The sequence below is a fragment of the Staurois parvus genome, unplaced genomic scaffold (genome assembly GCF_062004578.1).
Source record: "Staurois parvus isolate SC_StPar_1 unplaced genomic scaffold, SC_StPar_1.0 ptg000592l, whole genome shotgun sequence".
NCBI classification, from domain to species: Eukaryota; Metazoa; Chordata; class Amphibia; order Anura; family Ranidae; genus Staurois; species Staurois parvus.
In genome coordinates, this window is record NW_028318388.1 from 1,992,672 (window position 1) to 2,064,760 (window position 72,089).

General features: G+C 44.4%; 1 protein-coding gene across 1 annotated transcript; it reads left to right on the forward strand.

The window, feature by feature from the left end:
* Positions 1-24,989: 24,989 nt before the first annotated feature.
* On the forward strand, positions 24,990-57,096 carry TMEM100 (transmembrane protein 100). The gene is made up of 2 exons (XM_089692544.1): positions 24,990-25,161; positions 48,097-57,096. The coding sequence occupies exon 2, from the start codon at positions 48,163-48,165 to the stop codon at positions 48,559-48,561; it is 399 nt and encodes a 132-aa protein (XP_089548670.1). The 5' UTR covers positions 24,990-25,161; positions 48,097-48,162; the 3' UTR covers positions 48,562-57,096.
* Positions 57,097-72,089: the final 14,993 nt, after the last annotated feature.

Sequence of the window (72,089 nt, forward strand, 5' to 3'; positions counted from 1 at the left end):
TACCTCACATCTTGAAGGGTTTAGAGCTGTGCTACAATGCATCATAGGGTTCACTGGTAGCAATCCACAAGCGGGTTATTTAAGGTACCAGTTAATAAAAATCACTCTTTTTCTTAGGCCTCAAAGAATTATTATTTTCTTGGATTAAAAATTTTTTTATATACAGCCATTACCTATAACAAGCAAATAAAAATTGAATTTTTTATTCTTTGTTGTCTCTTCTGATGTACGTAACAAGTCAAATTTCTCATTATTCGTACATTTACACTCTGCCCCTTACTGATTTCCCCTGCAAACCAGCCTGCAATTTGAAGACAGTCCCTTACAGTGTGTGTGTGATTTGCATCCCCTGGCAGTTTTTTTTTTTTTGTACATGTGTCTGACTCAGTTCAGTTGCAGTCTGGCTATGGAAAGGTAAGGATCTCATGTTGTTCACTGGAGAGATTATAGGCTCTCTCAAGCAGTACTTTAAAAAAAAGTCGCACAGGCTCTTTAAATTTTGCAGCCAGCTTTGCCTAATTGTGTTTGTTCCTATATAGGATGCAGAACTATTTGCCTGTTGTATTGTTATATCATTTCTGCAGAGGATTATTTTTTTTACTTCTTTTGCATTCATAAAATATTATAAACAAAAGCTCACTGAAAAATTAAAAAGTGCATCTGATACCTATTGTAAGTACTTTTTTTTTTTAATTACATGTTGCTGAATTCCACAATGTCATACAGTAACAAATGCAGCATATTTATTGAAAATACACAATTGTAGCTACTTACATAATACTGTGTTATGTGTCATGTTTATATTTTCGATACTTTGTATTACACAGATTTCCTATTTTATTTATATTTTGGCTACTTAGTATTATATCATTTTTCCCTTTTTTTTTTTTTTTTTACTACATAGCATTATACAGAATTCTATTTATCTTATTTTGGCTACTTTAGCATTTTACAAATTTAATTTAACTTTTTTTATTTTGGATATATCGCATTATGCAGATTTCATTTTATTTTTACTACTTAGTATTATAAAAATTAATTAATTTTTTTTGCATGCAGTAGAGAATTTACAAAGCATAATATGCATAAAAATACATTTTGGGCTTGTTTACACCGCAATCTCTGCATTCAGAGACCTCCAGAATCTGGTGTAGCTGTGTATGGTAACCAATCAGCTTCTACCTTCAGCTTGTTCAATTAAACTTTGGCAATAAAACCTGGAAGCTGATAGGTTTCTATGCAGAGCTGCACTAGATTATCCAGTTTTAGTAAAAAACCCCGAGTGTGTAATTCTACTTGAGCATTTATATACATTTGTAATGTGCGTTCGATTTATTTATATATTTTTTTTTTAATTCACTAAAATATTTAATAATAATTTATATTTTTTTTCTGCTTACATATGCGTTATATGTGTTCTGTCCTGTTCGATTTACATGCATTTATGCGCATTCCAGTGTGAACAAAATGCATGCTGCTGTATTTTTTTTAATGCACAGGAGCTGAATACAATGGTGTGAACTAAGGTGATTAGAAAACATTGATTGCACTGTGCATGTGCTCAGGATGCGTTTTAAAAAAAAGCGCACCCCACTGCATCTGGTGTCAAGGAGTACTTAACATGTTCAAATACGTGTAAACAGTTTGGTTGCTAGGCAGTCACGGTGGAATGTTCACGTTTAAATGTTAAGCTTGAGTAAGTGCTGTCCTTTTAAATAAGTCAAAAAAGCACAGTATGGTTACCTATAGCAGCCAATCACAGATATATATATATTTTTTTATGACTACTGAGGAAATGCGCACCTTGGTTGCCATGGGTAACCACAATTGATGCTCTGTGCACAACTTTAGTAAATTAGCATTTTTTTTTTTACTTATGGTGATTCCTTTTATAAGAGCTTCATGGAAGCTATAAAGATTAGACCTAAATTCCAGCGAGGTCAACTTTGATATTTTACAATCCTTTATGCTGAGCATACTTTAAGTTTTATATGGCAACATGCAGTTTATATGCTTTTTTTTTCATAGAAAGAAATCGAGTTGTATGTCATTTTTTCAGGGCTGTAAAGATGAGAAGGTGTGTACTATTATTCTCCGAGGAAAGTTGCAGGGGTAGTGAAGCAACAGCTTTCTATTCCTCCGGTCAGGCTGTACAGGTTGTTTTTTGTGGTAGGTTGTTTTGCACAGATGCAGTTTATTGCTAAGTCATCCGAGTCTCCAGCTCTTGTTCTTCTCTATCGGATGCCTCTGTGGCTGCAGTCTCCGTCAACTAAAATTCTTCTTGGTGAGCTAATGTTTTCCTGTAGGGATGGCTTAATAAATGGCCGCTTTATTTATTTGGCTTTCATTCTTTTTTAATCAAAGATCCTTAACTTGATGAACAACTGGTATGGTTTTCAGTTTTATTATACTTGTATCTGTATGCATATCTTTATTGTAATGGTGAGAGTACAATTTTGGAATTGACAACTTTTACATTTTTCCTGCACAGCTGAGTTTGCGGTTATTGACTTCAGATATATTGAAGATATTTTGAATACGAGTGTAGTCTGAAATGTTCAGATCCGATTGCCCAACGCATCAACTTCAAACTGCTAACTCTGACCTACAAAGCCATTCACAATGCACCCCAAACTACATAACTGACCTGATACCCAAATACCACCTCTAGCTCCCTGGTCTCCTCCTCCCACGCCCGATTGCAGGACTTCTCCAGGACTTTCCCCATCCTCTGAAACTCCCTACTCCAATCCATCAGACTGTCACCTACCCTCCTCACCTTCAGGCGCACCCTGAAAACCCTCCTCTTCAAGGAAGCCTACCACAACCTCACCTAACACCCGACCTCACCTAACAACTAACCTCCTCCACTCCTCCCACCACTCCATCCCCCACAGCCATCTCCTCCTGTACTACCTTCCCCTCCCTCCTAGATTGTAAGCTCAAAAGAGCAGGGCCCTCAAACCCCTCGTGTAGTGTATTGTTACTGTCTTGTCTCATGTTCTGTCCCCCTTGCTACTGTACAGCACTGAGCATACCCTTTGGCGCTATATAAATACTGTATAATAATAATAATAATAATAATGTTCACGGCCTGACACAGAAGGAGTGACCACACAGACATGGAACTTTATCACTGCTCCAAGCCACTCTTCCAGATGGCCAGCGCTGCAAATGGCACAGATGGCACTACCCATAGTCAAGTTGAAAATGGAAAGAAGTGGAAGAAGGCTCAAAGTGTTCCATCAGCAAGCAAAGTGATGGCAACAGTCTGGGATTCCAAGGGTTTGCAGCAGCAGTGAAGAAGACTGTTGCCATCACTTTGCCCACTGATGGAACACTTTGAGCATTCTTCTTCCACTTTTTCCATTTTTAACTTGACTATGGGGGATTCCAACCGTTTGCAAAGAGTGCATGGAAACCATACAGCGGGCATGCACCATTTTCAGCGCTAAACATCTGGAAGAATGGCTTGGTGCAGTGATAAATTTTCATGTTCATGTCATCATTCCTTCTGTGTTGGGACGTGAACCTTTTATACTACTCTCATGGTGGCATCAATTTACAAAGAGCTTTACACATTGTATATTCACCTCAGTCAGAGCTTACAATTTAAGGTCTCTCTCTGCCTTACATGCATATAAACACATTTTTTTACTCTCCACAGTGCAGTGCACACACTCAAAAACTAAACACCAGGTGCAGTAAAAAAGTGATTGCACAAAAATGAACCTCAAAAAAACTTGGTCTTCCTTTGAAAAAGAGATGCTTACCCTGTTCCCATGGGTTGCAGGACTCCTCATGGGCACAAGGGTACTTTTAATACACCTGACCGAAACTAGATAGACCCCATTCTTCAGGAAACCTGCCCCAAGAAAGGGCTACCCAAGTTCTAGGTGGGGCTTCCGCAAAAGGAGGCCCCTTATGAGGGGGAGAACCTGACCATAAAGCCATGTGCCCTCCCTCGTAGACTTTCAAAGCAAACCCGGGGACCTACACCCTACTAGTTAGGAGTGAGTTAAAGTGCATAGTGCTGTGCGAAAAGACCTATATATACTGTACTAGAACCAATTGAGACAGAAGCCCATTATCCTACAAGCATGTCTTTGGAATATAGGAGGCAATCAGAGTACCTGGAGGAAACCAATGCACATCTCAGAAGAACATACAAAACTCCATGAAGGTAGTGTCCTGGTTGGGATTGCAACTGAGGACCCTATTATTGCAAAGCAGGAGTGCTGACCAGTAAGCCACTGTGCTGCCTATATACAACTTGCTTGTGCTGTACAAGGACACTGTTTTGTAGGTTGATGGTTTTAGATGCAATAAAGCATTAAAATGCTGGCATGTATGCACCCTGGAAAAGTCAATGCCCATAAATATATATTGTCACAATTTAAACACATGTAACATCAGAGCCAAATAGCATTCTTCTTACATCTGCTTTCATAAAAGCAAACTGGCTGGATTTTCACAATTGAAATGTACTTTGTTTTAAGGCATGATAATGCCTGGCATATGTGTGTTGACATTTCTATTGAAAAGCATCCAACAAACATACAATAAAAAAAAATGTTGGCTTGTGTTATAGCACACAATAATGCACCGGTGTGTACTTGGCTATATATTTATTTATTTGTTTGTTTGTTTAAGAAAAAATCTTCAATATTTAAGTACAACCTGGAGCTGTCCCCTGCTGTACTCCCTTTTTGCCACAAGATGCCCTCAGTCATGCAGTTGAATTGACACCCAGGGTTACTGAGAAATACGTGTGAATGCAGGGTGTCATGGGTCTGCCATGGTGCAGACTTTATTGTGTCACTGTGTAAAATTGGTTCTGATGGATGTACTGTAAAGTGACTTGTCCTTCAAAGAAGCAAACCTATGACTGAAGTCTAGTATAGGTGGTCCTACTCTGCTACCTCTCTGATAGCAACAAAGGAAATGCTTGTCAGACAGTAAATTCTTGGATGTGTACGGAGGAGGGCCTGGTACAAAAGTTCATCTGACTTAATTCACTTTTTGAAACATTAGATATTGCGAATGCCACCAATTCAGCAGGCTGTCTATAGTGCTGTTAGGAGAGGTTAGTCTTCATCAAGCCTTAACACAGGTGTCTTAGTGCATGCTGTTGTGATTTTAATAACATCAGCTGCTCAAGCCCTTAAGAAGGGGGAAGCTTTATCCCCCCGAACCACATTGGCTGTATCTGATGCTCTTAATAAATAATGTTTCAAGAAGTCCTTCAAGTGAAATGAACGTTTGTCCACTGACACCAATGATGGGGCACTGTTTCTTCTACTAGCACCAATGATGGGGCACTGTTCCTTCCACTGACACCAATGATGGGGTACTGTTCCTTCCACTGACACCAATGATGGGGCACTGTTCCTTCCACTGACACCAATGATGGGGAATTGTTCCTTCCACTGACACCAATGATGGGGCACTATTCCTCCCACTGACACCAATGATGGGGCACTATTCCTCCCACTGACACCAATGATAGGGCACTATTCATCCCTCTGATACCAAAGATGGGGCACTATTCATCCCTCTGAGGCACTAGTCCTTCCACTATCACCAATGATGAGGCACTAGTCCTTACACTTACACCAACAATGGGGCACTATTCCTCCCATGGATACCAACGATGGGGCACTATTCTTCCCACTGTCACTAATGATGGGGCACTATTCTCCCCCCCACTTACACCAATGATGGGGCACTATACCTCCCATTAACACCAACGGTGGGGCACTATTCCTCCCTGACACCAACAATGGGGCACTATTCCTCTTACTGATACCAATGAAGGGGCACTTCTCCTCCTCCTACTGACCACAGGCACTATGTTTTTTTAGTTTCTCCTCTGACCACCAAGGCATTGGGTATTGTTTAGTCCCACTGACACCAGGGCATTTTCCAATCCCATTGGCCACAGTCCAGCCTGAAGAACAGTCAACAAACCTTTGTTTAACATGTTTGGAGTCCCCTGACTTGTAACATTTGCCAGAGAGGTCAAAACACCAGTCTGGGCCTGGTGCTTAGAAGTGTTCTTCAAATTCCTAGTTGTAACAGAAAGGCATATATGTAAAGTTATCACAGTGCTAGAAAATCAAGCACTCCAGAGATTATACAGCTGGAACGTATCTTTCTCAATATATGGTCTCTGACACACTGGTTCTAATGTTCATGGAATATGCAGTAAAATCCACTGAAATCACAGCTGGAAGCACTGTATGTCTGCTTTGCATTAGCCTTAGAAGAGCTTTGATCCAGCTGTTCTACATCTTGCTGCCGCACATGGGGGGCTCGTTCATTGTGTCCTATTAGTGTATATATGATACTCATATTTCACTCAAATGAGTGGGCATTTTGTTACAACTCCAATCAAAGCCTGGGACTCTTATGAAAGTTGCTCTTTTTTGAAGAGCACCAACATTTTCTGTTTGTCCATGTTTTCTTCATTGGCCACTATACTATTCACTTTTTGTACTCTGGGGCATTCCAGCACCAAGTGACACCTCTGAAGGAGCTTTCAATGTTGCCCCGCTGTTAAATCTGCAAACTTCTTAACGTGCATGAGCAACCATTACTCACATTTACCTCTAAACTTCCCTCCCATCCTCTCTATATTATGCACCAGTGTTATTTTTTTTCCTTTACCTTGTTCCTGTAGAGAGAAGCAGCTATTATTACTCTGTATTTTATCATCACTAGGCTTGTAAAATTGTGGCAGAAGCAGCTGCCCCCAGAACTACATCTACAAAGAACCCTTTTCCTACAAATAGTGTGTGGGCTGGTTCTTGGGAGTCAAGGCAGCAGAATTGTTTTGCCAGGAAAGAAATCAGTATACGGAAGTAGAGTGACCAAGAGGGGTGGGGAAAGGTGGAGTTCTGTAGTCCAGCAAGCAGTGTTGACAACCCTGTTTAAGACTGCAGAAAAAGCACTGTGTTGACAGGTCAAGTAGGAGCACACTGAGGAGGTTAGAAGCATACATGAATATTTTTATTTTGGCACAACAAACATTTTAAAAAGGGTAAGTTCTGCTTTTTCTTCCTCCTACCCTCCCCCGCAATATCTGTGGTATTTCTTGGGGGGGAGAGTCAGAAGATACCTAGTTTTGAGAGGTACCCACTCTTACTTCTGCTCTAACCACCTAGGCCAGGGGTCTCCAAACCTTCTAAACAAAGGGACAATTTTTTGCTGTCCTTCAAACTTTAGGGTGGCCAGACTGTGGCCAGTGGGAGTAGAAAATGTCCTGGTGTTAGTGAGAGAAATAGTGCCCCATCATCGGTGTCAGTGGAAGAAATAGTGACCCATTGTCGGCGTCAGTGGAAGAAATAGTGCCCCATTGTCGGCGTCAGTGGGAGGAATAGTGCCCCATCATTGGTATCGATGGAAGGAATAGAGCCCCATTTTTTTTTTCGTATCGGTGGGAGGAATAGTACTACATCATTGGTATCAGTGGGAGTAATAGTGTCCCATCATTGGTATCAGTGGAAGAAATAATGCCCTATTGTTAGTGTCAGTGGGAGGAATAGTGCCCCATTGTTGGTGGGAGGATTAGTGCCCCATCATTGGTGTTGGTGGGAGGAATAGTGCCCCATCATTGGTGTTGGTGGGAGGAATAGTGCCCCTTCATTTGTGTTGGTGGGAGGAATATTGCCCCATCATTGGTATCAATGGGAGAAATAGTGCCCCATCATTGATGCCAGTTGCAGGAGCTATGTCCCATCTTTGGTATCAGTGGAAGAAATAGTGCCCCATTGTCGGCGTCAGTGGGAGGAATAGTGCCCCATCATTGGTATCAATGGAAGGAATAGAGCCCCATTTTTGGTGTCGGTGGGAGGAATAGTGCCCCATGGTCGGCGTCAGTGGGAGGAATAGTGCCCCATCATTGGTATCGATGGAAGAAATAATGCCCTATTGTTGGTGTCAGTGGGAGGAATAGTGCCCCATCATTGGTATCAATGGAAGGAATAGAGCCCCATTTTTGGTGTCGGTGGGAGGAATAGTGCCCCATGGTCGGCGTCAGTGGGAGGAATAGTGCCCCATCATTGGTATCGATGGAAGAAATAATGCCCTATTGTTGGTGTCAGTGGGAGGAATAGTGCCCCATTGTTGGTGGGAGGAATAGTGCCCCATCATTGGTGTTGGTGGGAGGAATAGTGCCCCATCATTTGTGTTGGTGGGAGGAATATTGCCCCATCATTGGTATCAGTGGGAGAAATAGTGCCCCATCATTGGTATCAGTGGGAGAAATAGTGCCCCATCATTGGTGTTGGTGGGAGGAATAGTGCCCCATCATTGCTGTTGGTGGGGGGAATATTGCCCCATCATTGGTATCAGTGGGAGAAATAGTGCCCCATGATTGATGTCAGTGGCAGAAACTATGTCCCATCTTTGGTATCAGTGGGAGAAATAGTGCCCCATTGTTGGCGTCACTTGCAGGAGTAATGCTCCATCATTGATATCAGTGGCAGGAACTATATCCCACTGTTGTGGACAGTGGGGGAAATAATGTCTCTTGGGCTAGATAAAAGCAAGCAAAGGGCCATATCCAGCCCCTGGGCCACAGTTTGCAGACCACTGACCTAGGCGATCAGGGTAGAAGTTCGTCCTCCTCCACAGCCTCTTGGGACACATCACAGGTTCCAGGAGGCTGCAGGGCCATTCATGAGGCGCAGCACAGCTCGCGCATATGCAGTGGGGAGCCAGCTGCGAAGTTGAAAGGGGTCACATGCATTAAGGTAGAAAAAATCTATAGACTTTAGAACAACTTTAAAGTACAAATTAACTAAAAAAGAAAAAAAGCAAGCTGACAGACAGGATTTATATGACAGAACAGACTCCCAATAGCTTGCTATTGGAGCACTGGTCTAGGGGGAGGAGCCATGCACACTGGCGGGGGACCCAAGAAAAGGAGGATCTTACCTTCAAAACAGGTAAGAATGACATGTTTGTTTTTTGTTTTGATTTTTTTTCAAGCCGAACCTTTAATATCACTTTAACTTTAGACTCAAGGAAGAATAAAATAAGACAAGACAGTTAAAGCAGAACTAAACCGGTTTAATAGTTTAAAAAAAGTTAAATTACTGGCATACCAGGAATGCCAACGGTCACATTTTCTGGTGTTCTCATACAAACTGTCAAACCATCAAATGGCTGGAGTCATAACTGATCACATATGCAGCACTATGGAAGCTGCAGATCACACAGACCCTAAGATGGAAGCTTCCTTGACTGAAAGGGATAGAGGGTTTAGATCCCCTTTAAGAGGCAATCTGTAAGAACAAAAGGGGGAGTAGAAGCATTGTCACATAATTTACAGACTACAGAGACAAAGTGAAAAATCTTACTCAGTTTAAAGGAAATGACAGACTAGGACAAAGATTTATTCTCAAACTAAAATGGTGATGTAAGGAATTCCCAAAAAGGCACAAAATGTAGGTAGTGAAAACTGTGATGTATTGAAGTAGAACTCAATACAAATTGAAGAGAAAAAAAAATAGTTACATGGGAAACTGTAGGAAAAACAGGAGTGTGCTATATTGTGGTACAAAGAAAAATGATAAAAAAAAAATCAGTTTCCTCCAACCTGTTATATTTTCTCTGTTCACTTTGTATTCTTAGACTCCTTAAAGGATATGTGCACTTTCTAGCAGCAGCAGATGATGATCATCAGAATTTTTCTCTAGGGATTACAGCAGGATATTCCATACCAGCACTTGCCAGCCCACTGTAAATTGGCACAGCTGGTAGTCCTATAAATGTTGGCAAAGCTGCAACTGAATTGAATATGCCTTGGAAAGAAAGTGGTTGTAGACAAACCTTGCTGAATCATCAGAAATAACTTCATTAAAAGTAGGAAATATTGAAAAAATGTGTTTCTGAGCAATTAAGTATTTCCACATTCCTAACAAGTTGTAAATGAGCCTTAAAATAAGCCATCATGGACCTCTGTAGCTGCATGTATTGTGGAACAATTAATCTTCATAATTCACAGCAGAATCATCTGACCAGATAGCAAGTCAGTTCCCCCCAGTGTCAGAATGTCTGCCGCATGTCAGCCCAGTATATTTACTGCCATTTGTAAACGCTATAATATTCACGTAAACCAATTAATTTACACGTATTGGGATTTTTTTAGCAAAGATATTATTATTATTATTATACAGTATTTATGAAGCGCCAATAGTTCGCTCAGCGCTGTACATTACAGAGGGGGACAGAACATGTGACAGAACAATAACAATACAATGCAAAACATGAGGGGATTGAGGGCCCTACTCTTTGGAGCTTACAATCTAGGAGGGAGGGGATGGTGGCACAGGAGGAGATAGCTGTGGGGGATGGAGTGGTCTGAAGAGTGGAGGAGGTCGGCAAGTTAGCAGGGGGTGGGGTAGGCTTCCCTGAAGAGATGGGTTTTCAGGGTGCGCCTAAAGGAGAGGAGAGTAGGTGATAATCTGATGGGTTGGGGCAGGGAGTTCCAGAGGATGGGTGACACCCTGGAGAAGTCCTGGAGGCAGGCATGGGAGGAGGAGACCAGGGAACTAGAGAGAATATGGAGCAGAATACATTTTGGCCTAAATTTATGATGAAATTAGATTTTTTTGATTTTTTTACTGGACATGTTTAATAGCAAAAAGTCAAAAACATTGTTTTTTTCTCAGAATTGTTGGTCTGTTTTTTTTTATAGAGCAAAAAATGCGGAAAAAAGGATATAAATTTAATTTGGGTGCAGAGTTGCATGACCGTGCAATTGAAAGTTAAATAATGCAGCGCCGTAACTCAAAAAATAGCCTTGTCAGGAAGGGGGGTAAATCCTCTGGAGGACAAGGGCTAAAGTGACTCTAAAGCTTGTTTATGTTTTGTTTTTGTTGTGGCCGTTCCGGTATTGTAACTGTTTCTTGAAACTATTAAACCAGTTTAGTTCCGCTTTAACTGTCTTGCCTTATTTTACCTTTTCTTGAGTCTAAGGTTAAAGTGATATTAAAGGTTCAGCTTAGAAAAAAAAAATAATAAACATGTCTATACTTACTTGCTCTGTGCAGTGGTTTTGCACAGAGCAGCCCCAGTCCTCTTCTTTTGGGGGCCTGTTGGTGCTCCTGGCCCCTCCCCCCTCGAGCAGTGCCCCCAGGGAAAGCCACTTTCCCTAGGGGCACCGCTGCATGCTCGTCCCCAAGCCACTAATCTATACATCCATAAGACACATAGAGCTGAAACTGGGCTCTCTAGTCATTGGCTCACTGGCAGTGATTGACAGCAGTGGGAGCCAATGGGCACCCACTGCTCTTTCAGTCAATGAGGAGGAAGAGTCCCCAGACAGCAGAGACTGTCGAATGTTTCTGGATCAGGTTTATTCCATTCAGGTATGGACTGAGGGGGAATGAAGGTAAAAAAACCTTGAGCCTTTAAAACCACTTTAGGTAAATCATCCCCTCCAGGATCTATATATGCAAAAAGCAGATATCCCCACCTGTATGAAGAATATATATCATTACAAATTATGCATAGAATCAACATTGTTTAAGGGATGCAATAACGGTCACTTTTATTTTAGTTGTTTAATTTTCTTATGATATACTGTTTTAAGCTCTGTTTTATATGTTGTTTTCCACATGCACATGTAATACATGAAAAAGATTCCTAAAACACTGTGAATTAGCAAAACAGACAGCACATTAGAGCAGCTTGCTTTGAAGGTCCCATTGTATGACTGAAACCTTGGATTGACTGTTTGATAAGGGAGGACACATTGCTTTGATAACTCGAGTTGTGTAAACAAACCCAGACCTTAGCTCCATCTGATGGTTAAATACTACCAAAATGCAACATTTCATATTTTTCTTCCAAAACAAAACATATTTTGTAGTCCTGAATATAATAAAAGTAGTTTGTACTACTATATTTTCTTTGATAAGATTATTTACATGATGTATATACTAAAAAAAAAAAAGTTTCAGTAGAAATCTGTAATGTATGGTACTAAAGACATAGCTATATTTTGATTTGATCACATTGTGATTGGATACATGATCCTTCCTTTAACTTAGTTATGCTTTTACCTGAACAATAAGAAGCCATGAATTCCAATTGTAAGAAGTACCTGGGTACATCTGGACAGCAGACTTCAGTTCTCACTGAGCAAAGCATATTGACTGGATGAAAAGCACCATTGTTCCCTAATGGAGATCTTCAGTTACGGATCTTCCTGCCAGAGAAATATGGTGGTTTAGTCCATTTAATCTAAATTGTTCTTTTTTTCCTTATTCCTATTTTACCCTAGATGTGTCCTTCCCAGCTTGGAGCCTGATTTTGGTTAAAGAACTGTATAGTTTTATATATATATATATATATATATATATATATACACACTATATTGCCAAAAGTATTGGGACACCTCCTGCCTTTACATGCACCCTTACAGGATGTCTTCAAATTACAAGCCGACCTCAATGCACTGTTTAATTAGACAACAATGTGACAAATGAGGTTTAATGTTGATAAATGTAAGGTTCTGCACTTGGGGGCTAAGAATATGCATGCATCATACATACTAGGGGGGTACAACTAGGGTGATCAATGGTGGAGAAGGATCTGGGAGTTCTGGTAGATCACAAGCTTAATAATGGCATGCAATGCCAAGCTGCGGGTTCTAAAGCGAGCAAAATCCTCTCTTGTATTAAAAGAGGTATAGACTCCAGAGAGAGAGATATCATTTCCCCGGTACAAATCATTTGTAAGACCTCAGTCTCTGGTTGCAAGGGTCATAGTTTTTGTATCTTTCAGTGGACAATGTGGAGAGTCTGTTGATTTCTGCTGGATATACCCTAGTAGACCTTTTTTGCCTTCCACTGTATCAACCACTGGTATTTTTTTTGTTTGGTTGAACTTGGTTGGGTTTTTTTCTTCTTGTCAAATTTGTTTATTAATGGTTAGACAAATCAAAAGCAATGCAGGCACAATAAATGGGTCATAAGTGGGAGTTGGGTTTTTATTTTCAGTCTAGCTACATAACTCTAAGATTAACTTCGAGCTGTCACTGGCATATTGGTTTTATAATGGTACATGCTCTGGGACTGTGACCCATACCATTGTCTCTGTACAGTACATATTCAGGTTAATTTACTTAAAAAGTACAGTATAGGCTGTCTGTTTAGTTTGTTCTTTTTTCATGCAAAGCAAATTTTTTATTGGCTTAGCAAATTAAGTAATGTTGTGTTCACTCTGCATATCCAGTCTCATGCACAGCAAATTAAAAATAAAATAGGATTTTTGCTTGCAACTGATTTGATCATTTTAGTTCATAAAGCAAAGTACAAATTCGCTGTGCTAAGTGCACAGCCTACCATCCTTTAATAATCAACTACTATATGTTTAAAGCTGGTGGAATAATCGCTTTTACTTTGCAATAGCACACTCATTTGACAAGACTAGTTTTGTCCTTCAGGAGACATTCTACTACCATTTACTATCAGTCATTGTGGGTTTATTGTTCTCAGATATTGAAAAAAGGCTAGAACCATAAAAGTTGGAGTTAGAACATTTTGATATATATTATCACAAAAGCACAGTTGTTAAATAGCAGTCATTTTCTTTTATAAGCAGCTTTTCTTGGATCATTCTTAAAGGAAATATACCATTTATGTCAGCTAACGTTTAGAGGAAGTAGCAAAAAATATGTAGCTCTACCCTCTTGAGAGATGCTGTGTTTCTGGATTGCACAGCTAGGCAACCCACATTTTCAGTCCATGAACTTGGTTTTTGTTATTTTATTTGGGGAATGTCTCTGTGCTGGGCAGGCTGTCTCTTTGCTGGACGAGCTGTCTCTTTGCTGGACGAGCTGTCTCTTTGCTGGACGAGCTGTCTCTTTGCTGGACGAGCTGTCTCTTTGCTGGACGGGCTGTCTCTTTGCTCGACAGGCTGTCTCTTTTCTGGATGGGTTGTCTCTTTGCTGGATGAGCTGTGTCTGCTGTACAAGCTGTCTCTTTGCTGGACGGGCTGTCTCTTTGCTGGACGGGCTGTCTCTTTGCTAGTTGGGATGTCTCTTTGCTATATGGGGATGTATCTTTGTTGGATTGGGATGTCTCTTTGCTGGATTGGGCCATCTAATTGAATAAATAGGGCTGCACTGTGATTTAGATCTCTAGGGGCACTGTAATGTAAAGGGGCACTATGATATAAAGGGGACTATGATATACAGTGCCCCTTTACAGGGCAGTCCCCTTTATATCACAGTGCTCCTTTACATTACAGTGCGGAGGATGCCTGGGCCTATTTTTTGTCCCAGTTCTGGCCTGGTAATAGGGATTATAGAGATTATGGGATGTCCAACTTAACTGAATCAACACACAGGGACAACTTCATTCCTTCCTTGAAAGCCACCAGTCTTTGTGGATCAGCAGCAACTGCCCCTTATGCAGCCCCCCTGAAAGTTAGCTTAGCTTGCTGCAAAATACATGCAGGAATGTCTCCTCTCTTCTGTAGAACTGCTCCCAGTTCCACATCCTACAGACACTACCAGCCCTCCTGTCTGTTCTGAAGATCTTCCAGGACAAGGATAAAGGATTAAGCACAGCACTGTCCTTTGAAAGCTTGCTACATGTGGCAGTCTCTCCTCTTGTAAATCTTTGGGTGTGCTGATGTACTCACTCTGTCCTCCTTGTTCCCACTGCTCCCAGGCCTTGATCCTCTTCATGCCGTAGTGCTAAATGGACCTTCTGGAGCCAATCCGAGTCCAGCCTGGAGGCCGCCCTCCCTAGACCTAGGGGACCCCCTCCCAGGGCACCAACTGTCTCCTCAACATTACATCTTCCACCTGACTCCCATGCCAGCCTGACTCTCCCATATTTATGGATTGGTCTACCACTCTACCAGGGCCTCCAAACCTGGGATTGGTTAAACTCCCATAAACATACAGATTAGGTCTCAACCTCTTCTGCCCACTGGCTTCTGGAAGGTTCTATGGTACTCCAAAGCCAGGTGGAGGTGATAGAGTCCCAACCTGTTAGGTCACCCAGCCTGACCTGCAGTAACCCGACCTGAATCACAGACTCACAGTTACCATGAAACATGCACAATAAATGTGCCTACACCATTCTAGTAACACACTAGAGGGTGTTACATGCATATAGGAGCTTCCATTCCTGAATTATTTTAAAAGAGCAACTTTGTGCTCAGCTCCACCAATCCCCAGTCACTGAGTGCCATTCAGCCTAGATAACTGAGGACATGTTGTGCCAAAGAAGAGGTTCTACAGAGGGCAGCCCAGGATTAAATGTGAGTATTACAGGCTGAGCTGCTTTTATTTAAACATTTAACAGTTAATTGAAGGATGTAGGATTCAGAGACATTTTATTTATTTTGCTGCCTACAGGGGGATTTGGACACTGGCAAACAAAATAAAGTGACCAGCCTGGTACAACCCCTCCCACACAAAGGTAGAATAGAAAGCAGAAAATGGAAGGAGCTGTTGCTATATGTCTCTCTCTATATATATAAAAAATATGCACCGCTTGTCTCTAAGGACTGTTTCCACAAAGGTTTACAATCCTTCAGTGCAGAGCTAATTCCTAACACTGCACTGAATGCTCTACTGCAAACTATCCCACGTATGCTGCCAGCCAATATGTGACGGACGCAGCGTCAGACCCCCAGCCCTTCTCACCAACTTGTGACCGAAGGACTAGCTAATCTAAAACTGCACTGCCACTTGCGTAACAATGCCACGCTCAGCTGCACCCTGCACAAAGATTTTCCAGCCCACTGGACTACAATCTATGTGCCACAGCCAGAGAGTGATTGTTACTGGGTCGGGTTAATTACGCAATTAACCCTTCACACTGCTACCACCGCCTTTTTGTACAGAGGAGGAAATTTGCCAATCTTAACAGTAACACTATGATGTTTGAATAAGCATCTGTATACACACTGCCACCGCAGGCAGATGTATGCAGAAGTTTAAAACACACAGTAGTGCTCTTCAGAGACGGGGATTCTTAGTTTGCATTAAAGAGCTTTAGAAAAGTTCAACACTTTCAGAAAATAGGATTTATTACTAAAAAGGTCAAAATGGTGCAATAAAAATATTTACAGAAAAAGATGTAGCCAATATATATATATATATAAATACAGAGAGCAATAACACAGCGGAGAGATAACAGAAAGAAGTTTAGGAATGAAGAATACTTGCCGTCAGCCTTGGTTTAAGCAGATTCAAGGGTCCTGAACAAAAGGGTACCGTTCTCCCAAAGTTGGTTCCTGATGTTAAATGGGAGAAATCTCTTTATCTTACTTCTCCAGGCCTAACAGCCTATTTTGTAGTTTCCCAGCAGGAGGTGTCTCTGAAGCCAAGGGCCAATTGCCTCATTTGGGGAGGGGGTCTAGGTGGAGACCCAAGCTAGAACCAAAATCCCTCCAAAGTTATACCAGGGTCAATAACCTTCCCTAGGTATATGTAGCATCCTAGCCACTGGTAGGATAATCTGCAGAATGATATTCTGAATGTCCAGATACCAGATATGACATATCTGCTTAGGACGGTTAAGGAGATATTGCTGTCTGCTCTCAGGTAGATGTAATCTAGGGGTGTAAGGTATCAGGTGACTTGTATTAAAATGACCTCTCTGAATATATGCTTTGTATTCTTGTACGTATTTGTTACGAGAAATTATGAAAGTGTATAAAAAAAGTGGTCTCCAAATGAGATATATGTTTTACTGCTATCCCGGAATGCTTTTGAAGTCCAGTGACTGACGGGTTTATAGCTTTACGACCAGCTTCAGAGCATTCAGAGCAAGAGTGGGACAGACACCCTGGCATCAGCTAATTGGGTTTAAAACCATCAAGGTTATCCAGCTGTGCCCTGTGCACTCCTGAACTCAGCACACACAGAGACCACCGGCTACTCAACAGAAAGGGAGGGGGGCTGATTTTGGAGTGAGAATGACACAAGATGGGGGATCTTTAGCAACATGGACGTCCGCATCCATATTTGTGCGCATGATAGCTACAAAGCCCTCTTCAGAATTAAGGGATGCCCTCACTTTCCATAGTGATGGGATCTCTGTTAGCCTTTGCAGACATCTGGACATACAGCATCTCTGTTCATCTATTGCCCTAGTTCCTGAGGTGGAAAGATTTCAGGGATTTTATTCAAACATTTTCTCAGTTTCCAAGCCAAAAGTCACTTCCTTAATCTGGAGGACCGCTTGATTCTAGAGGAATCCTAGGACCTATGTCACAGGTTGGACCTCCTGGCCTACAGGTTCAACAACAAACAAGACAAGTTTGTCTCCAGGTGCAAAGATTCTCTGATGAAAGCAATAGATACTTCAGTGGCATTGTGGGATCAGCACAGCCTGGCTCCTTCCTTGTCTGCTTCATAGGACCAAGATGAAGAGCATTCCAGTGATTCTATAGCTGCAGACTGGCCTGAGTGGATGTGGTACTCTAACCTGATCAGGCACCTGGCAGATGCTCCCTGGGTCCTTCCAGATCATCAGGTTCATCCCAGTTTACCATTCTGCTTCATGATCACTGGCTTTAAAGGCATGACTATTGAAGCCCAAGTCTTGAGGGATAGAGGCCTTTCTGAATCTACACTGATAAAAGCTAGGATGTTTACTTGACACTTTTCATCGCACATGAAGACCTACTTTGCTTACTGCAAGGAAATAGAGATGCTTTCAACCTAGCATTTGGCCCTAAGTACCATCAAAGGTTCAATCACAATGCTTGCAATCTTGTTCCAGGGACCACTAGCTCCCTTTTTTTTGATCAAGCCGAATCCACGTAATTGGATGACTAAAGTGAACACAGCTTCACTACATTGACAAACCTCAGTGAACATCTAAGGCCCTTACACACAATGAAATATCGGCCGAAGGATCATCCTGGTGTTTTTGCATGCTAATCTCATTGATAATGAAAAGGTTACTAAAGTTATGAAAATTCCCATAGGACAGAATAAAACAGAATAAATATTCAGAAGTGTTGTCATGTATTGTATTATATTTTTTTTTGTTTCGGACAAAAACTGTACTGATTAATTGAAAATTGTAAAACCTAGTTGGGATTATTGCTACCTTCTTGAATTTGTGATATAAATACAGCATTATTTAGTTAAATAATTGATTACCTGTTTCTTTCCTCTCCTTTGTTTTTTCCCATTTCTTTCCTTTTTTCTGCAAAATAAAATTCTTATTTTCAGTTTAGAGGCTGATAAAAAGAGACTCTGTCATGAATTTTAAACAAAATTGCAGGTATAAGCACAACATTTTTTTTCTTGCACTGTTTTCCTTTGCATAGATGATTTGTATTCACTTGCAATGTGTCTATGAACTTGCTAGAAAACTTGACTACTCCAGGAAGAGTTAATTCCCTAGTTCAGCATCTACCCTCCTTAAAGCATCTCTTCTGGGAGTGTCTAATTACTTTCTGTGCTACCACAATATCGCCTCCAGCCTCCCCCCCCCATATTACTGGATCACAGTGAAAGAAGATCTAAGTTCAAATGATTGTTATAGTCTATTATTTTAAAGAATTTGGGAATTAAGCAGAGTTCCACTCAAAAGCGGAAGCTTTGGCACCTTTTGGGGGGGGAGCAGATACCTGTTTTTGACAGGTGCCGCTCCCACTTCCGATTCAGTTCGCCACTGTGAAGTGAGCCGGAAGTTCTTCCCTCTCCTCCCTCCCGCAGTCTCCTGGGAACTTTCACAGGTCCCAGAAGACTGCTGGACCAATTAGGAGGTGCAGTGTGACTCGGTCATGCACAGTGGGCAGCAGGCTGTGAAGTTTTTGTAGCTGTTGACTTTTAATAAACACAAAAATGGCTGGAACTATGCTGTAAGCATTTAGAGCTCTTCTTCATCAAGTAGCTAGAACTCAGACTTGAGTTGATAGCACTTAATAATAATAATATCATTAAGTATAGCAGTGAGCTTCTCGTGCACCATAACGCCCAGAAAAATTAATGAATGGTTGCTTTGATGCCTTGGCCAACATTTGCCTGGTCGCCAGGAATACAAATTCCACTAGTTTTTCTTTTGCCTTTAGAAAGATCTGAACATGGTCTAAGTAGTAAGGCCTCCCAAAGGTTGCAAACTAGGTTGCAAACAGTTCTAGGCATGCTGTAAACTAGTATCCAAAATCAGCTAGCTTAAGGCCAGTGCTACCACATATGCATGAATGTGCCATGTTCCCTGCATCCATGAAAACAAGCTGGAGATGCATTTGAGACAAACTTGCCAATGTCTTCTGGTGTCATGTACCAGTGTGAAAGTCACTTGTAGGCATTCTCTTGTGCTAGAAAGTTGGGAGAACATTTTGAGGTTACGGTCCAAATATTGTTTCAAACTTATTGATCCAGAGTCTCCTCTAGAACTTTATCATTTGAATGAAGATAAGATGGAGAGTCATCATACACGATGGAACAAATGGGAGGAATTCAAAAAGTCAAGGCTAGCCTTAGAGGTTATGGGGGATTAACATAGAATAATATGGAAACATATTTTGTTCTTCTTTTATAGGGATTACGATCTCCAGAAATGAACAGGAAAATCCAGAGCAGAAGGGGTCAAGGATTGGATGGGGGGTAAATAGGTAGGGGGGGGGGGGATGACACGATAAATGTTTTGATAATAAGCTAAGGTTTTAATGAGTATGTTTGTATAACTTGTTTATATGAAAAATTAATAAATATTTAAATTAAAAAAAAAGAGTCTTCTCTAAGGCTTTTTCCCACTTATCTATGTATGGAAGCTTTGCTGGGCTTGCTGTGTTAGTAAGGGCTGCTGGAGTGGGGTTCTCTTAGACTACGATTTTCAAAAGCTGTTATTCGAATTGGGGAGTACAATGGTTAATAAGACCTTTTGATGTAGTGTTATATTTGGGTAAAGCAAAATGTTTCGGAATCAGGCAGCTTCCAATTCATTTTGAGGTATTTTATATCATCAGTTGTCAAGAGATCATACATAAATTTAACACCTTTGGTATGCCACCATCGAAAAGCCAATGGATTTTCATAAGCAGGAAAGATTGAGGGGTTATGCAGAATTCCAGCATGATAATGACCCAAAACACACGGTCAAGGCAACAAAGGATGGCTCAAGAACAAGCACATTAAGGTCCTGGAGTGGCCTAGCCAGTCTCCAGACCTTATCTCAATTGAAAATCTGTGGAGGAAGCTGAACGTTCGAGTTGCCAAAGTCAGCCACCAAACCTTAATAACTTGGAGAGGATCTACCAAGAGGAGTGGGCCAAAATCCCTCCTGAGATGTGTGCAAACCTGGTGGCCAACTACAGGAAACGTCTGACCTCTGTGATTGCCAACAAGGGATTTGCCACCAAGTACTAAGTCATGTTTTGTAATGGGGATCAAATACTTATTTCCCTCATGAACATGCAAATCATTGCATAATTTGTTAGACATGCATTTCTTTTGAATGTTTTGTTGCTGTTCTGTCTCTCAGTGTTACAATACACCTACCATTTGATTTTTAGACTGATCATTTCTTTGTGAGTGGGCAAACATTCAAAATCAGCAGGGGATCAAATACTTATTTCCTTCACTGTAAGTAGCAGTGGGGGTTGTTAATAAGTTTCAGCTGCTTTGGTGGTAATGAAATTAACAACAGGTGCACTAGATGGGCAGCAATGAGATGACCCTCAAAACAGGAATGGTTTTACAGGTGTAGGCCACTGACATTTTTCTTCCCTACTCATCTGTTCAGACTGTTTTTCACTAGTTTTGCATTTGGCTAGGGTCAGTGTCACTACTGGTAGCATGAGGCGATACCTGGACCCTACAGAGGTTGCACAGGCAGTCCAACTCCTCCAGGATGGCACATCAATACGTGCCATTGCCAGAAGGTTTGCTGTGTCACCCAGCACAGTCTTGGGAGCATGGAGGAGATTCCAGGAAACAGGCAGTTACTCTAGGAGCGTTGGACAGGGCTGTAGAAGGTTCTTAACTGATCAGCAGGACCGGTATCTGCTCCTTTGTGCAAGGAGGAACAGGATGAACACTGCCAGAGGTCCAGCAGGCCACTGGTGTGAATGTCTCTGACCAAACAATCAGAAACAGACTTCATGAGGGTGGCCTGAGGGCCCGGCATCCTCTAGTGAACCTTGTGCTCACTGCCTGGCACCATACAGCTCAATTGGCATTTGGCATTGAACACCAGAATTGGCAGGTCCGCCTCTGGCGTCCTGTGCATTTTCACAGATGAGAGGAGGTTCATTTTGGTGGTGGGTCAGTGATGGTCTGGGGAGGCATACCTATGGAGGGACGTACAGACCTCTACAGGCTAGACAATGGCCCCTGACTGCCATTAGGTATTGGGATGAAACCGTTGGACCCATTGTCAGACCCTACGATGGTGCAGTGGGTCCTGGGTCCTCCTGGTGCAAGACAATGTCCGACCTCATGTGGCGAGAGTATGCAGGCAGTTCCTGGAGGATGAAGGAATTATTACCATTGAATGGCCCCCATGTTCGCCTGACCTAAATCCAATAGAACACCTCTGGGATATCATGTTTTGGTCCATCTGACACCACCAGGTTGCACCTCAGACTGTCCAGGAGCTCAGTGATGCCCTGGTCCAGATTTAGAAGGAAATACCCCAGGGCACCATCCGTCGTCTCATTAGAAGCATGCCCCGACATTGTCAGGCATGCATACCAGCACGTGGGGGCCATACAAACTACTGAGTACCATTTTGAGTTGCTGCAATGAAATTGCAGCAAAATGGACTAGCATACTGCATAATTTTTTCACTTTGATTTTCGTGCTGTCTTTGAATTCAGTCCTCTGTAGGTTAAGAATTTTCATTTCCACCAAACGATGGGGCATCCTTACGTTCCTAACAAATTATGCAGTCCATATCGGTATAGCTATCCAGCATGATATTTTTCCCCATTTAGATCTGATGTGTTTTCAAAGTGTTCCTTTAATTTTTTTTGAGCAGTGTATTTGGTTAATTATTGGTATCAGAAGGATCCTGAAGTAATAAAGAACTCCAGTTAAAGCAAAGTGTTGGCTATAGCTCTCCAGAGTTGTCTAAAATTAATTTTACACTTAGTGAACAGTCCTTCAATCACTTCCTATTTTTTGGGGGGTACCTTAATGTCCAAATCCATCTCAGTCTTTCTAAAACCCACAGCAGGACTCAACTTCCATCCCCATGTTGTTTTTTTTGTTTCCTCTTACCGGTATTCCTGTAATCAAAACACCTACTTACCTACAATTTAGTGCTGTTCCGCTGTGATCTGCTGTTTAAGTGACACGTACTGGGTCTCATACTTCCATCTTTGCCCTGTTCAGCTTGCTGCTTCTTTTTGGTGCAGGTAGCCAGCTACTGATGGCGTGCTGGGCCTGCCCTTTGCTCACCCTCCAGCCCTCTCAATATGTCTGATCCTTCAGCCTTTTGGGAGATGTGATGTAAGCATCTCAGAAGGCTGCAGGACTAGGCATGTGTCCTTATGACCTAGTCCAGAATGGCAGCTGGGGACAAGGCCAAAGAAAATAAATAAATAAACGTAGAAAAAAAACAGTAATTTGTCTTTGTGGATGTTTAAATGAAACTAAGTCACATTTTGGCAGGTAAAACAGTTGTAAGCATACTATGTTATATACACTTTGTAATACAGTTATAATTATTCAGGCACCATAACCCCTGTTCCTTAGTTTCAGAAATAATCTTTGTTATGTTTTTACAAGGTTCAAAAGCTTTGTCATGTGACCATGCATCTCTGTTTCCTGATAGCAGAGGTCAGAGTTACAGGACACTGTGCATACACACAGGGGTTGATTTACTATAACTGGAAAGTGCAAAATCTGGTGCAGCTCTGAATAGAAACCAATCAGCTTCTAGGTTTTTTGTCAAAACTTAATTGAACAAACTGAAGTTAGAAACGGATTGGCTACCATGCACAGCTGCACCAGATTTTGCATGCTCTAGTTTTAGTAAATCAGCCCCAAGGTATACTTGTTTTCAATAGTCTATTCAGCAGGAGAAGACTGAGCAAGGGTGCATGTTCAAGAGGCAGGCTATGACTGGAAAGAGTGTTTGCTAGGGCAGATTGCGATTGGTTGGGGGGTGTGGTGGCTAAACAAACCACCCAATACAGGCATGCTATGTGGTTTAATAGTTAAAACTAGATATGTCAAAGCTTAATTGAACAAGCTGAAGTTAGAAGTGAAAATAATATTGTATGTCTGAGCTCCAGGGAAAGGAACCCTTCAGGTAAGTCCACACCAAGAGTCAGGGGCAAGCTCCTCTTCATTCTTGTCAGACAATTAATGTAAATATAGCCACCACAAGCAACTGAAGGCTTTGTTGCTTTCTTTAGTTCAGGGAAGAAACCATAGATAAAAGCAAACACAAGAAAAAAGTGCACCATGAACCGGATGAATGCCAAAATATTAAAAGGTCAATTGCATGTATCAGTCCAATAAGCCACAGGGAGCATGTCCATCCACCAGGGCACAGCTTGCACATTTCCAGGGTGAGACCCTCTTCCTAAGAGCTCTTAGCAATTAACATTTAATTTTTGTGAGTAGTTTGGAATTCATCCTTTTATTCAAAGTCTTATGGGAATGCACTAGGCTCAGGGCTTTTTTTTCTCAGAGAATAGGTGCAGAAATTCCCTCCTTCTGAGTCACCTCTTGTCTCCACCCGCTACCCACCTCCGAGCACCATCCCTTGCCTCCACCCCCTGCTCATCTCCCAGTAATTTGTATGGAATTTTTTAATGATACCAAGAAAAGCAGTAAAATAAATCCCCTGCAGCCAGCAGCAATAGACACTCCCCAGCAACAATGGACCCCCGAAACAAAATACCATCCCAGCAACAATAGACCCACCCTAGCAACAATAGATTTCCAGCAGCCAGCATCAATAGATTCTCCAGCAACTTGCAACAACAGACCCTTCCCTCAACAGTAGATCTAGTCCAGCAACAGCAGACCCACACCAGCAACACTAGATCTCCCAAGCAACAATAGACTGACATGCAAAAATATATCCCCTACAGTGACAATAGATCCCCCAGCAGCAAGCAGCATTAGCACAGCACACTCCAGCACCCCTTGCCATAACATGCATTCAGTGCTGGAGATGCAAGAACTGCATTCCCCCGCGTTCCTGCTGAAAAAAAGCCCTGACAAGGCTGGTGCTCTTTCTTTTTGTGTTTGATTTAAGTTGAAGTTAAAGCTGATTGGCTACCAGATTTTGCACTCTCCAGTTTTCGTAAATTAACCCCTATCTGTCTGCACAGTTTCCTGCACCTCTGAATGGCAAGCTAAGGATGAAAACTGAAGCACGCTAACAGGGGCGGACTGACAACTCATAGGGCCCCCGGGCAATAGGGGATCATGGGGCCCCTGTGTCCTTGCCTAAACTCAAAAAAGCCTATGAAAAAGGTACCAGGGGCATCTAATGGGGCCCCCTACTGACCCCGGGCCCTCGGGCAGTGCCCGAGTTTCCAAATGGTCAGTCCGCCCCTGCACGCTAACACAGATAAGCTTCTGTGCTTTGTGGCCAGTTTAGGACAAAGAGGAAAGCTAACAGGCAGGATCAACCAGGTACTTTAGATGGAAGACCTACATAAAAGTGATAGAGAGTATGACTTATAAAATACACATATGTAAACACACACATAGAAATAATATTTGGGGTATCATATGCCTTATTACGTTCAACTTTATGGTTTGGCTGGAGTTGAACTTCTTAGAAAATACCAAGGAAAACAATAGAGGATATGGCCTTTAAATTCTGACAAATATATTTTGCTACCAGGTAACAATGTAGCTGGAAAACACGTAACACATAACTATTTCTGGGAAAAAAGGTCTTAAAAGAGTTGCGAAGGCAACCTCCCCAAAGCCTGGCCCCCTTCTCCACTGTACAGCCAAGTCATAACTGCAAACAGACGCCTATTCACTCTCTTCTGATTTGCTTCCCATTTTTTTCTTTCCATAGAAAACCTTTGAGCTAACGATGTGTCATGTGTAACTCAGCGTCGAGCTGCAGACTGCTATTCACACTTGGAATATTTCCTGCTAAATACAAACTGAACTGAGTCAAAATCCATGTTTTGTTGATTAAACACTCCAGGGATTTGTCATACCATGGATTATAGATTTTCACGGTAGGTTCAAATTTTAATGCTTGCTTGTAAATCAGAATTGTAGCACTTGGTATTAAAAGACTGCTGGCATTTTCTGTGCAGAGAATTGAAGAAAAACAAGTTGCTGAAACGATGTAGTGTTTTTATATATGTATTAAAGAAGATGTATGTATAAAAAGTAGATATTTTTTAAAACCTGTAGTATATTGTTATTATGATGAAGTATGTTTCTAAGCATAAGTGCTTAATTAATTTTTTTAACAATTGGTAACTCAGTGATTTCACCAGATATATTTTTATTTAACCAAAAGTTATCATCTTTTTCAATTTTAGTTGCATAAATGTTAGCAATGTGTTAAGTTTTTTGTTTATAACATATATGTGGTATTTTTATATATATATATATATATATATATATATATATATATATATATATATAATGTATATGTATTTCTATTACTTTTCCTAAGTGGTATATTAACTCTTATCATTATATTCAGGTGACAATGACTATAGCTATAATTACATGACTCAAAGCTGCAAGTAAAATAAAAAGAAAATAACAGTAGTAGCCGGCCAAGGGGGGATGAATCACAGAGCTGAGGCTGGCTATACATTATACAATTTTCTTGTACAATTTTCCTTTAGATTCACCAAAATCATGTAATATGAGGTCAAACCTAAATACTTTCAATTTGTATGGAATCAGGCAGCTCTGTTAGAGGGAATTGAGCAAGAAAATTATATAATGTATGGCCAGCTTAACATTTTATGCTATAATAAGACTTTCAACTTGACATGTGTGTGCCAAAACACTGGCTATTGATGTCTGTCTATCTATCTATCCTCTATCTATTTATCTATCTATCTATCTATCTATCTATCTATCTATCTATTATCTATCTATCTGTCTGTCTGTCTGTCTGTCTGTCTGTCTGTCTGTCTGTCTGTCTGTCTATCTTCATTCCTATATTAGATAACTAAATTGACCAATGTGATTAATTCCAAATAACTAATTATAAAGGAGTACTCTATATTTCTTATTTCTCTTATAACATATAAAAATAAATAATACATTTTAATTTCTTTAAATTTTACTTAACTTTTTTTTCCGAAAAAAATGTGATCTGATCTTGATTTTATTTCTGTGCAGCTATTCTAAAATATATTAGGAATATTATTATTATCATTATACAGTGTTTATATAGCGCCAAAGGGTTTGCCCAGCGCTGTACAATAGCAAGGAGGACAGAACATGAGACAAAACAGTACAATACAATACACGAGGGGTTCGAGGGCCCTGCTCTTTCGAGCTTACAATCTAGGAGGGAGGGGATAGTGGTACAGGAGGAAATGGCTGTGGGGGATAGAGTGGTAGGAGGGTGGGGTAGGCTTCCCTGAAGAGATGGGTTTTTAGGGTGCGCCTGAAGGTGAGGAGGGTAGGTGACAGTCTGATGGATTGGGGTAAGGAGTTCCAGAGGATGGGGGAAGTCCTGGATTGGTCCTGCAGTCGGGCGTGGGAAGAGACTAGGGAGCTGGATATGTGTGTTTTTTCCTTGTTTTCCATTAATTTCAATGAGGATATTTGTTTTTGGTGCAGTTTTTTTTTTACCGCACCAAACCTGCAACAAAAATGCAGCAAGCAGGATTTTAAAAAAAGGCACCTAACCTGCAACGAGTTCCATAGGAATACATGGTTACACATTTTATTCTGCATTTTTTAAAAGTGGAAGAAAAATGGATCAGTGTGAAAGCAGCCTTAAAGACTTGGTCATTATTATTATTATTAGAGATGAGCGAATTATTCAAAAATTCGGTTCGGCTGATTTGCCGAATTCGCGGAATAAATTCGCTTCGAGCCGAATATATTCGCTGCAAATTTAACTTATAAAAAGGGTGTTTCTAGGCTTCAGAGAGCCTTTATATTAGTGCAGAACACTGTACCTTTAATTTAAATGCCCTTGGAGTCTGCTGGGGAAGAGAAATAATACTGTCAGTCAGTATGACATGCAGATGAGTGCCGTCGATCTTAGAATCACCGCACACTTCACTCATTTGGGCAGTCACGGGGCCAAAACCAGAGTGTGGAGCCACAGTGTGGCGGTGGAGGCAGCAGCAATGGGAGGCCATACAGCACCCTATGACAAAATGGAACCCACCAGCAGTGTGAGGAGACCTGAAAGTGGCACATGGCAGAGTGTGGCGATGGAGACAGCAGCAATGGGAGGCCGTACAGGGACCCATGACACACTCTGGACCTGGCAGCAGCATGAGGAGGCGGTACAGGGGCCCATGACAGATTACGGGCCTGGCAGCAGCATGAGGAGTCGGTACGGGAGCCCATGGCAGATTACGGGCCTGGCAGCAGCATGAGGAGGCGGTACAGGGGCCCATGGCAGAGTGGCGGAGCGTAAGCAGCTAAAATTGAAGGCCATACAGAGGCCTATGTTAAAAAGTCCCCCCAGCAGCAGCGTGGGGAGACGACTATCAAGAGTCCAATGGCAGAGTGGCGGAGCAGAAGCAGCTTCAATTGAAGGCTATACACAGGCCTAGGTTTAAATGTCCCTCACAGTTAATTCCAATAACGAACTCTACTCCTCCGTGCAATCTACTTACGAGACCCTGAGCAGGTCTGGGTCCAATTTGTGGTAGAGACTGGTTTTGTTCAGCCATGCTTGAGCGAGTAATAACAGGTCTGTGCTGCCCTTTGGTGTCTGGCTTAATGCGCACAACACTGAACGTCCCAGCGTTTGTCAACGATTTGCCGTTAAGTGATGCAAACCCGCTGAACCACGTTCATGAGGAGCCGGTACAGGGGGCCATGAATCCGTATGGACCTGGCAGCAGCGTGAGCAGACGACAGAGGCACATGGCGCAGGGTGGCGGTGGATGCAGCAGTATTCGGAAGCCAAACACAGGCCTCGGTTAAAAAGCGGAAGCCGTCAGCAGCGTGAGCAGACGACAGAGGCACATGGCGCAGGGTGGCGGTGGAGGCAGCAGCAATGGAAGGCCATACAGCACCCTATCACAAAATGGAACCCACCAACAGTGTAAGGAGACCTGAAAGTGGCACATGGCAGAGTCTGGCGATGAAGTCAGCAGCAATGGGAGGCCGTACAGGGACCCATGACACACTCTGGACCTGGCAGCAGCAAGAGGAGGCGGTACAGGGGCCCATGGCAGAGTGGCGAAGCGTAAGCAGCTTAAATTGAAGGCCATACAGAGGCCTATGTTAAAAAGTCCCCCCAGCAGCAGTGTGGGGAGACGACTATCAAGAGTCCAATGGCAGAGTGGCGGAGCAGAAGCAGCTTCAATTGAAGGCCATACACAGGCCTAGGTTAAAAAGTCCCCCCAGCAGCAGCGTGGGGAGACGACTATCAAGAGTCCAATGGCAGAGTGGCGGAGCGGAAGCAGCTTCAATTGAAGGCCATACACAGGCCTAGGTTAAAAAGTCCCCCCAGCAGCAGTGTGGGGAGACGACTATCAAGAGTCCAATGGCTGAGTGGCGATCCGGGAAGTCAGCGTTGTGATTGCAGATGCAATGCAGAGATTCTACGAGGTGATGCCGTGGGTGCGAAGAAGATCATATACCGTCGTACTTCCATCCATAAGACGGAACAACCTGCGAACCGAGAGCTTTATTGCCCTGACCCGCTGAGCAGCTTCTGGGATACCCAAGAGTTTGGCTTCTGTGGGGAATATGGTTGAAAACTGAAACTTAAAGGCATGTTGACGGAAGGGCACCAGTGTCAGTGCTCCGGAGGGAATATAGCTTCAAAGCTGACACTTAAAGGTATATCGACGGTCAGAGACCACAGGAAGTGGAGCTTGCGTCTTAAATCGACTGAATGTGGCAGACGTGAAACGTCTACGGGCCGTATATGAAACGGGTTGTTCCTCTTTCTGGAATAAGTGTTGGAAATGGCCACTCCTTTTTGGTGTGGCGTTTTGTCTATTTAATTCCGATAACGGACTCTACTCCTCCGTGCAATCTAGTTACGAGACCCTGGGCAGGTCTGGGTCCAATTTGTGGTAGAGACTGGTTTTGTTCAGCCATGCTTGAGCGAGTAATAACAGGTCTGTGCTGCCCTTTGGTGGCTGGCTTAATGCGCACAACACTGAACACTGTGTCCCTGAGTAACGATTCTGTGTCCCTGAGTAACGATTCTGTGTCCCTGAGTAACGATTCTGTGTCCCTGAGTAACGATTCTGTGGCCCTAAAGTCTCTGTGGCCCTAACTCTGTCCCTTAATACACACAGGTCTGTCTCTCTTGAATGACCGGAGGCTAATGGAGAATTCTAAGATGGCCGCGATTTATAGCTCCACCATTACACAGTGCTGGCTGGCTGCTGATTGGCTAATGCGATCACATGTCATGAATGCATTATGGGTCAGCGCGCCTTGTCTGCGCGCCTTCCCAGAGATCCCCGCCCCATCTTCTCTGTCCATTTTCTGCGTCGCCACACATGTCGTCGCCATTTTTGGGAAAATTCGATTCGTGCATCCGAAGTTTGCTAATCTTCGGATTCGTCGCGAATAGAATTTTTCCAAATCTTCGGAACGAATTCCACTTCATCATGTTCGATTCGCTCATCTCTAATTATTATTATACAGGATTTATATAGCGCCAACCGTTTGCTCAGCGCTTTACAATATAACGGGAGACAATACAGCAACAATACAGTTCAATACAAGAGGGTTAGGAGGGCCTGATTCTGGGAGCTTATAATCATTGACTTCTATTATTTTTATTTGAAAAAAAAAAGTCTATAATCCCCAATGCAATGATTAGGTGAATGGTGTTTAAGATGGGTAGAATCCTGATCACAATTTAAAATTGACTTAATTTTACATTTCTATTAAAAAAATAATTTAAGTATGTATATCTTAGTTTTGGATATAGTATAGAAGAATTAGAACCTCTGTATTTGTATTGCTGTGTCCATGCTGGTTAGATTAATGCTTTTGATTAATCATGAAGACCTTTATTGCCAAGACAGAAAGTGATGAGAAGTGCAACATTTTACAGATGTCACCAGAACAAGAGGTGATAATAAATTTTCCAATGGGGACACCTGTTCTAGTGACAGGAGAATTTTCCTCTCTTTGTAGACATTTCTGCTATATCATGTTATGTCTCTGGGACAGCAAGTGAAGCAATATCTCCCCAATGGAACACAGACAGCAAAAAATTAACTAATAAAGATTTTAATTTATCTTTAGACTATCCAGACCTAAAAGAAAATATTCTAGTTATATATACAGGTTAAATTTACTAATAGTTTTTAGTAAACCGTTTTGAAACTATTTTTACAGAGGTCCGTTAGAAAGCTTAGGGCCTTATATATGAATCTATGAATTTGTCCTCTGAAGAAGCTGTTTTAGTCCTTTATACCAATCAGCTTTCAGTTGTGGTTTCTGCAGTGCAGATTTGAACAACTGAACATTGAAACAAGGATTCTGATTGGTTGCAATGAACAAGTGTTTTTTTTTTTTTTTGTTACAACACTTTCATTATTTGTTTTTGTGGCTGTCAAGTAAATTTTATTACATATAAAACAAAGGAGACTTTCAAGTAAAAAATGAAAAATGTTTAGTAATTACATTATGATCGTGTTCAATTACTGAGTAATGCCAAGGTTATATTTTTGTGGTTTCACAGTTATATCAGTAGTTACTACTAGAGATGAGCGAATCGAAGTATCCGAAGTGGAATTCGAGTCGAATATCGGAAAAATTTCGATTCGTGCCGAATCCGAAAAACAGCCTAATTCGGACGCGCGAATCGAAATTTTTCCGAAAATGGCGGCTGACATGTGCGGCGACGGAGCGGGGATGTCGGGGAAGGCGCGTAGACAAGGCGCGCTGCCCCATAATGCATTCCTCAACGACATGTGATCGCATCAGCCAATCAGCAGCCAGCCAGCCAGCACTGTGTAATGGTCGAGGTATATATAGCGGCCATTTTGGAAATCTTCATTTGCCTGCAGTCATTGAACAGAGGCAGACCGCTCTGTACTAGGGACAGGGACAGAGTTAGGGCCACAGAAACGAGAATTGGGGACAGAGAGAAGTTACTTAGGGACAGAGAACCATTACTCAGGGACACAGACTTGTTAATGAGGGCCACAGAATCGTTATTTAGGGACAAAGAAACGCTAGTTAGGGCCACAGAATTCATACTCAGGGACAGACAGAATTTTCACTCAGTGCCAGAGAATTGTTACTTAGGGCCACAGAAACGTTATTAGGGCCACAGAATTTTTACTCAGGGACAGACAGAATTGTTACTGAGTGCCAGAGAATTGTTACTCAGGGACAGACAGAATTGTTACTGAGTGCCAGAGAATTCTTACTCAGGGCCACAGAATTCATTCTCAGGGACAGACAGAATTGTTACTCAGGGACAGACAGAATTGTTACTGAGTGCCAGAGAATTGTTACTCAGGGACAGACAGAATTGTTACTGAGTGCCAGAGAATTGTTACTCAGGGACAGACAGAATTGTTACTGAGTGCCAGAGAATTGTTACTCAGGGACAGACAGAATTGTTACTGAGTGCCAGAGAATTGTTACTCGCACAGACACAAAATTGTTACTTGCACAGACACAGAATTGTTACTCGCACAGACAGAATTGTTACTCAGGGCCACAGAATTCATACTCAGGGACAGACAGAATTGTTACTGAGTGCCAGAGAATTGTTACTCAGGGACAGACAGAATTGTTACTGAGTGCCAGAGAATTGTTACTCAGGGACAGACAGAATTGTTACTGAGTGCCAGAGAATTGTTACTCAGGGACAGACAGAATTGTTACTGAGTGCCAGAGAATTGTTACTCGCACAGACACAAAATTGTTACTTGCACAGACACAGAATTGTTACTCGCACAGACACAGAATTGTTACTCAGGGCCACAGAATTCATACTCAGGGACAGACAGAATTGTTACTGAGTGCCAGAGAATTGTTACTCAGGGACAGACAGAATTGTTACTGAGTGCCAGAGAATTGTTACTCAGGGACAGACAGAATTGTTACTGAGTGCCAGAGAATTGTTACTCGCACAGACACAAAATTGTTACTTGCACAGACACAGAATTGTTACTCGCACAGACACAGAATTGTTACTCAGGGCCACAGAATTCATACTCAGGGACAGACAGAATTGTTACTGAGTGCCAGAGAATTGTTACTCAGGGACAGACAGAATTGTTACTGAGTGCCAGAGAATTGTTACTCAGGGACAGACAGAATTGTTACTGAGTGCCAGAGAATTGTTACTCGCACAGACACAAAATTGTTACTTGCACAGACACAGAATTGTTACTCGCACAGACACAGAATTGTTACTGAGTGCCAGAGAATTGTTACTCAGGGACAGACAGAATTGTTACTGAGTGCCAGAGAATTGTTACTCAGGGACAGACAGAATTGTTACTGAGTGCCAGAGAATTGTTACTCAGGGACAGACAGAATTGTTACTGAGTGCCAGAGAATTGTTACTCGCACAGACACAAAATTGTTACTTGCACAGACACAGAATTGTTACTCGCACAGACACAGAATTGTTACTCAGGGCCACAGAATTCATACTCGGGGACAGACAGAATTGTTACTGAGTGCCAGAGAATTGTTACTCAGGGACAGACAGAATTGTTACTGAGTGCCAGAGAATTGTTACTCAGGGACAGACAGAATTGTTACTGAGTGCCAGAGAATTGTTACTCGCACAGACACAAAATTGTTACTTGCACAGACACAGAATTGTTACTCGCACAGACACAGAATTGTTACTCAGGGCCACAGAATTCATACTCAGGGACAGACAGAATTGTTACTGAGTGCCAGAGAATTGTTACTCAGGGACAGACAGAATTGTTACTGAGTGCCAGAGAATTGTTACTCAGGGACAGACAGAATTGTTACTGAGTGCCAGAGAATTGTTACTCGCACAGACACAAAATTGTTACTTGCACAGACACAGAATTGTTACTCGCACAGACACAGAATTGTTACTCAGGGCCACAGAATTCATACTCAGGGACAGACAGAATTGTTACTGAGTGCCAGAGAATTGTTACTCAGGGACAGACAGAATTGTTACTGAGTGCCAGAGAATTGTTACTCAGGGACAGACAGAATTGTTACTGAGTGCCAGAGAATTGTTACTCGCACAGACACAAAATTGTTACTTGCACAGACACAGAATTGTTACTCGCACAGACACAGAATTGTTACTGAGTGCCAGAGAATTGTTACTCAGGGACAGACAGAATTGTTACTGAGTGCCAGAGAATTGTTACTCAGGGACAGACAGAATTGTTACTGAGTGCCAGAGAATTGTTACTCAGGGACAGACAGAATTGTTACTGAGTGCCAGAGAATTGTTACTCGCACAGACACAAAATTGTTACTTGCACAGACACAGAATTGTTACTCGCACAGACACAGAATTGTTACTCAGGGCCACAGAATTCATACTCAGGGACAGACAGAATTGTTACTGAGTGCCAGAGAATTGTTACTCAGGGACAGACAGAATTGTTACTGAGTGCCAGAGAATTGTTACTCGCACAGACACAAAATTGTTACTTGCACAGACACAGAATTGTTACTCGCACAGACACAGAATTGTTACTCAGGGCCACAGAATTCATACTCAGGGACAGACAGAATTGTTACTGAGTGCCAGAGAATTGTTACTCAGGGACAGACAGAATTGTTACTGAGTGCCAGAGAATTGTTACTCAGGGACAGACAGAATTGTTACTGAGTGCCAGAGAATTGTTACTCGCACAGACACAAAATTGTTACTTGCACAGACACAGAATTGTTACTCGCACAGACACAGAATTGTTACTCGCACAGACACAGAATTGTTACTCAGGGCCACAGAATTCATACTCAGGGACAGACAGAATTGTTACTGAGTGCCAGAGAATTGTTACTCAGGGACACCTAATCGTTGAATTAAATAGTATGTCAGACAACATGCAGAGGAGTGGCAGAGGAGGCAATGTTTTAGGAGCGAGCAGACGTGGCAGCAGAGGAAGGGGTCGAGGCAGCAGTATTCGCAGCCAGAGGCCAGTGCTCCCGGTGTCATCCAGCGGTCGTGTCTCCACCGACAACCCTGCCGTCATTGATTGGTTGGCTCGGTCGTCTTCCTCTTCCCAGGTCACCTCTGACACCTACAGCCAACGGTCGGTGGGTACGTCAGACACAACCGTTAGTTGGCATGGCCCGGGAGCAAGCCCACTGAAATCACGTGTCCTCTACCTGCCCCTGTCCTTTGCTGTTCCCTCACCAAGCGAAGTATCGCATGCTGTGGGCTCAGCCCCACTGTACAGTGAGGAAGAGCTAACAGAGGGCGGTCAGGAACGGGGGGAGACATCGGCCTTTTCAGCAGCCAAGCGAACAAGTACTGGCGAGGAGAGTGGCTCGGTAGCCGGTCTAGAGACAGGTCTGTCTCCTGACCCAGACGCAGCCGAGGGGGCTAGTAGTGAGGCGGAGACCCTACTTGATGATGAGGAGGTTGATCGCACTTGGCAGCCTCGTCGTCATCAGGCAATTTCTTCCGCATCATCAGGAGAAGAGGGTGGCAGCTTGGCAGCGAGCAAAACAGTCGGTGGGTTGCCCAGGAGACAGCAGCAGGGTCGCATCAGTGTCAGTGGAGCCAAACGTCCACGGAGTAGAGCACCAGCTCCACTGCAGCCTACCACCACGGCCAGTAGTGGTGCCGGTGCGCACGGAGGAAGTAGCAGTCAGCCAGTGAAGAGTAGCGGGGGCAAAGTTTCCTACTCGGTGGTGTGGCAATTTTTCCTCAAGCCGCCCGAGGAAGTAAACGTAGCCGTATGTCGACTATGTGGCCAGAAATGCAAGCGTGGCCAGGGGGCCCATGTTGGGACTACAGCGTTGCGTCAGCATATGCAGCGTCACCATTCGGTGGCCTGGGAAAACCGTGATAAACATACGGCGGTTCTGCCTGCCCCAGCCCCCGCTCCATCACCCGCTCCGTTACTTGCTCCGTCACCCGACGTCGTCAATCGCCCTCTATCAGCCAGTCAAGGCTCCAACACCTCTGCTGAGGGGAGTTGTCGCTCGTTGGCATCTTCCGCTCGTTCAGATGCTCCTTCTCCTGCTACTCCTCTTCTCGGATTCCGTCAACAGTCTTTCTTGGAATCCGTATCCAAGAGACAACAGTTTGCGAGCACGCACCCGACGGTGCAAAAGCTGAACGTCCTCCTGTCCAAGTTGCTGGTGCTGCAGTCCCTCCCTTTCCAACTGGTGGACTCAGCACCTTTCCGAGAAATGATGGCTTGTGCCGCGCCGCGGTGGAGAGTGCCAAGCCGTCATTTCTTTGCCCAAAAGGCAGTGCCAGCCCTGCATTCACATGTAGAAGAGATGGTGGGCCAGTCTTTGAGCATGTCGGTCTCTGCCAAAGTGCACGGCAGCGCCGACGTGTGGAGCTGTAACTACGGTCAGGGACAGTACATGTCATTTACGGCCCACTGGGTGAACGTGGTGCCGGCACAGCCGCACCAGCAACTTGGACAGGTCACGACGCTTTTGCCTCCACGTTTGCACGTCCTTGGTCCAGCAAGCATGTCCGCCTCTACCACCTCTTTTTCCGCCGTGTCCTCAGCCGCCACCCCCGTGCCAAGTCCCATTACCCGACCGGCATATCACATGTGCAGGGCGCAACGGTGTCACGCTGTGCTGCACCTGGTATGCCTTGGCGAACGTAGTCACACAGGGGAGGAACTGCTGAGTGTAATGAACAGAGAAATCGACAGATGGCTGTCTCCGCGCAAACTAAAAATCGGAACCATGTTGACTGACAACGGAAAGAACATGGTGTCTGCTCTGCGTCAAGGAAGGTTGTGCCATGCGCCATGCATGGCTCACGTGTTCAATCTGGTTGTCAAGCGGTTCCTAAAATCCACCATCCCACTGCAAGACATCCTTAAAATGTCACGTAAACTGTGCATGCATTTCAGCCATTCCTACACCGCAAAGAACACCCTCATTGAGCTGCAGCGGCAGAACGGAATTCCACAGCATCGCCTGATCTGCGACGTTGCAACAAGGTGGAATTCAACCCTACACATGTTAGACCGCCTTTACGAGCAGCGAAAGGCCATCACCGATTTCCTGATGTTACAAGCGGATAAAGGTACTCCCCTGTGTAACTTAGATGTCAGCCATTGGCAGCTCATGCGTGACACCTGCCGCTTGCTCAGGCCCTTTGAGGAGGCCACGCTATTCGTGAGTCGGCAGGACTATGGGATGAACGACGTCATTCCTCTGTTGCACGTCCTGGAACAAATGCTGTTAACAATGGCTGGTCAGGGTGCGGTAGACGTGGCGCACAGATCTCAACGCCACATGACCCCTGTGGGGGCAGGACAGGAAGAAGAGGAGGAGGTAGAGGAGGACATTTGTGCTCAGGAATTATTGAGTGAAATGGGTGGTTTTTCCACTCAGCGGACAGGAGTGGAGGAGCAGGAGCATCTGGTAGAGGAGGAGGAGGAGGAGACAGAGGACCCAGACGCACCGTGGCAGTATGCTGTGGAGATGGAGGCAGGGAGTCCCTCGCATTCCTTGGCACAAATGGCCCATAGCATGCTCGGTTGCTTGCGTAGCGACAGCCGAATAATAACCATCAGACAGAGGGATGACTTTTGGCTGTCCACCTTGTTGGACCCTCGCTACCGGTCCAAAATGGTGGCCTTTTTCACACCTGCTGAGAGGGAGGCCAAAATTACGTACTATAAAAACCACCTATGTAGTCAGTTGGTCTCTGCCTTTGTGCGCCAACGTCCATCCTCAGACACTGTGGGCCCTGTGCGCTCGCGTTCCGCTGGCATGGCAGCAGGGGAGGGGTGGGGTGGTAGGAGCAGTGGCAGCTCCACCAGCAGTGGCTGCCTCAGTCTGCAGTCGATGATGAGTAGCTTTCTTCACCAGCGCAGTGAGGAAACTACTAACCAGCCGCAGCAGCAGCAGCAGCATCAGGTGGACCTGGAGCAGGAGCTCAAACAACAGGCTTGGGCCTACTTGGACAGCACCCTGCCAACCGAGGTAGACAATCCCCTTGACTACTGGGCAACGAAACTTGACCTTTGGCCCCAACTAGCTGAATTTGCCCTTGAAAGGCTGTCATGCCCGGCCAGTAGCGTGGCATCGGAGCGCGTGTTTAGTGCGGCAGGAGGTATTGTAACTCCGCGGAGGACACGACTGTCCACCCAAAGTGTGGAGAGACTCACGTTTGTGAAAATGAATCAGGCGTGGATTAGTCTGGATTTCAAACCACCAGTTCCTGACACAACTGACTAAATCCGCCATGAATCATGCCTCAAACATGTGCCACTTTCAGGTCTCCTCACACTGCTGGTGTGTTTAATTTTTTGACATAGGGTGCTGGCAGATTACGGGCCTCCTATAGCTGCTGCCAGGCCCCTAATCTGCCATAGGCCCCTATATACCGCCTCCTCATGCTGCTGCTAGGTCCAGAGTCTCTCATGGGTCCCTGTACGGCCTCCCATTGCTGCTGTCTCCATCGCCACACTCTGCTGCCATGTGCCACTTTCAGGTCTCTTCACACTGCTGGTGTGTTTAATTTTTTGACATAGGGTGCAGGCAGATTACGGGCCTCACATAGCTGCTGCCAGGCCCCTAATCTGCCATGGGCCCCTATATACCGCCTCCTCATGCTGCTGCCAAGTCCAGAGTCTCTCATGGGTCCCTGTACGGCCTCCCATTGCTGCTGTCTCCATCGCCACACTCTGCTGCCATGTGCCACTTTCAGGTCTCTTCACACTGCTGGTGTGTTTAATTTTTTGACATAGGGTGCAGGCAGATTACGGGCCTCACATAGCTGCTGCCAGGCCCCTAATCTGCCATGGGCCCCTATATACCGCCTCCTCATGCTGCTGCCAAGTCTAGAGTCTCTCATGGGTCCCTGTACGGCCTCCCATTGCTGCTGTCTCCATCGCCACACTCTGCTGCCATGTGCCACTTTCAGGTCTCTTCACACTGCTGGTGTGTTAAATTTTTTGACATAGGGTGCAGGCAGATTACGGGCCTCACATAGCTGCTGCCAGGCCCCTAATCTGCCATGGGCCCCTATATACCGCCTCCTCATGCTGCTGCCAAGTCTAGTGTCTCTTAATTTGTCCCTGTACGGCCTCCCATTGCTGCTGTCTCCATCGCCACACTCTGCTGCCATGTGCCACTTTCAGGTCTCTTCACACTGCTGGTGTGTTTAATTTTTTGACATAGGGTGCTGCAAGATAACGGGCCTCACATAGCTGCTGCCAGGCCCCTAATCTGCCATGGGCCCCTATATACCGCCTCCTCATGCTGCTGCCAAGTCCAGAGTCTCTCATGGGTCCCTGTACGGCCTCCCATTGCTGCTGTCTCCATCGCCACACTCTGCTGCCATGTGCCACTTTCAGGTCTCTTCACACTGCTGGTGTGTTTAATTTTTTGACATAGGGTGCAGGCAGATTACGGGCCTCACATAGCTGCTGCCAGGCCCCTAATCTGCCATGGGCCCCTATATACCGCCTCCTCATGCTGCTGCCAAGTCCAGAGTCTCTCATGGGTCCCTGTACGGCCTCCCATTGCTGCTGTCTCCATCGCCACACTCTGCTGCCATGTGCCACTTTCAGGTCTCTTCACACTGCTGGTGTGTTAAATTTTTTGACATAGGGTGCAGGCAGATTACGGGCCTCACATAGCTGCTGCCAGGCCCCTAATCTGCCATGGGCCCCTATATACCGCCTCCTCATGCTGCTGCCAAGTCTAGAGTCTGTCATGGGTCCCTGTACGGCCTCCCATTGCTGCTGTCTCCATCGCCACACTCTGCCATGTGCCACTTTCAGGTCTCTTCACACTGCTGGTGTGTTTAATTTTTTGACATAGGGTGCAGGCAGATTACGGGCCTCACATAGCTGCTGCCAGGCCCCTAATCTGCCATGGGCCCCTATATACCGCCTCCTCATGCTACTGCCAAGTCCAGAGTCTCTCATGGGTCCCTGTACGGCCTCCCATTGCTGCTGTCTCCATCGCCACACTCTGCTGCCATGTGCCACTTTCAGGTCTCTTCACACTGCTGGTGTGTTTAATTTTTTGACATAGGGTGCAGGCAGATTACGGGCCTCACATAGCTGCTGCCAGGCCCCTAATCTGCCATGGGCCCCTATATACCGCCTCCTCATGCTGCTGCCAAGTCCAGAGTCTCTCATGGGTCCCTGTACGGCCTCCCATTGCTGCTGTCTCCATCGCCACACTCTGCTGCCATGTGCCACTTTCAGGTGTCTTCACACTGCTGGTGTGTTTAATTTTTTGACATAGGGTGCAGGCAGATTACGGGCCTCACATAGCTGCTGCCAGGCCCCTAATCTGCCATGGGCCCCTATATACCGCCTCCTCATGCTGCTGCCAAGTCTAGAGTCTCTCATGGGTCCCTGTACGGCCTCCCATTGCTGCTGTCTTCATCGCCACACTCTGCTGCCATGTGCCACTTTCAGGTCTCTTCACACTGCTGGTGTGTTTAATTTTTTGACATAGGGTGCTGCAAGATAACGGGCCTCACATAGCTGCTGCCAGGCCCCTAATCTGCCATGGGCCCCTATATACCGCCTCCTCATGCTGCTGCCAAGTCCAGAGTCTCTCATGGGTCCCTGTACGGCCTCCCATTGCTGCTGTCTCCATCGCCACACTCTGCTGCCATGTGCCACTTTCAGGTCTCTTCACACTGCTGGTGTGTTTAATTTTTTGACATAGGGTGCAGGCAGATTACGGGCCTCACATAGCTGCTGCCAGGCCCCTAATCTGCCATGGGCCCCTATATACCGCCTCCTCATGCTGCTGCCAAGTCTAGAGTCTGTCATGGGTCCCTGTACGGCCTCCCATTGCTGCTGTCTCCATCGCCACACTCTGCCATGTGCCACTTTCAGGTGTCTTCACACTGCTGGTGTGTTTAATTTTTTGACATAGGGTGCAGGCAGATTACGGGCCTCACATAGCTGCTGCCAGGCCCCTAATCTGCCATGGGCCCCTATATACCGCCTCCTCATGCTGCTGCCAAGTCCAGAGTCTCTCATGGGTCCCTGTACGGCCTCCCATTGTTGCTGTCTCCATCGCCACACTCTGCTGCCATGTGCCACTTTCAGGTCTCTTCACACTGCTGGTGTGTTAAATTTTTTGACATAGGGTGCAGGCAGATTACGGGCCTCACATAGCTGCTGCCAGGCCCCTAATCTGCCATGGGCCCCTATATACCGCCTCCTCATGCTGCTGCCAAGTCCAGAGTCTCTCATGGGTCCCTGTACGGCCTCCCATTGCTGCTGTCTCCATCGCCACACTCTGCTGCCATGTGCCACTTTCAGGTCTCTTCACACTGCTGGTGTGTTAAATTTTTTGACATAGGGTGCAGGCAGATTACGGGCCTCACATAGCTGCTGCCAGGCCCCTAATCTGCCATGGGCCCCTATATACCGCCTCCTCATGCTGCTGCCAAGTCTAGAGTCTGTCATGGGTCCCTGTACGGCCTCCCATTGCTGCTGTCTCCATCGCCACACTCTGCCATGTGCCACTTTCAGGTCTCTTCACACTGCTGGTGTGTTTAATTTTTTGACATAGGGTGCAGGCAGATTACGGGCCTCACATAGCTGCTGCCAGGCCCCTAATCTGCCATGGGCCCCTATATACCGCCTCCTCATGCTGCTGCCAAGTCTAGAGTCTGTCATGGGTCCCTGTACGGCCTCCCATTGCTGCTGTCTCCATCGCCACACTCTGCCATGTGCCACTTTCAGGTCTCTTCACACTGCTGGTGTGTTTAATTTTTTGACATAGGGTGCAGGCAGATTACGGGCCTCACATAGCTGCTGCCAGGCCCCTAATCTGCCATGGGCCCCTATATACCGCCTCCTCATGCTACTGCCAAGTCCAGAGTCTCTCATGGGTCCCTGTACGGCCTCCCATTGCTGCTGTCTCCATCGCCACACTCTGCTGCCATGTGCCACTTTCAGGTCTCTTCACACTGCTGGTGTGTTTAATTTTTTGACATAGGGTGCAGGCAGATTACGGGCCTCACATAGCTGCTGCCAGGCCCCTAATCTGCCATGGGCCCCTATATACCGCCTCCTCATGCTGCTGCCAAGTCCAGAGTCTCTCATGGGTCCCTGTACGGCCTCCCATTGCTGCTGTCTCCATCGCCACACTCTGCTGCCATGTGCCACTTTCAGGTGTCTTCACACTGCTGGTGTGTTTAATTTTTTGACATAGGGTGCAGGCAGATTACGGGCCTCACATAGCTGCTGCCAGGCCCCTAATCTGCCATGGGCCCCTATATACCGCCTCCTCATGCTGCTGCCAAGTCTAGAGTCTCTCATGGGTCCCTGTACGGCCTCCCATTGCTGCTGTCTTCATCGCCACACTCTGCTGCCATGTGCCACTTTCAGGTCTCTTCACACTGCTGGTGTGTTTAATTTTTTGACATAGGGTGCTGCAAGATAACGGGCCTCACATAGCTGCTGCCAGGCCCCTAATCTGCCATGGGCCCCTATATACCGCCTCCTCATGCTGCTGCCAAGTCCAGAGTCTCTCATGGGTCCCTGTACGGCCTCCCATTGCTGCTGTCTCCATCGCCACACTCTGCTGCCATGTGCCACTTTCAGGTGTCTTCACACTGCTGGTGTGTTTAATTTTTTGACATAGGGTGCAGGCAGATTACGGGCCTCACATAGCTGCTGCCAGGCCCCTAATCTGCCATGGGCCCCTATATACCGCCTCCTCATGCTGCTGCCAAGTCTAGAGTCTGTCATGGGTCCCTGTACGGCCTCCCATTGCTGCTGTCTCCATCGCCACACTCTGCCATGTGCCACTTTCAGGTGTCTTCACACTGCTGGTGTGTTTAATTTTTTGACATAGGGTGCAGGCAGATTACGGGCCTCACATAGCTGCTGCCAGGCCCCTAATCTGCCATGGGCCCCTATATACCGCCTCCTCATGCTGCTGCCAAGTCCAGAGTCTCTCATGGGTCCCTGTACGGCCTCCCATTGTTGCTGTCTCCATCGCCACACTCTGCTGCCATGTGCCACTTTCAGGTCTCTTCACACTGCTGGTGTGTTAAATTTTTTGACATAGGGTGCAGGCAGATTACGGGCCTCACATAGCTGCTGCCAGGCCCCTAATCTGCCATGGGCCCCTATATACCGCCTCCTCATGCTGCTGCCAAGTCCAGAGTCTCTCATGGGTCCCTGTACGGCCTCCCATTGCTGCTGTCTCCATCGCCACACTCTGCTGCCATGTGCCACTTTCAGGTCTCTTCACACTGCTGGTGTGTTAAATTTTTTGACATAGGGTGCAGGCAGATTACGGGCCTCACATAGCTGCTGCCAGGCCCCTAATCTGCCATGGGCCCCTATATACCGCCTCCTCATGCTGCTGCCAAGTCTAGAGTCTGTCATGGGTCCCTGTACGGCCTCCCATTGCTGCTGTCTCCATCGCCACACTCTGCCATGTGCCACTTTCAGGTCTCTTCACACTGCTGGTGTGTTTAATTTTTTGACATAGGGTGCAGGCAGATTACGGGCCTCACATAGCTGCTGCCAGGCCCCTAATCTGCCATGGGCCCCTATATACCGCCTCCTCATGCTGCTGCCAAGTCTAGAGTCTGTCATGGGTCCCTGTACGGCCTCCCATTGCTGCTGTCTCCATCGCCACACTCTGCTGCCATGTGCCACTTTCAGGTCTCTTCACACTGCTGGTGTGTTTAATTTTTTGACATAGGGTGCAGGCAGATTACGGGCCTCACATAGCTGCTGCCAGGCCCCTAATCTGCCATGGGCCCCTATATACCGCCTCCTCATGCTGCTGCCAAGTCTAGAGTCTGTCATGGGTCCCTGTACGGCCTCCCATTGCTGCTGTCTCCATCGCCACACTCTGCCATGTGCCACTTTCAGGTGTCTTCACACTGCTGGTGTGTTTAATTTTTTGACATAGGGTGCAGGCAGATTACGGGCCTCACATAGCTGCTGCCAGGCCCCTAATCTGCCATGGGCCCCTATATACCGCCTCCTCATGCTGCTGCCAAGTCCAGAGTCTCTCATGGGTCCCTGTACGGCCTCCCATTGTTGCTGTCTCCATCGCCACACTCTGCTGCCATGTGCCACTTTCAGGTCTCTTCACACTGCTGGTGTGTTAAATTTTTTGACATAGGGTGCAGGCAGATTACGGGCCTCACATAGCTGCTGCCAGGCCCCTAATCTGCCATGGGCCCCTATATACCGCCTCCTCATGCTGCTGCCAAGTCTAGAGTCTGTCATGGGTCCCTGTACGGCCTCCCATTGCTGCTGTCTCCATCGCCACACTCTGCCATGTGCCACTTTCAGGTCTCTTCACACTGCTGGTGTGTTTAATTTTTTGACATAGGGTGCAGGCAGATTACGGGCCTCACATAGCTGCTGCCAGGCCCCTAATCTGCCATGGGCCCCTATATACCGCCTCCTCATGCTGCTGCCAAGTCTAGAGTCTGTCATGGGTCCCTGTACGGCCTCCCATTGCTGCTGTCTCCATCGCCACACTCTGCCATGTGCCACTTTCAGGTCTCTTCACACTGCTGGTGTGTTTAATTTTTTGACATAGGGTGCAGGCAGATTACGGGCCTCACATAGCTGCTGCCAGGCCCCTAATCTGCCATGGGCCCCTATATACCGCCTCCTCATGCTGCTGCCAAGTCTAGAGTCTCTCATGGGTCCCTGTACGGCCTCCCATTGCTGCTGTCTCCATCGCCACACTCTGCTGCCATGTGCCACTTTCAGGTCTCTTCACACTGCTGGTGTGTTTAATTTTTTGACATAGGGTGCAGGCAGATTACGGGCCTCACATAGCTGCTACCAGGCCCCTAATCTGCCATGGGCCCCTATATACCGCCTCCTCATGCTGCTGCCAAGTCCAGAGTCTCTCATGGGTCCCTGTACGGCCTCCCATTGCTGCTGTCTCCATCGCCACACTCTGCTGCCATGTGCCACTTTCAGGTCTCTTCACACTGCTGGTGTGTTAAATTTTTTGACATAGGGTGCAGGCAGATTACGGGCCTCACATAGCTGCTGCCAGGCCCCTAATCTGCCATGGGCCCCTATATACCGCCTCCTCATGCTGCTGCCAAGTCTAGAGTCTGTCATGGGTCCCTGTACGGCCTCCCATTGCTGCTGTCTCCATCGCCACACTCTGCTGCCATGTGCCACTTTCAGGTCTCTTCACACTGCTGGTGTGTTTAATTTTTTGACATAGGGTGCAGGCAGATTACGGGCCTCACATAGCTGCTGCCAGGCCCCTAATCTGCCATGGGCCCCTATATACCGCCTCCTCATGCTGCTGCCAAGTCCAGAGTCTCTCATGGGTCCCTGTACGGCCTCCCATTGTTGCTGTCTCCATCGCCACACTCTGCTGCCATGTGCCACTTTCAGGTCTCTTCACACTGCTGGTGTGTTTAATTTTTTGACATAGGGTGCAGGCAGATTACGGGCCTCACATAGCTGCTGCCAGGCCCCTAATCTGCCATGGGCCCCTATATACCGCCTCCTCATGCTGCTGCCAAGTCCAGAGTCTCTCATGGGTCCCTGTACGGCCTCCCATTGCTGCTGTCTCCATCGCCACACTCTGCTGCCATGTGCCACTTTCAGGTCTCTTCACACTGCTGGTGTGTTTAATTTTTTGACATAGGGTGCAGGCAGATTACGGGCCTCACATAGCTGCTGCCAGGCCCCTAATCTGCCATGGGCCCCTATATACCGCCTCCTCATGCTGCTGCCAAGTCCAGAGTCTCTCATGGGTCCCTGTACGGCCTCCCATTGCTGCTGTCTCCATCGCCACACTCTGCTGCCATGTGCCACTTTCAGGTCTCTTCACACTGCTGGTGTGTTAAATTTTTTGACATAGGGTGCAGGCAGATTACGGGCCTCACATAGCTGCTGCCAGGCCCCTAATCTGCCATGGGCCCCTATATACCGCCTCCTCATGCTGCTGCCAAGTCTAGAGTCTCTCATGGGTCCCTGTACGGCCTCCCATTGCTGCTGTCTCCATCGCCACACTCTGCTGCCATGTGCCACTTTCAGGTCTCTTCACACTGCTGGTGTGTTTAATTTTTTGACATAGGGTGCAGGCAGATTACGGGCCTCACATAGCTGCTGCCAGGCCCCTAATCTGCCATGGGCCCCTATATACCGCCTCCTCATGCTGCTGCCAAGTCTAGAGTCTCTCATGGGTCCCTGTACGGCCTCCCATTGCTGCTGTCTCCATCGCCACACTCTGCTGCCATGTGCCACTTTCAGGTCTCTTCACACTGCTGGTGTGTTTAATTTTTTGACATAGGGTGCAGGCAGATTACGGGCCTCACATAGCTGCTGCCAGGCCCCTAATCTGCCATGGGCCCCTATATACCGCCTCCTCATGCTGCTGCCAAGTCCAGAGTCTCTCATGGGTCCCTGTACGGCCTCCCATTGCTGCTGTCTCCATCGCCACACTCTGCTGCCATGTGCCACTTTCAGGTCTCTTCACACTGCTGGTGTGTTAAATTTTTTGACATAGGGTGCTGGCAGATTACGGGCCTCCCATTGCTGCTGCCAGACATGTAATCTGCCATGGGCCCCCGTACCGACTCCTCATGCTGTGACGTTGCAACAAGGTGTAATTCAACCCTACATATGTTAGACCGCCTTTACGAACAGCTAAAGGCCATCACAGATTTCCTGATGTTAAAAGCGGATAAAGGTACTCCCTGTGTAACTTAGATGTCAGCCATTGTCAGCTCATGTGTGACACCTGCGCTTGCTCAGGCCCTTTGAGGAGGCCACGCTATTCGTGAGTCGGCAGGACTATGGGATGAATGAGGTCAAATCGGCCATGGGCCCCCGTACCGCCTGTTCACGCTGATGCTGGTCCCACAGTGTGACCTGGGTCCCTGTACGGCCTCCCATTGCTTCCACTCTGCCATGTGCCACTTTGAAATCTCCTCACACTCCTGCGGTTGTCCATTTTGTCATAGGTTGCTGGCAGATTAGCGGCCTTCCATAGGTGCCGCCAGGCCCCATATCGACCATGGGCCCCCGTACCTCCTGGTCACGCTGCTGCTGAGCCCACAGTGTGACCTGGGTCCCTGTACGGCCTCCCATTGCTTCCACTCTGCCATGTGCCACTTTGAAATCTCCTCACACTCCTGCGGTTGTCCATTTTGTCATAGGTTGCTGGCAGATTACAGGCCTTCCATAGGTGCCACCAAGCCCCATATCGGCCATGGGCCCCCGTACCGCCTGGTCACGCTGCTGCTGGGCCCACAGTGTGACCTGGGTCCCTGTACCGCCTCCCATTGCTCCCACTCTGCCATGTGCCACTTTCAGGTCTCCTCACGCTCCTGCTGGTTTCCATTTTGTCATAGGTTGCTGTATGGCCTCCCATTGCTGCTGCCTCCACCGCCACACTGTGGCTCCAAACACTGGTTTTGGCCCCGTGACTGCCCAAATGAGTGAAGTGTGCGGTGATTCTAAGATCGACGGCACTCATCTGCATGTCATACTGACAGACAGTATTATTTCTCTTCCCCAGCAGACTCCAAGGGCATTTAAATTAAAGGTACAGTGTTCTGCACTAATATTAAGTCTCTCTGAAGCCTAGAAACACCCTTTTTTAAGTTAAATTCACAGCGAATTTATTCGACTCGAATCGAATATTGTCCACGAATTCGCCGAATCAGTCGAATCGAATTTTTCTTCGCTCATCTCTAGTTACTACCGTGTTGCAAAGAATGAACTTTGGTGTACATTTCCTTTGCAAGCTAAAAAATACCCTTCATTATCAATTTCTAGTAGCAATATCCCATTGTGATAGTTCCGCCAACAAGGGGCTATTTTATTAGACTAGTCTTTTTTTTTTTTTATTTAACCTTTACCTTATGAACATATGTTTGGGTTACTTATCATGAATTAAACGCTGGGTTACGCAAAGCAATATTAATTACATTGAAGATAAACATTGCACATTTTTGGATATTGAATAGAAATATATTTAAAGTAAAAATAGTGTAGTGGAAGCAATGTTTTCACAAAACAGAATACTTGCTTTTAGTTTTTTTTCCCAGAAGAATAATGGGAACAATTACTTTTAAACCTAATTTTTCATGCAGATATTTTTGTTCTACTTGCACATTTGTTAAAGTTATTTGTAGTCTCTTGAAAGCCAACATATTTTTTGAAGAGTGGAGAGTCAAGTTGTCATTGCGATCTGTGTCTTCACTGGGGTTATTCACTCCCTCTATTTGTCCTAGTGACCACTGTCCTTAGAATGGAAAGTGAAGACAATTCCAAAATTTAAAGTTGTTGCCAGAAAAGGATTGTGGGTAAATCTTCCAATAGAAATGCTTGCTGTGGCGATAATTGTCTAGGATAAAGATTTCCTCTCACCTTGGGACTATGAGATAGGAAATAAAGAGAAATCTGCCCAAGTGGGATACAGATTTAAGTTGTCCAAAGATGCCTCCTTTTTTTTTTTTTTTTTTTTTAATCAATTAGTCAGTGGGCTGATTGGAAGAAAAACAATGGATTCCTCCATCCCCACAAATGAGGTGGAAAGAGGAAACCTCCCTGCTGGTCAAAACACACTGATCAGTGGTTTCGGCCACTTGGCTGCAGCCACTGATTGAAAAAAGTTTTCCAACATTCCCATCCTGTTGAACTGGGGTGGCCATACATGGCCCATTCCCGTTCTGCTGATGGCTCAATATCAATCCAGCTTTGGTTTACAAGACTCAAAAAAGGTTTTGCCTTAGATATACTTTAAATTCTTTTCTTTTTTAAGTCTGTTTGTGCTTTAGTTCTTGTATTTTTTATATTTATTTACTGTAAATGTGTATTTGCATTTTGTTTCTAAATACCTTTCATGTATTTATGTAGCTTTAGACAATTTGGACCCAATTCCGAAACTTTCTAAGAGATCATTTAAGACTTTCCTGCAACAAAATGGTGGAACAGCCAATTAAAGACATCTTGGGTCCTCCGAAGGCTTCAGATCCCATGATGATGGAAAAACGCAATGACTGTGTAATTATAACGGTTCCGAGAGTCAATGAAAACCAACTAACTGCAGCGACGGGTGGAGCTGAGCTTTCTTGTTATCGCTGCACAATACCTTTCGGAGTGGTTATTCTTATAGTAGGAGTTGTTGTCACAGCAGTGGCCTATAGTTTCAACTCTCATGGATCAATAATCTCTGTTTTTGGGCTGGTCCTACTATCTTTTGGACTTCTCCTGGTCTGCTCAAGTGCTCTGTGCTGGAAAATTCGACAACGGAATAAAAGGGCGAAAAGGAGAGAGAGCCAGACAGCGCTGGTGGCAAATCAAAGGAGTTTATTTGCTTGAGAGTTGGAGAAAAGTGAGAACAGTGGTGAGACTGCATCTGCTTTAGTCATTTGGACCAGCTGGAGGGGTTCTTAGAACCCTCCATCTTCTTGGGATTTTGCTCGTATGAGACAGAAGTGTTCAAAAGTGTAAAACGACTGAGAAAGCTGATACAATGGAGAATATTGTCATAATATTTGGCATGAATGAGGTTCAACAGAATTCAGACAGTCAGTATTTTAGTTTTTATCCCATAAATTGACCTTCCTATGTAATATGTTTTTGAAATAGATAGTGATAGCTGCTTTGCCTGAAGTCATTGTGATCTGTATATGGAGGTTTTGGATACATAATTATATTAGATTTAGGCATTGTGGACAACTATCTCTTACCCTGAAATCAAAGTGTTGCAAATGAGAAAGAAAGAGGTTTCTCCCATGCTATTAAGTGATGAAAAATAATTTTCCTCATTCTATCCAATCACTGGGAAAATTAGATAAGTGGTTATCAGACATGTATATGGCTTTCCTTTGACGTAGCAAGCTCATGTACTAAAATCTGACATTTTAAATTGTGAAGGATCTTCAGCATTCAAAATGTCCAGCTAGTATGATCGGTCGTTAATCTAGTTATTGTGCTCTGATCTGCTAATTTAATGTGCATATACAGTCTACTATTCAAAACTACTATTTAGTGCATGTGCATAGGTAACTTAAAGGATATATGTGTTTTCGTTACCATTGCTTTAGCTGTCATTACATCTGCATGCAGTAGCAAATGCTAAACGGGACTCTGTTCATTACTTGAAAATGTCAGTGTGTTTTGTCTACTGTGGCCTACAGCTTCCCTGCCACTATATACATTGCTTTTTGGTGCTTATGGGGGACTCTGAAGCACCATTTAGCCTAATGTTGGTGACTCCTGTCCTTTTTACTTAAAGTTCCTTCCAGTAGTGACCAGAAAACGTTACTTGGATACATAGCAGAGAGTAAACAAAACTTGGAGGATGCAGGCCTCAAACACAAACCTGTTTCATGTAATGTATGGCCCCTCTTTAAATTCCCGTTGGCTACAGAGGGGCACAGAATTGCCAAAGCACCTGCATTGATAGTGCAGTTTTTCTTTATAAAAGAGGTAAGATAAAGTCAAAGTATACTGATCTCTTTTTAACTCTATAGTAATATACTGTACATATGAGTAGTGATGAGCCTGGGTATGTTTGGAGTAGGAGTCAAACCAACGTGTTTGAATCTTGAATCTACGGACTGGACATTCTGCACTCCGCAGCCAGACGTATAGATGTCCCTTGTAAACATGTGGCTGCGAGGTGGGAAATAACCTAGTGGCACATGATTGACCCATACAGGTAACAGCTTCTTGGTGGGCTCACACCCATGTATTTGGATCCTACTCCAAATCAGGGGTGGACTGACCATTGGGATACTCGGGCACTGCCCGAGGGCTCGGGGTCAGTAGGGGGCCCCATGAGGTGCCCATGGCACCTTTCATAGGCTTTTTTGGGTGTGGTTTGAGTGTGGGCGAGGACACAGGGGCCCCATGATCCCCTATTTCCTGGGGGCCCCATGAGTTGTCAGTGCGCCCCTGCTCCAAACATGCCCGAACTCATAACTACATATGAGTACCAGTTCATGAGGGAAGGCAGATAGGGTTTCCTCACAGGTTTCAATCCAAATATTTGATTAGTGGGTTATTTTGATATTCCCAACATATCTATTAAAAACTACCTTTAACCACCTTCAATTAATTTTGTGGAGACTGGATTAAAAAATAATTGGATTTTGGCATGCGTGCAGTAAATTGACAAAAAGATGATTCCTTAAAACTGTTAACTATTGTAATTATGTTCAGAATTTGAACTGATTTTAAAATAATGACTATTTGGTAATTTGGATGAATGTACTTTCAATACAATCAAAGAGTTCAATCAAATCAAAAAAAACTGCAAAGCAAAGTTGAAATGTGTGTGGCCAGCTTAACACATATTACTTCATCTTATCTTCTGACTGCTTTATTGGGTGTACAGTCATATGATCTTGCTTTAGCATTGGATAGCTTTGATCTACCCAGAATGCAAGGCTTCACAAATGCCTGTCAGGTATGACATACAAATGATTTTATTCCTAAAAAAGCAAGTGTCCTGGCTATAACTCACTATAGTATGTCACTAAGTCAATGGGGTGGATTCACTAAATGCAATTAGGCTGCTTAGTAAATGTGGTAAAGCTTCACTTTGCAACGAATACCCAATCAGGTGCAAGGAAATTTTAAAAAAAACAGCATTTTTGCATGCATGTGATTGGATGATGGAAATTTACAACATTTACTAAGCTCTGCGGAAAATGACTACAACTGCAATTGCAATGTGCACAGTCTATTTGCCTTTAGTAAATCAATCCCATTAACTGGTTACCAGCATTATTTTAAGGAATTACAACATTTTTACTTGACTTTTGCTTGCTGCATGTCATCCTTCTTTACCTCAAGGCTTCAGTGTCATCTATCTTTTTCCCGAGAGCACAGGTTTCCAATAATGTCAGTGCCCCTTTGGGGACATTTCTCTTCACATCTTGTTCTTTCTGACAACTGTAACCTGGACAGGAAATGAGAAAGTAAAAAAATATTGATGTAGGTTTTTAATCTTCCCCACTCTACAAATAATGTTTTTTTATTGCCTTCTGTTTTGAAGCATCATTTTGGGAAAATTGCACTCATTTCCCTTGAAGGGAGGAAGGGAGCAATACAATTTGAAAACAAGCTCTAACCCTTTCCCATGCTACTGAAAATGTGTTTTTGTTTCAGTTTTATCAAATAGGAACAAAAAAGAAATTCCTCTAGAGATGAGTTAGACAGAAAACATGGCAGAGGTCCTTACCTTTCTGCATGCTATCCAAAACAAAAAATAAAAACTTTGGTTGGATTTAGGCTTTACATGAATGGTCCTTCATATGTGTGGGGTAGTATGGCACAGTTGAAGTAGTTACAGTAGAATATAAGGACCCAAGGGTAGCGTTACCTAGACCAGCCTTTCTCAACCTTTTCGAAACAGAGGAACCCTTGAATTAACTTTCCGGTCTCTGGGAACCTCTGCTAAAAATTACTATATCTACAACTCATGATACATTAATGTGATAGTCAGTGGAAAGAATGTTCCTCACACTTGTAGTCACTAGGAAGAATTACCCCCTTACAGATAGCTAAAAAGATCAATGGTGTCAGTGGGAATTTATCCGAGAGGCAGAAATTGCTCATTGCAACCTAAGAACCTCTGGAGGAACAATAGGGTTCCATGGAACCTTGGTCGAGATACCTTAACCAATCCTTGCTGTTGACTTCACTAGAAGCAGGGGCCCCACTGTTCTACCTTTGCAATGTTCTTGGGTTTTAGTATCCGGTTCCTTTTGGTGCCCATTGTAACATTATTCTTCAGTTGTATATGGAAGTATTGCATTTACAGCTCTCTCTTGAGATGAATAAAGAAGACACGTGGGACATGCTTTGTTTCACTGACCATATACCAGCAAAATTTCATTTGAACATTTGTATAGAAATTCTGTATAACTGCTGATCAGGGCATTCAATCTAACCATAATTTAGTTTGAAATTCCTTCCAAATTTCATCAAGACGTGGTGCTTGAACAGAACTACAGACATTTATTTTGTGCCCAGCACATATGTATTTTTCCTAAACAAAACCCCATTTATGATCAGAATTATATTAATTCAAGAAAACTTTTCTATTCTGCTGCTTCAAAATTTTCACCACTACAGTCAAAATCGATCACCGATTTGAACCCCGCTAGCCATCAGGAAATTGAAAGAATGTTTCGTAAATTAAATGTTTTCAATGAAATAATAATGTATGGCCAGCTTTATAAAATTTCTGCCCTGAAAGTGAAAAAATGTAGTTTTTGAAACAGCAGTCAATGTTAATATGAACTGTATATGGATTTACGCTATAATAATAACTGTACAGATAATTTTTAGCACTAGGAGGCAATATTAGATTAACCTGATGTATAATTTCTTAAAAGAATGTTCCTAGTGTTCATTTGCACAAAATAACTATACTAGTAATAGAGAACATATATCAATGATGCAAAATAGTAGAACAACATAGACAAATAATGCAGCAAAAGAATAGGATCATTTGAGCAAGCTAAAAGAAGGATATGTATTTGTAACTTGCTACGTGTAGGGGGTTCGTTGTGCGATTGTAACAAATCATGGTTCATTATAGAGCAGGCTTTCCCAATCTTTTTACCCCAGAGGAACCTCTGAAATAATTTTCAGGTCTCGGGGAACCCTTAATAAAGCCAATTCTTCTGGAGTCAATTGCAAAATCCCCTTTCAGTGGTGGTCAGTAGGAAGAATGCAACCCTTTCAGTGGTGGTCAGAATGCTGCCACACAGTTAAAAAGATAATTGATGTCACGCTGTTGGCTTTGCTATTTGGCACTGGTCCTGAAACTATGCAGGCATCATCAAAAGAGATGTCAATCAGCCACATCTCAAGGAATTCCTAGAAACCTCTGGAGGAACCTAAGGGTCACATAGAACCCTGGCTGAGAATGACTTTTCAGGAGCTGACTTGAGTTTTGAACTGTGGGCACCAACTTCCCTTTCACTACTTGAGGAGTCTCTAATTCTAATTCAGATTGGGTAAGGGCAGCGTGTGCAGCAGACTTTTGCAAAGCATTTCCAAGGTTTTTGCAAGCTTCAAGAAGCTTTACTGACACCTTTAAAGTATGTAAACCTTAAAGCCCATCTCCAAGCAAAACAAAAAGTTTTCCCGTGCACTGGGGCTGTGCCTGCACTGCATGGGTTGACTACTCTTTATTGTCTAGGGGAGAGGAGAAGAGAGATATACTTACCTGATCCTCCCAGTACAAGACCAGTCCTGCATCCCCGTGCTCCAGTGGTCTTGAGATGTGGACTATTCCTGATATTATTGTTAGACAAAACAAGCAGCTGACCCATGCAGTGTGGGCACAGCCCGACTGCATGTGAAAACTTTTTTTTTTTTGCCCAAAAGTGGGCTTTACCAATGAACCTCTATTTGTTCCCTTCTCGTCTGCTAAATACACAATTGAGAGCATTTGTTATACCGTTTCACTAACTGTAAAGGAAAATACCTGTTGATCATGTAAGAAATTCAGTGCTGTCCTGTACACACTTCCTGTGTTACCTCAATAAGTCTAATTAGTACTCCTAGTACTTATTTTGGAGTATAGAAACAATATTGTCTGTGTTTGTAGAGAATAGCAGAGTGGGAGGGTTTGAGTAGCTTAGCGAAAAACAACTGAGCAGGGCTTACACCACTCCACTAAAATGTTCTGGGGTTGATTTACAACTTAAATAAATTAATAGACTAATAGGCAAATAGACTGTGCACTTTCCAAGTGCATTTTCACTCTGCAAAGGCTTGTGCTTCAGAGCTTAGTAAATGAAATGAAGCTTCACTTTGCAAAGAATACCCAATCACATGAAAGGAAAAAAAAAAAACATGTTTGCTTGCACATAATTGGATGATGGAAGTCAGTAGAGCTTCCCTTCATTTACTAAGCTCTGGAGCAAATGGTCTTGCAGAATGCAACTACACTTGCAAAGTGCACAATCTATTTGCCTTTTGTAAACCAACCCTCGTGTGTTGCCAGCCAATACCCAGACCTAGGTTCTGGCAGATTAAGAGGCATTTTCTGTATGTGAGGAGCCTTCAAAGGGATAAAACATGGGGACATGTGCATGTTTTGGAGTGATGTACTGCATATGATTTTTTTCATTATTTTATCATGACATACACTTTAAAGCACCATTCAGCTCCACTTTGGCATGACGAAACATAGATCCTAATGGGAGTGCTGACTATCAATTCAAACAAGCTGTTAGCAGGCTTCAGCGCTACTTGTTTTAAGTGTCAGCCAATAACACATGGAAGGTATACAACCCAGTGAAATAACTTTTTATATTTGCCTGCAAGTCTCTAACTATTGCTATTTTTTCATATATGAACCAGATCTGTTAACTTATTAATTTATTAACAAAAGTGAGAGTAGGAAGGAGAGTCATCAATGCATTTCAGTGCTGTGGTGAACTGTTGAATACTGGGGAATCCCTTGAAAAAACGCAGCAATGAAAATTTCAATGTCTGTTATATTTCCTATAGACAATATAAGGGTGAGCATGAATTCACAATTTGATTCTAAGTCGGTGACTATGAACTAAATGCAGACACCTGAAGTCAGTACTTGTGTGCTGCAGTGAATGATACTGGTGGTACTTGTAGATTTTTTTTTTTTTTTAATCGTTCTATTTACAGTGTATCTAGGTGGATAAATGTAATTCTATTTGTCTAAAGTGCGATTTGTACCTGCAAAGTGTTAACTTTTATAAATTAACGTTAAACTTATTAAACCTAGCACTTTCTAGTCTGTTTTTTTTTTTTTTTTGTATAAAACAAACATTTTATTAAAAAAAATAGTGCTGCTACAATAGTGGCTGTGTCTTCTGTGATCATAATTCTTTACATCTTGTCACAGTTGCTAAAAAAATAAAGTGTATTTCCTTGTTTTGGGTAAACAGTATTAGAAGAATATGAGCATTAACATGGGTTGCCCTTAATGGGTTTTGGTCATTTTATTTAATGTTACCTATTATGCTGTTACCTGCTTAGATATATGCTACAGTGTGTGACATGCAACAATTTGCCATGAACATCAGACTCTACCCCAGAGAAGCTTGCAGTCTAATTTCCCTAGGAGAGCTCATCAGCTGTGGACTGGTGTTTTAAAAACATGATGGGTCCCAAGTACATCAAGGCATACGTCCAGTGGTGTATTTAGGTTTTGTGCTGCCCTAGGCAACACAAAAATTAGCGCCCCCCTCACAGAAAGAGCCTGACATTGACAAAGAGCACCCCTGCCCTCCACCCGAGCCTTCCACTACCACTGCCCCCCATTACACCAGCCGCCATCCCCTATGGCAAGAGAGAAAAAGACACTCACTTTCACAGATCCGGACATGCCCAGGAACGAGAGTCAGGCTGTGCATACACCGTCATGAAACCCATAGCATCTCTCGGAACACACCTGGTCCCCATGCCGTGTGTGTCCCTTCTTCCGTCCCTTCTTCCAAGGGGCACTGCTGCCCCCATGAAAAATGCCTCCCTAGGCAAATGCCTTGTTTGCCTTGTGGTAAATACACCCCTGCATACGTCTAGTGCAGTGAGCTGCTCTAATGTAGGGCAAGGGAACCACAAGATCTCCTAAAATCCTATTTTAAAAATGAGCCAGCCCCCTCACAGTGCAGTTGATTTTGCTGTTACCTGGACTCCATACTAACATGAAGCATGTGGCCCAGGAGGAAAGAGTGAAAAGCTGTTCTGAAGGCAATACCCCAGGGCATACTCCTGGCAAATAGAATGTTCTTTGTCCAGTTTTTTTTTGGAGACACCATATTTGTCTGTCTGGGTAACAGTCTGCCATCAGGAGATAAGGTTCTTAAGCAATACACAGGTTATGCAATTTTCTTTCCCTCCACCACGGGTGGAAGGAAAGAAAATGGCTTGATTCCTTCTCAACATACAGTGTTGAAGGGGGAATCCCTCCCGGAGTGCTATTGTGTCTGGCCAGCCAGAAGCCTTCCCCACCGGCAGAAATTAATGATCACTGCTGGTGGCTATAGCCTTTTTGGCCATGAAAAACATCTGACAGGCTGGTTGTACTGAAGTTCACCAATGGATCGACTTCAGTACAACCAGCCTGCCCATAGAAGGATTGAATCGCAGTCGGTTCCTGCTGAAATACAACAATAAATTGAGCCAATTTTGGAAAAACATGAGAGGTGCTGCTATTAACAACTAATGACATTCCAGGTCCAAATTTTGCAGTAGGAATTTAAAAAACTAAGGAGAATCTGACTGGCTGTTGCTCTCAATAGCTTTTCCTGCATTCATGTATGTTGGCTCTCCTGTAAATAAACATCTTTAAATCAATGTATATTTACTGTATATTGAATGCTTTAAACTGGCATCAGAATGTCAATGCAGGAATTGTGAAGCTTGTACATTTCCTTTAGTATCTTCTATAATGGCCAGGAGCCACAGATTCCAGGGTGCCCTATGATCCAAATATTGACTTCAACAAGTTGGAACTTGGCACACCTTTTCATACAGAGTTATTGGTCCATCAATGTGGTGTTTACAAACCCATAGTGAGGCAAAGATGGATGGAGGAAAAAAAGGGCCAAGCGCATAACTTTATGGTCGTAAGAATGCCTCTCTGAGTTGGGGCTCCCTGGGCATTTTAAAAGATAACCAGAGAAGCTCAAATTTTGATACCAGATTCCAGCATTGCATTCAAAGAAAGCACAGGTACACTTGAGTCTAGCGCAAACAGGAACTCCAATACTGAAGTTATCACCTGTAACAATTCATCAGCTTATATATGTGTATATCTGTTGTACCTGTTCAACAAGCCCACATTTTTATATTTGATTTTTAAATGTGCAATAAAAAATGAAAGATTTATTATGACTTTAATTTTGTAGTGATGGTATAATAATTTTGACATTCAAAAAGTCTCATATATGCTCACTGGCTTCTTTATTAGCTACACCTGTTCAATTGCTTGGTAAAACAAATTGCTAATCAGCCAATCACATGGCAGCAGCTGAATGCATTTAGGCATGTAGAAGTGGTGAAGACAACTTGCTGAAGTTCAAACCGAACATCGGAAAGGGAAAGAAAGGGGATTTACGTAGCATGGTTGTTGGTGCCAGACAGGCTGGTCTGAGTATTTCATAAACTGCTGATCTTCTGGGATTTTCATGCACAAGCATCTCTAGTGTTTACAGAGAATGGTCTGAAATGAGAAAATATTCATTGAGCAGCGGTGTGGGCGAAAATGCCTGGTTTGTCAGAGGTCAAAGGAGAATGGGCAGACTGGTTGCTGCAACATTCAGATGCTAGGGTCAGAATTTTGGTGTAAACAACATGAAATCATGCATCCATCCTGCCTTGTATCAATGGTTCAAGCTGGTGGTGGTGGTGGTGTAATGGTGTGGGGGAGATTTTCTTGGCACTAGCAAGGTGGACCTAATAAAGTGGTCGGTGAGTGTATATCCAATTGGGAGCAGGGGCGGACTGTCCATTTGGAAACTCGGGCACTGCCTGAGGGCCCGAGGTCAGTAGGGGGCCCCATGAGATGCCCCTGGTACCTTTTTCATAGGCTTTTTTGAGTTTGGACAAAGACACAGGGGCCCCATGATCCCCTATTGCCCGGGGGCCCCATGAGTTGTCAGTCCGCCCCTGATTGGGAGTATGAGTAATTAGTCTGGGATGTGGTGACAAGACACATAGGCGATCATCACCATTCTTACCAATCTATCCTTTTTCTCTAACAGTAATTGAATAACCAGATCAACTTTTTACGGCCAGTTGTAGAATGCACCGCTCCCTCTAGTAATCCTTGCTGGCATTTCACAATCAATTGATTTAATCACAAACCTTTTCTATAACAACAGGCAAACCCTCCTGCTTGAGAGGAAAAAATAACCTCATAGGAAGTTTTCACTGTCATATCACTTGTTCAAAAGAACAATTACATCCGATGTTCAACATCGTAGTGTTAGTGTATTAGAATGGTATCTTAAGGTACGTACATTGTGTCAAAATCAAAAAAAATACAGAGCCAGTTTGGCTGGACAATCACAATTCCCCACATGATGCAAAATTAATGTAGTAAGCATGCTTCAATCCAGCTGCAAGTAAATTAGGCACAGAGCTATAGTGGATTATGGTAAGGTTTAAAAGTACCTGGATGGTAAGGCAAGCCATAGATGATGACTAGAGGTTGCAGGAAATCGCTTGATTCGCTTGATTCCCCCCATCAACTCAGTCAGTGTCATTTGCTGGCGGGGAGCCTTCTCTGCCGGCAAAACACAATGATTACTGCTAGTGCCTATAGCTGCAGGCAGTAATAGTTTGTAGAAAAAAATCCGATAGGCTGGTTGTACTGAAGTCAATTGATAGATCAACTTCAGTACAACCAGCCTGCCCATAGATAGATCTGCTGAACAGGGCAAAATTAGGTCCATCTTTGGCTTCCCTGCGGTTTCTGAACCCACAATTGTGCTGTTGACTGAGATGCGTGGGGGTGCCATTCAGAATGAATGCCAGCCCTACGTGTCTTGTAAGAGGAATGCAATTCAGCTGTGGGTGGTTGCAGGTGTGGGAACAGATGCGATTCCCGAACCCCCAACCAACCCCAATAATGTGAATCAGATTCTAGGATGCACACGGGCTAGGTTAACAATGGGAAGACTGGGAGCCTAGGGGGCTTGAGGTGGAAACGCAACCATGGTAGGAACAGATTTCCGGGGGACTAAAGAAAGTGTATCACGCAAAGTGTGCCATGGTGCATCAGTGACTAACTAAAAGTTAGGTGTTCCCAAAGGACTTAATTTATTGGGACATACCTTTTCACATTTTTCTTCACCAAATTTTTTTATGGCTCTTGGTTTTAGGTTATATGGCATGTTATAAAAGACACAGGTCTCAGTAGGAAGCAGGTAGTTATGTACTGTCTAGCAACTGTCACTGACTGTGAGTTCTGCTCTCATCAATATTTGAATGGTGAAGTATCTCCATTCAGGACCACCAACCCAACATATCTTATTATTAATGATCAGGGGACAATTGCCTTCCTGCCACCCCGAGCGCAATTTCCCCCAGAATTGACCCAGAAGATCCCAAAATGCAACCTCAAATATCCAATATTACTGAGCTCCTCAGTAATTATTGTTATATACAGTATATATGGGACATTCTGCAATTCCTAATAAGAACCATAACACATACAGAAATAACATTTAGATGTCATATTTGTTGTCCTTCCATGATTCACTCTAAGCACTGTGACATCATCATGCATTGATCCTGATCATATCATTATTGTAGTGGGTGTATGGTCTTTGCACAGTACACTGATAGACATCCTAATGATTGGGATATCCCAAAGACAATTTTTCTTTTTGTGTGAACCTAAACAAGTATTGGTTCCCATGCCAAAAGAGTTTTTGTTACTGTGTAACAGTGATAGGCAATTAGCCAATGGGCATTTTTTTTTATCTCTTGTTATTGTAACCGTAAGATTCACATGCCACAAGGGTGCAAATCACTTTGATTTCCTGAAGCCACCAGACCAAAGATAGAAACATGTTGTGAGCCTCATAAAATTTAACTTAAACACTGATAAATCTTGAATGTGTGGAGGAGTCTGGTGGAATGTGCAAGCTCTGTTTTTTGAGTGTTGCCTCTAAAACTTCAGTAAATCTTATTTTGTGGCATTGGGGCTTCTTCTCTTTTTGCTAACAGAAAGGTCAGTACATGGACAATGCATAAAATTCTTGGAAAGGAAAGTCTTGGTGGGCTCCTTATCTTGGTTTAACAAATCAGTCACCAAACTCATCTTTCCGGCTATACCTGCACTTGATTTTTTTTTTTTTTTTTCTTAGCTTGCCGGGGAAGGGGAGGGTGGTCTGTTAATCTGTTACAAGTGAGATTTAAAGTGAACTTTGACACTCACAAAAAAAGATAAATGACCACAAATTTTAAGGGATACCATCACACTAATGCTGTATGGTTAAAGTAACACTAAACTAAAAAAAATCTATTCAAGTATGTATTAACTCGTATAAAGTCCCTTCTATTTTCCATTGCCCTCAGCCAGGGGCGGACTGACAACTCATGGGGCCCCCGGGCAACTGGGGATCAAGGGGCCCCTGTGTCCTTGCCCAAAATCAAAAAAGCCTATTAAAAAGGTACCAGGGGCATCTCATGGGGCCCCCTACTGACCCCGGGCCCTCGGGCAGCGCCCGGGTTTCCAAATGCCCCTGCCCTCAGCCTTCTCCAAATCCCCAAATTCCTTTTTTTTTTTTTTTTTTGCTGCTGTGATTCGACATCCTGTTAGAGGGTGACCACCTTCTCGCGCTGGCTCCCAGGATGGACTATGGGATATGTACTGTGCATAAAGCAGTGTGCATGGCTAACGTGCACTGCTCGTTCCAAATATTACAGAATTAAGGGTGAAAAGCAGAGGCTTAGGAGAGGAGGCAAAAACCCAGTAAGAGATGTTAATGGAGGAAAAAATAGTTTATAGGGACATTAAAGCAATAGTAAACCACATTTAACTTTATAATAAGCTTACCTGTGGGTAAAACACCCGGAGTTTTCTACCACTTTAAGCTGCTGATCTGTTTGGACTATATTTTCAGAAAAAGAATATCATTTGGTGTCACTTTAACGGAGAGTTCCAGTGAAAATAAAAAAAATAAAAGTCAGCAGCTACAAAAACTGTAGCTGCTGACTTTTAAAAATAGGACACTTACAAGTCCCTCAGTGACCCCCCCACAGCCAGTTTGTCCAGCTGCACGGTGTCCCAGGCACCGACGTCTTCGGTGTGGGCACCCGGGTGCTCACTGAGCATGCGAGAGTGCGCTGCACATTGTGATTGGTCCCGTAGTCTTCTGGGACCTGTCATGTGTCTCAGAAGTCTATGGGGAGGGAAGACAACTTCTGCTTCCGATCGCCTAGGTGATTGCAGAGGAAGTGGGAGAGGGTACCTGTCAATTTTGGGTACCCGCTGACCAAAGGTGTAAATCCTTAACAGAGAGCGGGGGACCAATCCTTAAAAGTAGAACTTTCCCTTTTGGGTGGAGGTCCACTTTAAACTTAAATAGATAGATGGCCGATCAGGGCTGAACACATGGCTACAGTACCACTGCTCAGCATGACGTCATTCAAAAGAATGGGGCCGCACAGCAACCACCCTCCTTGCCATCTGTTAACATTGAGAATTAGCATTTTCAGGGTTAAAACAGGTGGTAAGGAGGTGGCATACTGCTTCCCAGCCAACTGCCTTCTGATAAGTGCTCCACTGCAGATCACTTTTCAGTGGTGCGACAAGGGCTCGAGCCCTTACTGGTCCTATAAGAATCTCAGAAGTGGCTCACTGAGATAATAGTGAATACAGATGTTTTCAAACTGAAAACTGACAGGTTCAGGTCCTTTATAATAGCTGGATTAAACATGCACTGTTTGAATGTCTTAAGGAATAGGCATCTGGATTTAATGGTTATTGATTTTTATGTGTCTACAGCAGGGGTTCCCACACTAAATCCTGCCGGCCACATCAGGCCCATTGCAAGATTTTGTCCGTCAGTGGCATATCCTTATTGTCCATGGCTTGAGGATAAAGGTTAGTAGAGGCTGCATAACTCCCCCCATGTAACAGGGACTCTGATGTGGAGGGGGGGCGCATCACTGATGAAGACCCTGATGTAGGGGGGCTCTAATGGGGACTCTGATGTAAGGGAGGACTCAGTTTGGGGCCCTTATTGCAAGGAGGACTCTGATGGGGACCATGGTATAAAGGGGGGGAAGGGGCTCTGATGGGGACCCTGATGTAAGAGGAGCTCTGATGGGGACTTTAGGAGGAATTCTGAAGTAAGAAGGACTCTGATGAGAACCCTAATGTAAAGGGGGACTCCAATGGGGACTTTGAAGTAAGGGGAACTCTGATTAGAACCCTGAAGTAAGGGGGGCTTTGATGGGGACACTGATGAAAAGAGGACTCTGATGGGAACCCCGAAGTAAGGAAGGCTTGATGGGGACTCTATTGTAAGGGGAACTCTGATGGATACCCTGAAATAAGGGGGGCTTTAATGGGGACAGTGGTGTAAGAGGACTCCGATGGGGACACTGAGGTAAAGGGGGACTCTGATGAAAACCCTGATGTAGAGGAGGACACTGAGGTAAGGAGGCTTTGATGGGTACACTGGTGTAAGGGGGCTCTGATGAGAACCCTGATGTAAGGAGGATTCTGATGGGAACTCTGATGTAAGGAGGATTCTGATGGGAACTCTGATGTAAGGAGGATTCTGATGGGAACTCTGATGGGGACTCTAATGTAAGGAAGACTCTAATGGGGACCATAATGTCAGGTGGAGTCTGATCAGGACCCTGATGTAAAGGGGGACTCTGATGGAAACCTTGAAGTAAGAGCTACTCTGATGGGGGTGCTGATGTAAAGGGGAATTCTGATTGGGACTGTAGTGTAAGGGAGGACTCTGGTGGGGATTTTTACAATACACAATGTGGCTCGCTTACAGAAACGTATGGAGACCCCTGGCCTAGGATAAAATTTTAACATAGCAGAACAACTCCCCCACTCCCACGCTTCGGCCGATGTGGCCCGATTTTCCTGGGGGTGAGGGCACCTCAGTACATTGATAACAGATCTCCGTCCTGCTGGTGATTTAAATAGAGCTTGCTATACATGTAGCAGCCCTGGGGGTGGGGGGTGTATTTAAAGCCACTGTTTGCGTTGCTACACTGCTCTGTTACCAGACACTATAATAAAATGTCTTGCATCAGAGGAAAGTTGACAACACATTTTGTTACATTCATAGCCCCGAGTTAATCACGACAGGAAGCCTTCCTGCTGCTGGGGAGAACATATTGCGTCACTGGCAACACCTGACACGGCTATCTAATGTCAATCACTTTGCTTAAGGTCATTAAAAATATTAGGGTGTCCCCTTACAACATAAAGCCCTGCGCCGGAGCGACAATTCAAAAGGAACACATAGCATGATAAATAATTGAACAGGTGGATTAAAGAAAAAGGGATTCCGGCTCCTGGCATGGGCACAGCCAGGAATGGGGTTCTGGAGTTCTTCTGGGATTGGGTGTTACAGCTGTTCACTGAGTTTTCCTTCTGCCGTCTCCAGCCTGCTCTGCACTATGTATGCCGGTCACAGTGACGTTGGAGGGGGAATGGAATTTCATGTTATTTGCGTTATGTTTATGGCTGTTGCTACTGGGTTGTGAGTTTAACCTCTTCAAGTACGTTCGTGCTCGCCCGGGCCCCAGCCATTGGGCCAGACCTGAAATGTCAGTTATGTGGGTGTTGGCAGGTTGATGTTGTATATATATATATATATATATATATATATATAGTACTATACATTACTTATTTTATCACCATGATATCAAATGCCACACACCTATGACGCACTGGGACTGAACTGTTCCACCTGACAAGATATTTGTATTTCAGGTCAACCATTTTTGCAAATGTGCACACCCCCAACCAGGGAGTGACACCATTACTCAGAAACTGGAGCTCTGCAGCTTCCTGTATCACCTCAGGTCCAGAAATCTCATCAGATCATCATGCTGGAGAGGTCCCCCCTTGCGCTCTGTGGCAAAAAGGTCTGCAAAGGTCTGGCACACACCTTACTGGGTGAGATCTACAGCTTTGAAATTAGCAAAGCCCATGCTCCTCATTGATTGGAGAGCTCTTGCTCTGACTCAGTAGGGGGCATATCGAACCACTGAAAATGGCTCACTGCTTTCCTATAGAGAGCAAGGGTCCCTCTTTGCAGCACACCAGCAGGACACAGGATTTTCCATCCTTAAGGGGACCTCTGGACCTAGCAGATTTTCATACTGTCCCAAGACCTGATGACCATACCATAGAAGGAAGCTCACCATACATCTGATACCATCCGCCTATTTAAGAGATCCTTGGTGGTTATATATATATGCGCATTACCTATGCCCTTCCGGTGAGTGCGCAATTTTACCATTTGTTCCAGTCACAAGTTTACCTAGAAATCTGCTGCTGAGAAGATTATCCATTTTGTGCCATATGAACTTTTATACCTATTTATTATATATTTCTTTTATTGGATTAACTTTTTATTCATTATTTATGATTACATATTAGAGCTGCACTTTATTTTTTTTAAAAGATAGATAGACAGACAGACAGACAGACAGATAGATAGTATTCTTTTTAATGTGGACTTATCAGTAACTTTACTAGCCTGCTTTTAAAAAAACCATGCACACCACAAATCCCATAGTCCATCTCGGAAGTAAGCAAGAGAGAGTGGCTACATTCCTACATACAGTGGGACCATTGAGAATGAATTTAGCCACCCTCTAATAGGAAGGTGAATCACAGCAGCAAAAAGTAAAAAAGGATTTAGAGACTTGGAGGTGGCTGAGAAAGGACTTTTTTGCGTTGAAGTGGTAGTAAACTCTTCTTTAATACTTTTACCTACAGGTAAGCTTATAATAAAGCATACCTGTAGGCAGGGGCAGACTGACAACTCATGGGGCCCCCGGGCAATATGATCATGGGGCCCCTGTGTCCTTGCCCAAACTCAAAAAAGCCTATAAAAAAGTACCAGGGGCATCTCATGGGGCCCCCTACTAACCCCGGGCCCTCGGGCAGTGCCCGAGTTTCCAAATGGTCAGTCCGCCCCTGCCTGTAGGTAAAATGAATATCTCCTAAACATGCACCATTTAGGAGATATCAGCTCTTTTTGATAGCTGGCTTATGCGCTGTGAAGGAACCGCATACCCATGTTGTGCCTTCAGAGTACTGTGCCATGGCCCAGGACTCCCGCACGCATGCGCGGGAGTGACATCATCGCAGCTCGGTCAGTCAGACGATTGAAGCTCGTGAACCCAGAAGGAAGACCAGGTAAAGACGAAAGCCTCTGCAACAGTAACAGAATGCTGCTGGAGGGCTTCATTTTAAGGTGAGTCCTCCATAATGTGTTAGCAGGCGATGCATACTAGCATATTATGACATTACCTTGCAGAGGATTTTTTTTTGTAACCTGCAGTTTACAACCGTTTAAGAATACATACTTGAATATAATTTTTTTATTAAAAAAAAAGAAGTTAATTGTCACTTTAAACATATGTAGGCTCCCTTTAAAGGATCAAGCAGATAACATCCCCCAGTTGGAGCACTCAGTTAAGGCTAGTTTTACATTGTGTGATGTGGGAATGTTCGCAAAAAGTGTGTGTTTCCACAACGTACAAAACATCCCTTTTGCAGGTGTGTCGCAGTACCATTCATTTTTTATTTTATTTTTTTATAGGTACTTATAGCACCGTCTTTACAAAGCACTTATGCAACACCCTCTAGGCTTTTTGGCAGGAGACAGGCTAGGAGGTTCTACAGGTTAGGTCTTTTGGGGACCTCCCAAATTTCCAAAAACTGAGAGAACTTTCTGGAACAGGAGTGGAGGAAGGAAGGAGGCCCAGATCTGCACGTTTGAGGGACATTGGACAATCCCCTGGCAGTAGGCTGGGCATGGTGACCAAGGACAACCCTTAAATGTGGCGGAGCAGCGTGTAGTGTTGGGTGGAAGATGGATTGAGGAGAAGGCTGGAGTGTGGAGCCTGGGAGGAGGCCCCAGGGAGGGGAGCCTACCTACAGGCAGGATTCTGGATGGAAGGATCTCCACTGTCTCCTGGGGAAGACAACCTGTGCAGCAGGGAAGGAGCCAGCCCAGCGTAATCCCTGAAGGCAGCCACCAACCCACCACGCTAACAGGACAGTGTGAGTACTCCTACATTCGTACTTCCCAGCTTTTGAACTTCAGAATGAAAGACACCTGAGGGAGAAAGTGACATGGCAAAAATGGGTGTGACCAAATGCTTAACAGTGGGAGTGGCCTAAGGAGTGGGGTTAAACAAAACTTGGCCTTCCTTGTACCTACAAAATATGCTTTGATTGCAAGAGTCTCCCGGATACAAACCCCAGCACAATCATTTAAAAAAAAGAATACAAATCTTCCAATACAAATGGTTTTGCATAAACTGTGGAGGAGTGCATTACACAAAGTGTGGAAGGATTCAGGAGTGCATTTCATACAGAGTACAAGATTCAAGAGTGCATTTCATACAGAGTGCAGGATTCAGAAGTACTTTTCATACACAGTGAGGGATTCAAGAGTGCATTTTGTACAGAGTGCAGGATTCAGGAATGCGTTTCATACAGAGTGCAGGATTCAGGAGTGAGTTTCATACAGAGTGCAGGATTCAGGACTGCATTTCATACAGAGTGCAGGATTCAGGAGTGAGTTTCATACAGAGTGCAGGATTCAGGACTGCATTTCATACAGAGTGCAGGATTCAGGAGTACGTTTCATACAGAGTGCAGGATTCAGGAGTGCATTTCGTACAAAGTTCAAGGTTGGATGGGCAGGGCCAATATGCGTTTCAGGGCCCCCTTTTAAAAATAACCCGCTCATAGGGAAACAGCTGGCATTTATACAATACCAACTGGTAAAAAGGAGGCAAGGGGCAGGACCAATTTGAACTACCGCATGTGCACCCGCAGCAGTGTATAATTTAGGTGTATTATACACTTCTGCGGGTGCACATGCAGTAGTTCCAATTAGTCTTGCCCCTTGTCACCGTTTTCCCTGGTCAGCAATATATAAATGCCAGCTGTTTGTCTATGCAGTGTTTGCTTGACAATGGGGACAGAGCCCCTGAAACACATATCGGCCCCACTAGTCCCGGACATCACAGGTTGGAGTTGACAGCTGTGCGCTCTCTCTCATTGTGGCTGCAAGTGCCATTGGCTTGCCCGCCAATTCCTGTGCTAGATGTTCACACTTCTGCAGGCCCTGCTTCCTAGAAGTTAGCATGAAAACAATAGAGTAAGGCAAGAGGTGAAAATGTGGGAAAGTCCCGCCCAATCTGGGACTGCTGGGAAGTATGCCTACACCTCCCAAGCCAGATAAGGGGAGAGGGCAATCAAGTGCAAGACCCAACTAGTTCTCATCTGGGACTGCTTCATTGTTAGCTCTTGAGACCGCTTATGCAGCTGGGTGAAAAGGAGAATTAATCTGGGGTCTGAGGATATACACCAAGGGGGGCTTAGAGCTCTCGAAAAGAGACAGTGCTATTTTTTTATCCACATTTTTGTACAGTTTCTGTTCCTAAGAAGTTCATCCTCGAGTTTTGCAGTTCCTTGGACTTCCCATATACCCCTAGACCCCATCCAAGTTGTTAACCCCTTAATAAAGCAACTAAAAACAAGCTCAAGAACTGTATTACTGACTCTGGATGTGCAAGTCTGGAAAATGTGTGTTGCCTGGCTTTGCAGAGCTTAGGGGGACCCAAACCAAATCCAGCATCTCTCAAGGGGTCAGTGCTACACTTATATACATATTGTACATTTGTATCAGTCATGCCCTCAAGGAGCTTACAATCTAAGGTCCCTAACTCACATTCGTACTAGGTCCAATTTAAACAAGAGCCATTTAACCTACCAGTAAGTCTTTGGAATGTGGGAGGAAACTTGTGCAAGAACAGGGAGAACATGAAAACTCCATGCAGGTAGTGCTGTGGTTGCGATATGAACTGATGACCCTAAGGCTGCTAGGTGGAAGTGCTAACCACTTAGCCACAGTGCTGCCCCGATGCACCACATTAAATTTTGTGCCAATATGCATTGTAACAAAGCACAAAATCACATGCACACTGTTGCACCTGCATAGGTGATAGTAGAGCCTAAGGTCAAATAACATAAGATAGGAGGCTGCAGTTCCAATTGTCTAGTTCTACGAACTTATGAGAACCCTTATTTGCACTGCTATGTACATTATCAATGGGTTTTGTATATGTCAGATTTTGCTCTAAGTGTAGTGGCCCTTTAAGTGGAATGTTGTAGTGTTACATTCAGGTTGGGTCTGTCTTCCTGCTGATGTAAAAAGGCCATTCTGTGCACCAAGTGGCCCCTTAGAGTTAGGAGAGGTCTGGTGGGAGTGGTCAGAATATTCACAATAGTCCGTCTCACCCTTCCTGAAAACCCTGCCAGCATCGTTCCCAGCTATTGTGATTCATAAGGAACCAGCACTTAAGCAGAAACCATTATGAATTAAAGGAATATGGAGCGCAGGCCATGAAAACAAAGACGCTGTAACCATTCCATATAATGTGCTAATGCACAATATACAACAAGCACTAGGGGAAAACATCGGGGTCACTGGAATCAATATGGTCCATAAAAAGAGCACGTAAAACAAACTGGAGAGCGTTTCATTGTTATTATTTATTTGATTTAATATCTCACAAGGCTGAAAATTCCACCTTAAATTATTCTAACTGTGCTGGCTCACTTATAAAAAATATACAGTATATTTCATCCTTATTAAAGTTGGACTTCGGGTACAAAAACTTTTATTGAAACATTCTGTATATCTCTAAAGCCACAAAAAAAGTAATTCATTTTATGTGAACTAAATGCCTTTTTAAACTCAGAGTTTACGATGTAAATGTAACACTGACATCATCACTGGGTATACATAGCTTATACAGAGAGAAGAGCTATGGGAGGGGCCCTGCAGGCTCCACCTATTTCAGGCTGCCTGTAGAAAACTACAGGAGGGGGTGGAGACAAGACCATTGACCAGGCTCAAGGAGAGAGAGCAGCAGTGACTAGTCTTTATTGCAGGAAACTCCTGCACAACCATCGACACTTCCCGCTGACACCACTGATTCTGGGAGGGCATAGGCTTCCCTTCAAAATCCATACCAGACCCCAAAGGGCCTGATATGGATTTTGGGGGGGGGGGGGCCTCCATGCAATATTTTTTTAAACTGGCACTTGTTTTGTTTACATTCTGCTGACAGAGAGGAATCCCACTGACAGCAGATGAGTCATGATTGTTATGCATCATCCAAATGAAACGAATGAAGGAATTCATTAGTAATTTTTTTCATTATAACTTTGTTCGGATTCGTTGCCATTCATTTCTGTGCCTATTTGGAAAATTGGATACATCCGAATCACCAAAAATTTAATTTTTATCTGAAAAATTGATGTAAACGAACCAAATTGCAGATGTCTACACTGGAGCAACTGTACTTGCAGATTGCAACTACACTCGCAATGTGCACAGTCTCTCTGCCTTTAGTAAATCAACCCCATTATGTTGTGGTGCACTAAAACATAGTTCGCACGTGGTGATTTTGGGAATAATTCAAAACGAATCAAAACTAAACAAGGTTCACTTGTTTCACATGACAAGAATTAAAGAATGATGTTACTACCCCTCCTCCTTAGATGTTGATGGCGGGGTGGAAGACACATCTCCAGTTGATGTCCAATGGTCTTCAAAAGCACAATGGGTATAACCCCTAATGCAGGGATGTTCAACTGTTTGAAGAGTAAAGGTCACTTAAGTGATTTGGTAACTGGTCGCGGGCCACAATGAAATTAGATGATTCAAAATTTAATTTTTTTTTTGCTGGATAGCAAACTGAACATTTTTCTTTTGCAGCCGCTGAATTCTGGAGGGAGGGAAGGAGAAGCCGGCTTTCAACAGCTGCAGGGGGAAAATGGAGAGGATCGGTTCCTGTATATGCCTCTCCTGCCACCCCTGCTGTAAAAGTGTAAAACAGAATGTGGCGGGGGGGCCACATGAGTTCCTTGGAGCATGGTCACCATTGCGGCCCCTGATGCTACACCAGTGCTTGGGGGGGGTATGGTAAAAACACTCAACTAGGGGGTTCTGCCTCCTCCCCAAACTGCAAATGTAAATGAGCTCTTACTGCCCTGAGCCCCATATAACTACGCTACTGATGCTCTGCAGTTTACCCGCACCCGGGGGGTGCAGCGGAAGGCACCTGCGACTTTCCTGCGGGTTAGCTGTGCTTTGCCACAGACTTCTAATATACCTTGCGGGTGTGGCGCACTTTTTGAAAGAGCACCAAAACCCTTGCATTCAGGAGTTTTGGTGTGCTTTCAGAAACCCACAGGATATCATAGAAGTGTGCTTCCCTGATTTGAGGTCGATGGCTACATCAGAGGGCCCCATGAGTTACAGGTGGAGCACCCCCACCCTAAGGTATTTTGGGTGTCTACTTCGGGTGATCAGCTGATCTACATATGAAAATCCCTCTAGACAAAATTGTACATTATGTTTTAAAGATATACTGTAAGCACATCTTCAACTGGAAAAGACCTTTATTTCCGCAGTTCTTCTTTAAACTGTGCCATGACAAGGCACCTGTGTTAACTATTCATAGTGAGGGCTGAAACCCAAACTTTAGTTAGCTGCTTTCCTGGAAAACTAGCCTGTGACATGATTTCCTCCTGAACTTCATCCACCTGTCATGCTGAGGGTCTTGGTGGGCTGCCAGGACTTACAGGAAATAATAGGCAGCAGGATACTGGTGTGTGTCAATAGCCCTGACCCTCCCATTCCTGCACATGAATATGTCTGAAGGCTGCAAGTCGTCACAGCTGATCACTCTGTGAACCCGCCAAAGCTTTAGAACGACAGCCAGCCAAAAAGAATCCCCAAAACATCTGAGAGGTGGGAGGGAGGGTAATGTCTAATGACTTAAAGCAAACCTTGCATCAAAATACAAGGTCTGCTTAATGCCTATCCTCCCCCTATAAGAAAAAACAAAAAAACAAATTACAATTATTTTAAAAATCATTAACAAATACTGACCTTACACTCAGACTTCTAGCAGGCTTGCCTTGGTAATGGTGCATTCTCAGATTTTCATGGTTACATAGTTGGTAAGGTTGAATAGAGACATCAGTCCTTATGTGGTTGTGGGTGTGTGAGTGTATATTAATGTCTCTACCATTTTCCATATCCCTGTATACTGCAGTCACTAAGACACCCATCTAAGAGTTTTTTTAAATTATCGTCACTCTCTGCTGACACCACCAATTGTGGAAGGGAGTTCCACATCCTTACCACTCTAACTTTAAAGAACCCTGTACAGAACTTAAGGTTAAAACACTTTTTGGGTAGGTGCAGCATGATGCGGCAGCAGGAAGCACACAAAGTCCCGGACTGCCAAAAACTATGCATTGTAGAACTCTTAAAACAGTGGGAAATCTCACCTGAGCGGAGTATTTATGACAGTTCAAAGCAGAGTCAAAGTTGTGTAGGAGCTGCTGACAGCATCTGTCAAGGGAGCGGAGTGCACTCTGGCCAGTCCAACTCAAAGGAGAGCTTCCAGAAGATGCAGACATAGGCCCTATTCTTTCTCTACTCCACCAGTACCTCTCCTGACCACTAGTGCTGTCCCTGAAAGCAGATATGTTGTTTTTACACTAGCCACTTGCAAAATGCACCTCAAAACCCAGGGGGAAGAGACTTAAAAAGACTCTGTATGACCCAAGATAGCCACCAGGGTTAGCTGGAATATCCAACTGGATCACCATAGAGAAACCCAGTTTCCCTTGACATTCTCCTCCACTTGCAATGCCCCTACGGACAAGCGTCACCTGCAGTGGAGACTGTAGACTGCACCTGCCTACACTACAACTTATCCAACTTCATTGAGTGGCCATGTGTCCTCTTAGGCAACCTGAGACTGATTTTTTTCCTCTATGCTAGTATCACAATTCAAATATGTATTTGAATATTGCAATCATGTCTCCTCTTAAGCCTCTCTTCTCCATGGAGAATAAGTTTGTAGTTTGTAGTCGTTCCTGAAATCTGAGGGCCTCCAGCCCCCTTATCAGCTTTGTTGCCCTTCTCTGGACTCTCTCTTGTTCCTGCACATCCTTCCTGAGGACTGGTGACCAGAACTGGACGGCATACTCATGATGTGGCAAAATCAGAGTTTTGTAAAGTCATAGAATTGTAGATTTATCTCTTGAGTAAATACTGTTTTTAATGCAT

Excerpts from the sequence above, each read along its gene's own strand:
- TMEM100 (XM_089692544.1), top strand. The coding sequence starts at position 48,163 with ATGGTGGAACAGCCAATTAAAGACATCTTGGGTCCTCCGAAGGCTTCA.